Raw genomic sequence first — 72089 nt, forward strand, 5'->3', positions numbered from 1 at the left:
TGAAGATAGCTGGATACAGAAGCTTGAATCTCACACCTGCCTTTCAGCATTCAGTTCTCTCATTACTGTAATGATCTATGCCTTGTGTACTGTAAATAATCATTTTCCAAAAACATTCTGTTTCCAAATTTTAATACTTTTTCCTTTTGCCACGGTTTTGTCAGGATCAACTCTTTCTGCTTCTAGGTTTCATCTATACTTGTAAAATTCTTAGGTGCTTTCTCATGGCCAGATTTAGAGCATACACACAGTGCATCCTTTCAGTGAATGGTTACTGCTGTGGAATACCAGTCCAGTTGCTTATTTGTGCCTTCATAAAATGAATACAATCTGTTTCTTTCAGTTTCTCTGATGCAGTGGTAAATCACAAATTTCCCCTAAGATTTTCTGCCCTCTATTTCTACCAGTTTTTGAAACATCTCTTGAGCAGTCTCATACTCAGCAAGCCTTTTATTCATTTTGATCTCTGATTTTTGCAATTTTATCAGCTCATCTGAATATCTGTTTAAAGGTTCTTCCATTTTTTCAATCTTTTGTTATTTGGGTTGATATACTCCTTCACTGTTTCATTTGTTTTAAAAAGCTCTGAGCACATTTGACTTATTTTTGCCTCTAGATTACTGGAACCCATGTCTTGCACCAACGCTGGATCTTGACCTGCTTTTTGCTGAACATCTGCAGGCTTAATCCCAGTCAATGTTTTTCTTCACCTTTTCTAGTTGATTTTCTTTCAGGCTCTCTTAGATTCTTCTTTGCTGGTATCAAGGCAGTGTACTTACTTGCCAGTAAATTAATTTTATGCAAGCTGACAATATCACTGGTTGTTGTTTCCCAGTTTCTGTTTTCACACTGGGAGAGCTGAACTTAAACTGTGTGATCAACGTGCAGCCATCTTGGAAGTCATGTAAAGCTTATTGTATTTTACTGTGTGATTTGCTGAGGAAATATTAAAGCTATGTTTACAATTCCTGAGTTTCTATTGTATTTTTAGATATTTTATTTATTTGACATTTAGAAATGTCAAATAAATAAATATGTACGTATGTACATACATACATGCATACATAATAATAAATAAAATTAAAAGTTCCAGTAGTCTACCTAGAATAATGCAGTGGATTCCATCTTTCTAAAACTGACACATTTTATGTTATTAGTGCAATTTTATCTTAAAGATTTTTTCAGATAAATTGTGTAACACAGGGTTGCCTGTTGCTGTCTCTTCTGGTTATCAGTGGAACCATTATGAAAGGTAATTCACTGCAACAATGCAATTAATTCAATTTTCATATCTCATTCAAACTATTTTTATCTTAGCAAATAAACCTGATACTTACTAATTTAGAGGTTACTACCCTTATTTAAATATTTCCTGGTAAGTAAATCCATTTTTTGGATATCGAGTAAAGCAGAAGGAATGTAAACTTTTTCTACCTATGAGGAATGATATTTTTCTGTAGATAAATGTCTTTAACACTGGTATCTCAGCAAATACTGTCCTTTGGCAGGTGTTATATTACATCAAGTAGTTAAGTCAAACACATAAGCATTGCTGCAATGTTGAAAGGAGAGGCTTCAAAATTGGTACCCTGATACTTACTTGCTTATGAGTAAGTTAAGTGTATGAAGATGCTGTCCCTGCCCAAATGGCTTTTTTCTAACAAGTTGCTTCCTTAGATATACCTTTTGTTCAAAGAATTTGGAAAATGTTGTTATGGTGTGGGGGTCCCCTAGGAAAGCTTGGAATATCCTTACAGCTGATCAGCTACACTTTGTTTTCAAATGACCATACCCGGAGAGAGTCTGCCTTAGTCCAGTTTATAGCCAGCAATGAAAACTGTGATAGTTACCTTTTATAATGTTGAAGTCTTCTGGTACCATCAGATTAACAACTGTGATAAATCTAATTGTTGTTGGCAATTTAATTGAAGAAGTTTGGATTTCAAAACAAATGTTGAATTATTTAAGAAAATAAGCCATCCAAGGGAAACTCCTCACATATTGGTATTTTTTCTTCAGTAGAGGGGAAAATAAGATTCAGTATAGCTGTATTAGATAGATGGATTTGCAGAGTGATTGATACTGGATTTTAGATATTCAAAAGTCATGTCAGCCGGATTTTCTTCCTTTATGGGTTTATACAGGATTGAAAGTGAGGTAGATAAGTACCAAAATCTACAAAGTAGTATTGCTTTAAAAGAATTAGAAAGATGTGATGATTTGGGGTAAATAAAGTATCTTCTGAGAAATTATAATAAGTTCAATTTAAGGGAATTATGCAAATTCCTCCTTATCTGAGGTTGTAGAACCATGGCCTGTAATATTTCCTGGTAAAATGGTCCAAACTTTGCAGAAGATACAAAGAAGTTGTATCTTTCAGGAATACGGTGATACAAATTAGTATAATTTGAAGTGGTTATTTTGAGAAAGGCTTTATAAAGGTGGCTGTTAGACCATTTGTCTAGCATTATTATGGTCAGATCATCACCTGGATTCATTATTGGTAGTTTTCTCCACATAAACCTAGTTGAGGTAATGTATTTCAAGTATCCAGCCACTGTACGGTTCAAAGAGAGCAGTATAAAATCAGTGGCTAGGGTGCCAAAATTTTAGAACTTACTTTCCATTGAGAACAGAAAAAGGATGCCAGGCCACTAAAAACAACAGCACAGTTAGTCTTCCACATTAAAAACAAACCTCCTGCTAACAAGTCAGGTGATCAGCAACCAAAAATTAAAGTTTTAAAGGCATCAACACCCCCTTATAAAACACTACTTACTTTTTTGTCTTAGGTTATACAAAAAATGTAAAACATTCTCAGGGCCAATAGCCTAGTAACTTCCTATGATCCTATGTACAAGCAAAGTTATTACTAGACATGTTTTTCTATTGTAAATCATAAAGAACTTATCTCATTAATGATTTTAATTTTAACAAACAAGCAATAGATATGTTCTCATTGAGCCTGGGCCAGCTATCAGCTTTAAAAGTTAGCTGCCACTGAAGCTCCTGTCTCTCCAAGTGGAGGTGCCATGGACCTCCTCTCAGTTTCCGTGTCACTTGTGCAACCACCACAAAATTAAAGACATGATCTGGATTATCCATAATATATTTAGCTAGAGCGTTGGTGTTATTTTTCTTCTGGATGTCATAAAAATGTTTATACATCCTTTCCTTTAGTGTCCTTTCAGTTTTAACAGCAATTACAATGATGGCACAAGGTGGCATACACCATGCCATTATTACAACAGTTGAATTTTCCTTTTATCTAGAAAAAATGACCCCAACATATAATTGTTCCCCAGTGTGGATCCAGTTACAAAAAGAGCAATGCCTACATTTTCCCATACATTTTATTGTACCCTCATTAAAGTGCATGTAAGATCCAATCAATAAAATACTCTTCAGATTTTTTTCTCTTCTATAAATAATGTGTGGGTTTTCTGTGATGCAGTGTTGGATGTCATTGTCTTCTTTTAAAACTACCCAATTCTGTTACTATTCAAATCGTAGGTGGATATAAAAAATGTGAATAAATGCCCCCTTCTACTTCCCTTTTGTTGTTAAAACCTAGGTTATTGTCTACATGTACATTAGATAGAATGGGGACATAAAAATTCCTATTTCTTTTTGCAATTACTTCTTCTTTTACTTTACCCACTAATGAGGTAGAGTATCCTCTGCTTATAAACATAAATTCCATTAATAAACATTCCTCCAAAACATGGGATTCTTTTGAAACCATTCTAGCTGCCCTGACAAATTGACCCTTACGACAGATCTCTTTTGTGTCAGCAGGTGGGCACAAGAAAAGTGGAGGAATGTGTTAGAATAAGTTGGTTTAAGAGAATGTCTAAGAATGGAATCCTAATAGCATCCATTTGGGAAGTGAACCTTAAAAACTCAGTGCTCTCATTGATATAATTAATAAATTCCTCAAGTTTTTCTTTGGAGTCCACAGAAAAAACAAGTCATCAAGATTTCTGGTATAAAACCGGAATGAATATTTAAATGGACCTTCTAACACAAAGGTTTTCTTCACCATGCTCTTACAATATTGATGTAAATAGGCTCACAGTTAGCCCCCATGGCCACCCCTTTAGTCTGATGGTAGATCTGCTCATCAAATAAAATAAAGTTGTTAGTAAGTACAAGTTCAAGCAGCTTTTCCAAAAGATTGATTAGTTCATGATTAATTTTATTGTCTATCAAAAATTCATAAAACCAAGAAAGCCCAACTTCATGGGGAATCATGGTATACAAATCTTTCACATCAATAGTGTCCAGGAGGTCATTCTCATTAAACTGGGTCAAGTTAATTTTCTTTGAAAAGTCCCAAGAATCCTTACACACTTGGACTTTGCCATTTGATATATCTTTTGATTTGAAATCCAGAAATTTAGTACAGGCTTGTGTGATGAAACCTCTGCTGTGCACTATTGGATGCATAGGTGGATTGCAGATGTCCTTATGGATTTTTGGGATACCAAACAGGCTGGGTGTAACCAGGGAAATTATATTCAGATAATCAAATTCTTTGATAGAAATTCTACCTTCAATAAACATATTAATCTGTTTTTTTAGTCTTTCGTATGCATGGTTCAACTCATTCTTAGAGATCTGAACACACGGGTCTACCAGAGATGGTCGACAGGCCATATGATCGACACTCATTTGGTCGACAGTTCATTTGATCAACAAGCAGATTTGCCCCCCTCCCCAATGTTGTGCGACCCTGGAGTTGATATATATAGATAGGGGGTGGGGGTGGGGGGCAATGCTTGTCGATCAAATGAACTGTCGACCAAATGAGTGTCGACCATATGGCCTGTCGACCATGTGAAGTAGACCCGAACACACACATAGTCGTTTAACATGGTTAACATCCATTCTTTGTAGTCATTGTGTTCCATGACTACCACAACCCCTCCCTTATCCAGTTTCATAAATCTTAATCCAGACTTTTTAATGTTGTTTAACTTAAGCTGTTCTAAGTTAAGTTAAACTTCCTGAAGTCTATCTGTTTGCCTACTATATTACAGAGTTTCTGAAAAACCTTTAAAGCTGGGTGAAGGGGGTGGGGTTAAAAATGTTTGGAATCCTAAATGTGTAGGTGACTAATTGGGGCTCACTGAACATTAAATTAAGGTTCAGTTTCCTAACAAAGTGTTTTGAATCTATCAATGTTTTAGCAATGTTTGCTTTTTTTGAAGGAATAATACTCATACCTTTTGTGAGTATGTTTACTAGGTTGTCAACAATGTCATGTTCCATAACATTATAAATACTAAAATCACCTGCAGCATTGGTGACTATTTTATAGGGATTATACAAAAAAAAGGTTTGTGTGCTAAAGTGTTCATAAGTCCTTGGTTAGAAACTTAGGTCCCATCTTCTGTGATGTCTGCTTGTTGATTTACTTCCAGTCTTTCGAGTATGACCAGTTTGATGTCCTCCATTGATGTCTGATGGGAGGAAGCCCCGGCCTCTCTCCCCATTGGTACTGGTTGAGGGGTGGAGGCCCCTGTCTTTCCCCCATTGGTTCTTTCCCTTCTTCTGTTTCAGTCTGTCTGATTGTCTCAAAGGTGGAAAATCCAAGGGATTAGAATGGTAACCCTGTTCAGTAAAATCATCTGTCTGCTGTTCCCTTTGCTGCATATTCCCTGTTACATGTTCTTCCATTGGGGCCATATTAACACGTTCACTGGAGTAAGCCATAAAAGTCCTTTTTCCCAAGTTTGTGAGTGGGGTGGGTCCAGGCAAACTTTACTTATTTGTATAACCTAAGACAAAAAAGTAAGTGTTTTATAATGGGGTGTAATGCCTTTAATAACTTTCATTTTTGTTGCTGGTCACCTGACTTGTTAGTGGGATATTTAAACAAAAGGAAAAACAAGGTTTGTTATCTGAAAAATTTCTGAAAAGTTTGGGATAAAAGCATTTATGTTTTTTATTGTTTTATTCATTGTTTGGTTTGTTTTTAAAGTGGAAGATTAAACCTGCTGTTGTTTTTAGCAGCCTGACATCCTTTTATGGTTTGTTTTTTGGACTACTGGTGATTTAATTACTTTCCATTGAAGTGTGATCTTTCCTATGGGCTTTGAATGATCAACAGTCACCTAGCCTTTCACCAAGTCTGGACAGATACGCACCCCATTGCAGAATGCTTTTCTTGTTATCAGTTTTTACTAAGAAATTTTCTTTTCTGTCAGAAATATTTGCCAGAGGCAATAACTGTTTGTTTAGTGGTTGTCACTAAAACTTTTATCTCAAATCTGGCATTTTTGGTCATGGTTCCCTGTGAGAAATGTCTTTCAAATTGATTTTTACTGAGGAAAAATGTTTACTTTTTGGTCAAAACTTGTGTTTTTGGGGGTTTTTGGGTTTGTCAGTCAAGATGTTTATCTCAATACTTATTTTTTCTGTCAGGTTGTTTCATTGACTACCCTAGCTCTGCTACTCACTTGTCAGACACATTTTTCAGTAGACAGATGGTCCTGAGTCCCGTTAGGGAGTCTCCTATTATTTATCATATTGTATAAGGAAAAGGTTGCTTTTATGTTCAAATGTCTTAGGGATTGGGGCTATTGTGTTTGGTGGTTATCACTAAAACATTTACCTTAGACCTTATCTTTTCTGTCAGGAATTAAGACCAACTCTTCAAGGTTCTGCTAGCCACTTGTCAGACACCTTTATTTTGGTAGACAGAGGTACTGGATCTCTATGGGGATTACTCTTATAATTTATCATTTTTTCCTGAGGAAAAGTGTTACTTTTCTGTCAAAAAGTGTTCTTAGGGACTGGGGATGATGTGTTTGGTGATTGTCAGTAAAACATTTTACCTCAGAACTTAACTTTTCTATTGGGAGATAAGACCGACTGTTTAAAATTTCACTAACCACTTTTCAGACTCCTTTTGTGGGAAGAACATGGAGATGGATCCTGGTAAAGCAATCATTCTCTCCCTGAGCAGCAAGAAGAGAAAGGTTATCTTGGGGTTTGGTCTTCAATCCAGCTTCCCCTTCAACTCAGCTGTTGCTGGCTGATGTCACTGTAGCTGTCTGTTGTTCTTTGGACTTTTTATCAGTTTCTCTTGGTTGTTCTGGTGCTATTCTTTGGGAAGCCACTAAGGACCTGGAGGCTGGCTTATCCTCTGTGGCTGTTCACCTGTCCTTGTCAGGTAAGGTAGGACTACTCTGTCTGGCATCAGGTAATACTCCTTCCCTAAGCTGCCCTGAGGAGCTTCATTCCTAAGTAAGAGACCACGAGGGGATCTCCCAGAAAAAAGGAAACATAAAGTTTGACATTTATTTTCCTCTTAAAACAGATATGGATGCTTGGCTGGGCTTTGCTAAAGGTTTATGTCTATGCAGGATGAGTCTTCCCCTCATATTCTGATCTCCAGTCCATAGGTCTCACCTATCTAGATTTTCACAGAATGTCCAGAGGTTTTCCTTATATTTTTTTGTCTGTTCCTCATAAAATTTTGGTTTTCCGGCAAATAACTGGCTAATTATTGAGGATTGAATTCAGAAACTAATGACAGGCATTTGAGTTTCAGATTTCATATCCACCTGAAAAAATGTATGCTAATGCAAAACCTTTCAGTCTATCAACTTTCTAAATTTGTAAGAGCAGTATTTAAAATTTATCCCTATGTTTAGGCCTTTGTTCCCCCCATTCTTTATGGCTTCATCCAAATTTCCTGCTCTAAGAGGTTGAGAGGTATGCTCCAGTCTAAGGACACAATTTAGACTTAGACTATTTTCTCCAATTCCCACTCCACAGTATGGGGAATCTGATTATTCAGATTAATTTCTGGAGGAGTTGTATTTTTCTGATACTATTGTTATAATGAAGGACTTGTTTTAGTGAAAAAAAAAGAAATATCAGATTTCCGTCATATATATTACTTGTATTGCCAGACAAACAAGAAGCTGTCTTTGAGCCATCATTTGCTTGACAGTCACCCACTCCCAGAATGTCTAACAAATTATATTTTGTATCCCAATTGTACAAATGTCTGTTTTATAACCTCAGGTCAGATGCTGCAGTGACTTCTGTTAAAATCAGCTAATGCCAAACTGCTTATAGCAGCCAGCCTTATTCCTTCTGACAAGTTGGAAAAGCCTTGGTAGGATGGGTAGACAGTTTTAACCTCTTCCGCTTTATCATTCAAAGTAGTGAATTGTCAGGCTCACATGTCTAAATTTTCTGCTGGCTTCCTTTTATGATATGATAAAGTTAATTGTTGGCATCCCTTCTTCATAGACCAAGACATCTCTGAATTTATTAGTATCCTCTTTGTCTTAGGTAACTAAACATTCTCTAAAATGTGCTAATAAAACAGCTGATGCTGTCTCTTAAGCAGTTGCCGCTGACCCATTGATATGATTTTCCTGACTACATTCTCAGAATTTACCAGAGTACATCATAGATGAGATTGGGCAATGGTGGTGCAGCGGTTAGCATTGCCGCCTCACAGCAAGAGGTTCTCCTGTTCGATTCTCAGCTGGAGTGCTTTCTGTGTTGAGTCTGCATGTCCTCCTCGTGGTCGGGTGATGTCTAAAACCATGCAAGTAGGTGCATGAGTGAATGGGTGTGCCTTCTTTGAAAGTTGGGCATCAGGCTGGCAACTCGGCATGGTAAAAATCCATTGCCAATCATTAGCGAACCAGAGGTCTGCTGTGGCGACCCCTAACCGCGAAACTCCGAAAGACATAAGACATCATAGCTGAGATTCTAAACGATCCCCTGGATAAAACAGTATTGTTTGGTCCTTTCCCTGCTAAGGTCCCATAAAGGCTGGAGGAAAGGGTAACTGTTAATTCAAGGGGTAATCCAGATTTTTTTCTTAAAACAATTCAAGTTTGTTGTTCAAATTCAAGTTGTTAATTCAAGGGGTAACCCAGATTTTCCTCTTAAAACAGATAAGGATGCTTGGCTGGGCTTTGCTAAAGGTTTATGTTTATGCAGGATGAGTCTTCCCGTCATATTCTGATCTCCAGTAAATAGCTCTCAACTATCTAGATTTTCTCAGAATGTCCAGAGTTTTTACTTATATTTTTTGTGAATTCCTCATAAAATTTTGGTTTTCTGGCAAATCACTGGCTAATTATTGAGGATTGAATTCAGAAACTAATGACAGGCATTTGAGTTTCAGATTTCATATCCACCAGAGAAAATGTATGCTAATGCAAAACCTTTCAATCTATCAACTTTCTAAGTTTGTAAGAGCAGTATTTAAAATGTATCCCTATTTTTAGGCCTTTGTTCCCCCATTCTTTATGGCTTCATCCAAATTTTATGCTCTAAGAGGTTGAGAAGTATGCTCCAGTCTGAGGATGCAATTTAGACTTAGACTATTTTCTCCAATTTCCACTCCACAGTATGGGGAATGATTGTCCCACCATTATTTATTGCTTTGTCCAGATGTTTTGCTCTAAGAGGTTAAGAGGTATGAACATGGTGTATACAGTTAAATATAATTGAAGAACACTGTAAGACTGGTCTACAAACCTATAATTAATTGCAGTACCATATAATAATGAGAGTAAAGAATAAGTTAGTGGAAATAAAGGAAATGTGTGATAGTTCCAAACATAGTTTTACTTATATGTAAGTATAGAATATTAGTTTAGAACAGTCAGAAGAATGAGACATCAATATGATGGGGAATGGGAAAATTATTGGCATTCAGCTCTGTTCTTAAAGTCCATAGCCAACAGTGATTTAAAGTTTGTCTAATTATTGTAGGTAGTATGTTACAAGTCTTAGGACAAAGAAGTGGATACCTCTCAACCTCCAAGCACAAGAAATCTGGACAAAGGAAAAAATAATGGTGGAGCAGAGGCCCCCAAGTCAGGGACAGATAATAAACATTGCTCTTATAAACTTAGAAAGTTAATATAACAGGTTTTGTATTGACATGCATTTTCTGGAAGATAATGAAGTCTGCATCTCAAATGTATCTCATTATAGAGTAACTTCAATTCTTAATGATTTGCCAGAATGCCATAAATTTTATGATGAACAGATGAAAATATGAGGCAAAAATGTGGCCATTCTGTGAAAATCTGGACAGTTGAGAAGTATGAATTTGGCACTAGTATTTAGTTCATTTATGGGTCTTTGCAACAGTATGGCACCATTTGTCTAGAATGGATGACCAATGAAGCAAATTTATACACAAAGGTAGTAAGTGGTTGAGAGCTTTGATTATGAATAGAATGGTGAAAATACCAGATGTGACTTCTCAGGTGTCCAGCTGTTCTAGGAGAATCACCATGATGCTCCTTTTCCAGTGACAGCAACAAGAATCTACAAATTCTGTTTGAAAGTACAATAAAGCATGCACATTGTTGGCAAAATTGCTAGTTTTGAGCAAGAAGGCATATTCTACTTGTAGCATCAGAACCATTTTACTTACTGCCATATGTTCCCTGGGTACCAGGAGTACGAATGTTTTTCAGCAGCAGTGTAGTGCCTTATTTACTTTGTTTTTTAGGCATTGCACATGAGACTAACTTCAGTAAAATGGTCAGCTATACCCTTAAGTACCTAAATGAAATAGTTTCATTTAAAGTTCTAGTTAACTAGCACTTTTGTACTTTATGTGTTGGTGCAAACTGCATAGCTTTTGTCTACTTTGGGTTTTAACAATAGCTCTTGGTTTTTAAACCAGTTAGATGTTATAGGTTATCTTGACACTACAAATCATCTGGTAATATGCATTTGAACTCTGTTATTACTAAATTACAAACATAAAGGATAACATTCTATTCTGGTGATGAAGAAGAGAGAGAGAGAGAGAAAACTAGCATTGTAAAGGACTGAAAAGAGACCTTTGGGGCACTTCTGTGCCATTAAATGTGAGAGATCAAAGTGAAGAGACAGTTTTACTTGAAATATTCTCATGTCTATGTGTTTTTTAAACAAAGTTATGACCCCCAGGTACATATTATATTGCACAGTGAAGACAAAACTTCAAAACACCCAAGTATTAAAAAATCAAAAAATCAAAATTAATGTCAAAAATACACTTTATTTCAAATCAATCCAGGTTAAAATCCAATCACCTTCTGTGTAGTTTGACACTAAAAAATGAAAAGAAGTGCCCCACCAACTTTGTTACACTTGTTAAGACCAAGAAACCGCATTTCAGTTATTAGCTTAAAATCACAAGTCGCAAAATGCATTTCATATCAAAACAGATTTTCATGGGACTATAGTATTTAACCCATTTGGCATCACTGTTGACTTTTAATACAAGTGCACCTTTCTTCTTTTCATGTTTTTTTCCTTAGATGTTCTTTAGTATATCTGTATATTTGTGTATAATGTACTGTCTTTAAACAAACTAACACTTGTCAAGTCAGTTTTGTGGATTTCAGTAAACGTTTGGCTCACATTATTACTGTGAACCTGACTTGCAAAATCTCTTTGGTACTCCTGCTGTCTAACCTTGACTGATTTTGCGCCAATGTAAAATAGAGAGTTACTAAATGAAATACCATAAACTATCACATCTTTACTACAAGCAATTAGTGACTTCTTTTCAGATTTTGTTCCATTAATAATCCATTGTGTGTCACTGGCCATTTATTTGTACACTCTTTGTGAACCATGCTTAAACAATACTTTTCTAGATTTTTTTCTTTTTGGCTAAGTGCCCTGTCTATAAGAACAAGTTTTTGTGACAAGACTTTTCCATCTGTATAACAAAAGGAGTGTCACAAAAACTGAACTTTCTTTAAGACAGGATATATAAAGATGAAAGTTTCCACTTTTAATAAATTTTACATTGCCAGTTCAGTAAAATTGATTGTTCTGATTAACCAAACAATTCAGCTTTCTGGTTACAATATTTTTGACCTACTCATTCTTGTATCCTGTATCACAAAGTTTTTTTCCCCAAACCATCCATTAAGCAGAAAAAACTCCAAGCTCTCTTTAACAGCCTACTTGGAACAAACCATGCCTTCTCAAAATACAAATGTGGATTACTACAACATGCTTTAACACATTTCCATAAGGTAAAGAATTATTCAAATTGGGGGAGTAGTCTCTGCTGATATAAAAAATGTCAGCCTGTGTGTTTTTCAATACATTTCAGAGATGATGCTACTTTTCTGATCATCCCAAAATGCAACATCTAATTAACATATTTCTGTTTTTGACAAATGGAGTACAAGTCCAGCCCATAATAGCAAATATTACAAATTCACAGGATTCACTTCTAGATTAAAAAGTAAGAGACTTTTGATACATATTACTTCTTCGTTAAATAAGTTAGGGTAGTATATATATATATATATATATATATATATATATATATATATATATATATATATATACATATACTTTCTCTACCTTTTCCATAAATATATTAACATGTTTAGGGGAGGCGGTTTAAAGCTGTTCCCTTCACAGTACCCTTAAACTGGAAACACACCTTACCATCAATTTAGAAATAGTTATGTCTCTGACAAAATTCAATAGCTTGTACAAAAAAATGGTTTCAGGCCACCCTGTAGTTTAGATGCTATACCCCCTGCCTCAAGCCATGTACATACTCAGTATTTTTATCCAGGGCCTTAACATCAGTGATACCCAATAATAGCCTACTTCCCATTTGCATATTTAATTTTTTTAAAGATTTCTAGAACCCCTAATATAAGATTCTGCCAGTTTGACTTCAGGCTATAAAAAAGTATTCAAAAGTTTGATTAGCCTGTCACATAACTTGTTTCCACTAGAAGGTATAGGATGACCCAGTAAATCATTTAGAACTTTGTGTATTTCAGGAAGAAATTAAAAAATGTATTATTGGGAAATGAACCACTAGTTGTTTTACTTGTTTTCTCTAAATGCAGCTCAAATTAACTCCACTCTGCAATAAACTAAATGCCGTACTGCTGGCACTCTATAACTCTATGTGTCTGTCAGTAAAAATAAATACATTCTTCTGTATTGATCTGAGATAAAAATGGAAACGTTACGTCCTTCGCTTGTTTTACAGCTATCCCTTTTCTTTAGAATTAATTGAAATTCATATGATACCTCCCTCTCACTTCTAGTTAGACTTTTCTGCTGTAAAATTACTCATCTTATTTTAAAATCTTGTAAGACTACCTAATGGCCTTTTATAAAACACAAAGTACAAAACTTTTGGTTTTATGACAGCTTTCTTTGAAGTTTTTTACAGTCACGGTTTGTGTAAGAGTCAGGATCATTAGACTGGTTCCACTGTTGCCAACATTTGTCTCTAAGTCTTCATCTCTCATGTAAGTCTTTTGTCTTCAGTGTTTCTTAGCTTCCCTTTCCTTCCAATAGTTATTTTGCAAGTCTAACAGTAAATCAGAAAACAGTATACATGTCATGATAGCAGTATAACAGAGGAGACTATGATTCCAGTCCATGTTTTCAAGCTTGGTCATTAGTATTTGTTTATTTTTTCACAGATCTTTTTGTAGCCATAAAAGTTACCAAAAGAGTTTTACTTTCTTGCACAATCAAAAGAAAATAATAGTGGAGCTAACCTCTCAACTGTGCACTTTTTTGCAGAATGTCCAGACTTTTGCCTAATATTTTTGGTCTGTTCCTCATAATTTTGTGTTTTTCTGGCAAGTCATTCAGGATTTAAGTCACTAAATAATGACAAGAATTTGAGATTCAGACTTCATATGGTTCAGAAAATGCACGGTAATGTAAGACCTGCTATTCTAAGAAACGTTATATGTTTATAAGTGCAGTATTTAAAATCTGTATCTGATCCCCCCATTATTTTTGGCTTTGTCCAGATTTTTTGCACTAATTGGTTAAGAGGTATGTAGAGGATTAATTGCTGAGATTAGGTGAAAGCGTACAAGGATTATTTTTTTCATTTGGCTGGTTATTTGTGGTTGCCAAGACTCGCAGTGAATGACTGCCTGTTGCATGCCTAGGTCTAGGAGATGCACAGTCTATCAGTTTTTCTTAAATCTATCAGTTATCTACTTGAAGTATATTTTTTTCCATGTAATATGTATGAAATGATCTTTTACAAGATCTTCAATGACATGAAGTGCAGTTGGTGAAAAGAGGCACACACTAACAACACACAGTTTTATTGTGTCTTAGTAGAACTGTTTGCTACAAACAAATCTGGGCTGAAAATATGAGGCAGCAATTGGTATGCAGCTGAAGTGATTAATAAACTTTACCAATCTCCCTGCAATCCTGAGAGCAGGATTATGCCATCTGGTATACCTGTAGTGCCTCAGCTGGCGTAATAGTGCAGACTGTCCATGTCTGCAGTATTTTCCTGCAGTAATCATGTCTCACTAACTGCTAGTACATCAAGGCTATGTTCTATCAGCAATACAGGTAGTTCGTCCAACGTATTATGTATACAGCTGATGGTCTTAAATCCAAGTTTTAGGCTATGGCTTTTTGATAGCTTAGCAGCAGTACTACGATATGCATGAAGCCATGGGGAGGGCGAATTTCCTCTACGTTACTGGTGTGGAAGAAGCAAATGAAATGACACCCAATGCCTGTAGATTAAATTGAGTTATGCTTGCAGATACAAAGTAAAAATTCAAGTGTGGCAATGGGAGTGAATCTCTGACTGGCATGGTTTCATGTAGCCATGAAGACAACACTAGCTAACAAGGCAAACCTCCATTTTTTTGCAATTTTTATAGCTGTTTTAGTGTCATTTTCTTAGGAGTCTCATAGTATCTTTCTTTGTAAAACTTAACTGAAATCAGTTTGAAAGATTTTTTCCTAGTTTTCATTGGAAACAGATAAAAAGCTGTCACTTCTTTCTTCACATCTCAAAACTTAAATATTTGTTTAGGCCTTTAACATGGATGATATCAGAGCAGGTCTGGAAGCTGTACTACTTTATATTAGCTAACTCCATCTTTACCCTTTTCTCCTTGCTTACCCAGCTTCATTGCTGTGTGAGGTACCTCTAGGACCACTCACAATCAGTCAGTACATTTTCTAAGTTATTAGAAAATATATTGCCATACATAATGTTAATGCAATATTTTCTAATTCAAGTACAGTTTCAGTACACTTAGAATACATAACCAGGAATTACATATTGCAACGCAATTGATACATATTTTAATTAATATATTTAACTACTGCAGCTTTACACAGGCTTCCACTGGCTGTAGGGTCATATGAACTCCATTTAATAACAGAAGTAGGTTCATTTTCAGTTACAGAGACGTATATCTTCTTTTTACCTAAGGCTATAGATATGATGACTACAGCCAATCTCTGTTTTGATATTACATTCAGTGCTTTCACACAATGCAACAAATTTTACCAGAGTTTAAGGCTTGGCTATACATTTTATACAGATTCATTGTTAGCATGCTTAATAGTTAAAAAGTTCATATGCTGATAGACACAATAACTATTTTATTTCATTATATATGCTTTTCATCTAGTGAATTTCAGTTGAAAGCATATTTCTGAACCTTGTTGGCAACAATGTCTACCTTTAAATGATTTGATAACCAAAAAATTTTACTGCTTAGAGGTAGCAGTCAAGTGATTTATGAGAGAAAATAGTGTCATAAGCTGTAAAGAATTCAACTGAGTTGTAACAAATGGGGTGGCTTTCCTGACTGTAAAGCAAGTTAGTACACTGATTTCCTGAATCTCGTTAGGCAGATTGTCAAATCACTAATCAACATAATGACTGTCAGAGCAAGCACTCCACTGTAACACAGAACTATACTAAAATGCAAAGCTTCCATAAGTGACTTTCATTGTTAGTTAGGGCAACTTGATTATTAAAATGCTGAAATTGCAGCTACCTGGCAGGCATATATATTTTGGATTGTTCTCAGTGATTTGCAGTAGTGCTTTGCACATATTAGTCCTATAAGGTGCATACTGAGGCAGAGCACCTCGCTGGCTCTGTCCAAGAGAAATCTTGACCGGTGGATGGGAGATCGTAGGTTTACCCCGGGAATCATCTCTGTGTCACTGCTGGACAGAGGCACAACAAACTAATGGGCACATTATTTCTAACATAAGGGGTGGTGTAAGCCACATAATGTTGGGCTAGGCTTATAAATGCCTTAGGGCAGATAGCCTAGTATAAACCTATGAACCTATGAACCTATACTATATATATTGAATAATGTCCATAACACATAATGAACTCATTAGGAAACTGTAAATCAATCTTGTGCACCTCAGTCTTGAAGTTATCAGAAGGTAGTGTTTATTTATCTGAACAAGGATAATCATAATCTTTACATCACTTCAGATAATATTTTATAAATTGTGATATCTCAAGGAGGCTGCTGCTAAATCGATGTTGTAGAAATGTATTATCATCTCCTTATATGCATCATTTACCAAGCATAAAACTTTTATGTGTGACATTAGGGCTGGGTTTACTATACTAAAGCCAAATACAATTATTTTATGTAATGATTTTAATACCATTTTAGACCAAGCATATTATAACTCAACAGAAAATTCATAGTTATACACCACTCTTTACATGAATCCTTTCTCAGTAGTATAGATCTCAGTGATGTCTGTCAATCTTTAAAAAAGGTTAAGAGTTTATTCCCATCTGGATACCATTAATTCTGTTTTGTCATATCTAGTCTATATTTTTATTTTAAAGATATGTGTACCTGAAGTTTAAAAAATATACTATCTTATATTTGGTCAGCTCAGTCGAGATCATTCTGTAATCTTTGATTTGAGTGATACTGCCTCAGAAGAAAATCCTGGAGAAAATTTAACCTAATAGTTGCATCTAGTTTGATAAAAACTTCATAACAAATATAAAATATTTCTTTCTTTGAATCACAATAGAGGCATTCAGTGTATATTTGAAGGCATATAAAATAAACTTTGTGATTACAAAAACTTCAGGAACAAACCAGACTTATTTTCTCTTAACAGATTTAAAGGTGTGATACCTTGTCATTATTATATGCCATAAAGTCAGTGTCAGCACAAGGTCACTCTACAGGTAGATGACTAATCAGATTGTGAGTCTTCTTTTATGCCAATCTTCAACCTTACACAGTATGATTTATTTTTCTAATTATCTTTTTCTTTATGTGATATAACTGAAGTATGAAAACTGACGTCTTGTCATCTGAACTTTCAGGGAATGCTTAGTTTTTTTTTATTTTCCCTGTTACTAACTGGTTTGTTTTTCACAAAATCCATCACGTATAAAGTTATTATTTGCAAACAACATGATTAAACCATGAGTTCTTTTCCTGTTATGTTTCTTCACTGTCCAGCTTTTGCATCTGAATAATGTTATTGAAAATACAACAGCTTGGACAGGTTGAATCTTCATATGCAAAAACACATCTCTGCATTTAAAGATCTTATTGAGAGTCTTCATAGTTTTCTGCCAAGAGTGGTTTGCCAACAGATTTCTTGGCTGCTTGATATGTTATTACTGATTATTGATGTAAGTAGGCTGAAGCTGTCTACTGTTCCTATTTCATCTCCTTTGGAATAAATTTATTCTACTAGTTGTTAGAAGCGTTGTCTTTTTCATGTTAAAGTGCAAACCCATTTTGAGATTATAATGTTTATTCTTCAGAAATAGATATTTCAGCCTGCCTTCTCTTTCATCTATTAATGTGGTTATTATCAGTATAGCAAGGGCTATTAATTCTTCATATTGTCACACCTTGATTGTCATAATAAAATCCTGTTTCTTTGATGATTTCTTCAACATATAAATTAAATGGGTATGGAAACAGTATGCGGCCATGACATACACATTTACCAATCTTAAAACATTCTTTTTTAACTTGTTCCATTTGTGTTGTTGCTTCTTGAACAATGTAAAGATTCGCCATCAGCATTATCAGGTGATCTGTTGTACCCACTCTGCTCAGAGTGTCCCAGAGTATTGCATGATTTACACAATTAAAGACTTTTGATAATTAATGAAACATATGCAGATCTCATTTTGATAGAATTTTCCTCTTCTAGTGATCCATCCTTTATCCCCCAAGTCTCTAGTTCCTCACTGTTCCTGAATCCTGCTTGCACTTCTGGCAACTCTCATTCCAAATATGTTTGTAATCCCTACTAAATAATATTGAGAAGAATATTGCTAGCATACAGGACCTCAGTGATTCTACAATAATTCTACAGTCAGCTCACATTTTTTCAAGACCAGTATACACACAGATCTTTTCCAGACAGCTGTTCATGATACTGTCTCCCAAAGTTTCTGGTGTTGTAACAGCTGCATGCAAGTGCTGTAATACTTTAACAGGAACGCTGACATGACTAGTGCTGTGTTCTTTGGTAAAGCTTTCAATGTTGCCTTTATATACACTCATTAAGACATTGTAGAAGTGACCAAAGTGGTTACTAAGGAGAAAGGATGGATGCATGCTGCGGCACATGTAGACACCAATAAACTATGACAGACCGGCCCCATGGTATACAGGGAAAATCTTATACTATACCCCAGACAACCCATATTTAATTAGTGGCACAGGCAGTAGAGGGGTAGGTGTGGGAATGAGTGGCAAATGTAAGCTCATAAATCCTGAGTGGAGGGAGACAGCCTAAACATAGTGCAACAAACAATATACAAGCCTGGGGAGCTCAGTATTGCATAAGTGGTGAGCCACTTAGTTATAAAGTTGTGCATGCAGAGAAGCATGCATGTACCTCTTTAAGTCATTAAAGCACTGGCAAGGCTGCCATGAGGGTGTGGGAGTTACGGCACATTCATCGGCAGCATTATAACAGTTCACCAGCATCCTTGATCCACTTTCCAGTCGAAAACATGTATCAGATTGAGCCTAAGGGAAGCTAAGTTGGGTCTGGTAGACTGGTAAACAAGAAGAGGAGCTGATGGGAGGTGATGGTCAACTGAAGGAGGAAGGAAATAACCTGTGACAGATGAAGTGCTGGCAAGCAAGCAAGCAAAGCTAGGGAAGTGTCAGAGAGATGTCAAGATGGGGGTTGAAGGTAGCATTCCTAGATGTGTTACCTGTACTAGCAGCAGCAAGCTTGGAAAAGAGAGGATTGGGGAGTATAATAATGCCAGTAGTTCAATAGGTAGCACACTCGCCTTTGGTAGTGGAAGATCAAAAGGTTGCCGGTTGTATTCCCACCCCAGCTGCTTGGATGTATTTTCAGTATTAACACTGCAGTGCAGCGTAATGGGGGTGCTGCACTCTCACGTGTATCATCCTTCAGATGAGATGTTAAACTGAGACCTCATTTGTCTGGGTGATGGTAGTTCAGGTGAAAGTAAAAGATCTCATGTTACTTAGCAAAATGAGTTGGGAAAGTTCCCCGTTGCCCTGGCCAGATTTCCTGTAGTCAGTGTGAATATCATCTTGGGTCTTTACTGAGAAGAGGCCATTGGCCTAGTTGGGCTAACAGTCAACAAAGTATGAATAAATAAATAAATAAATGCATACATGCATACATAAATAAATAAATAAATAAACATATGGATAGCTGCAGAAGTGGAGGAGAAGAAGAGCTTGGGACTGATAGGATGATGGGTAAAAAAGATCTGAAATAGAAACCTTTTCTCTTTGCAAAAAAAAACAAGCTCTACATTAGACTAGAAGGGACAGCGGTGTGTTGGGTACAGCTCAACCAATTCAACCTTTAAAGTAAAATGAAATTGGTAGGAAGAGTGACAAGTAGAAAATATGGAAGGTGTTAAGGTAAAAAAAAGATACAGAACAACGAGGGAAAAAATAGAAGTGACTTGGCTGGAGAGTCTTAATGTGCAGTGCAAGAATTTTGGGTAGCAAGATATGGGAGCTGCAAGCACTGATTCAGGAGAAGAAGATGGACAGTGTTGGTATCACAGAAGCAAGAGGGAAAGCACATGAAGGTACCTGGTTATAGGCTGCTCTGAAACTACAGAAAAGGGAAAGATGGAGATGAAGTAGCAATTTACATAAAGGAGGGCATCTAATGTGAGGTCAGAGAGGAGGAAGAGCACCAAATTTAGAATGTGGCAAGGGAGCAGGCAGAGCAATAGCTAGGTTATGTCTCTTGGCAGTTAAAGTATGGGAAGGGAGAAGATGGTGGATTGATGCAGTGTATTGACATGCAGACAAATCAAGGGTGGAGTATGAGAAATTGGATAACAGAATAGAGGAGTGTGGTAAGAGGAAGACAGTACTCCTGAGGAAACAAATGTGCCTAAAGCAAACTGAGAAATTTCAAGCTCAGTGGTAGAAAGGGAGTAGCAGTTTTATGAGATCAGGTACCAAGGATGCATGCTCTCCATCCAGGTTAAACAGGGTTCCTCCTTATCCCTATTTAAGTGCAACGTGCACCTCTAGATGGGTAATCGGAAATTCACCCCTGGTCTTGCGCATATGTCTCTAATGGACAGAGGTAGTCAGTAAATTACCCCCTATAAATGAAATATAAATCAAATTTGTGGGTCACATTTGGGTTGCATGGCTAGGCTTTAAAGGGCCCTAGTGGTCGTCTATGAACATATGAACCTATGATGCACCATCAGTTAATCTGATCATATCAATGTGTGTTTCAAAGCAGCAGAGAATGCTAAGATTATAAAGGTAGACATGATAGGGTGGGAGTTTAGCAAAGTGAATTATGCTGTGCTGGGAAGAAAGTCATATATAATATTCTGTAGGTGATTAGCAGCAAACTGATGGAATAAACATGCAACCTATGGGAATGGCTTAGGGATGGAATGCTTATGGCTATATACAAGGGTGTAAGGAGGAGGTAAAAAGGCTCAAAGAGGAGAAGGTTAGTATGCCTATGTAGAAATGACAGACTAGCAAGCAGGGCAAAATAATGGGGCTGCAAGTGATAGAAAGGAGGGGTGGGTAAGCAAAGGAGGCACAGTCTAGAGATGCTGAACAGCAGCAAAGGCAAATGAAAAGGAGTTGACAAAAAGGCTCAAGGAATGCAATACGGGATCTTTTAATTACATGGGAGAAAGGGAGAGAGACCTGGTCAGATAGAGCAAAGAAAGGAGTGAGATCACAAAAGACTGAGACAAAGCAGAAGAGCTGAATTAATATTTCACTTTAGTCTTCATAAAGGAAAGCAAGTGAAATATGTAATGCTGAAAGGCAGGCAAGCAGAATGTGAAACACAATGGAAAGACACCAGGATACAGAAGGAGTAGGTGAAGAGAGGGAACTGGCTTTTCAAAAGGAAGATACAACACAAGCACCAGATGGGCTATCTACATATATTTCAACTGTCCACATTCTCAAAGCCCAGATTTTGGCCTCGTATTTTTGGTCTGGTCTTCATGAAATCTCTGTTTTTTTCTGGCAAATCATTGAGGATTAAATTCATTAAAAATGACAGACAATTGCATTTCAGACTTCATATCTTTCAGAAAATGCATGCTAATGTAAAACCTGTTATGCTAGAAACTTTCTAAGTTTATAAAAGCAATATTTAAATATGTTCCTACTTTTCAGCTTTTGACCACCCCCCCATTATTATCACCTTTGTCCAGGTTTCTTGTGCTAAAAGGTTGAGATGTATAGCTACCTACCAAAGTCCTCAGAAATCTGGCAGCTATGCCGACACACACACACACACACACACCCGATGGTCACCTAAACACCTTCAGCTGATCACTGGCTAGCTAGGTGTGCCTAAGGAGTGGAAGACTGCAAATGCATTACCCCTGTACATACAGGAGGGTAATGGGAAAAATCTAGAAAATGTTTAACTGTTAGTTGAACAGCAGTGGCAGAAATAGCCACGAAGAATATCCTTAGGCTGATGGTATTTCTAGAAGACAACAATCTCCTGGACAGCAACTAACATGGGTTTATGACCAGAATGAGTTGCCAAACCTGATCTAGTTTTACAGTTACATTTAAAATGAATTTGACAGGGGAATATCAGTAGCCACCAGTGGACCACCTAATCTTTAGCAAGGCCTGTAACTCATTCTCTCCTAAGAGACTGATAGGAAAACTGGAGAGGTTGGAGTTGAATCAAGGCTATAGAACTGGATTGCTGCATGGTTGAATGATAGGGCAGTGTTAATACCAAACAAATTGCTAGACTGTATCCTCAGGGAACAGACTCAGGAAGAACGAGTTAAGGCTTCCACTCAATAAGACAATGGTCCAGCCAGTCCTTGAATACCATGTGCAACTCTGCAGGCCATACAAGGGACATCAGGTTGTTGTAAATAATTCAGAGAAAAGCCACCAGAAACATCCAAGGGATAAAAGGAAGGGATATGACCAGAGATGACAGGAGTTAGAGCTCTTCTCATCTGAAACCAGGAGGGGCAGAGGTACATAATGTTGTTTCATCAGATCATGTCACAGAGATGTGAAAGGTCATCTTGAGAAGGAAGGATAGAGGGGTCGATGAGGGAGTACAAACAGCAAATTGTTAGGACTGACTACTCTTTTAATCTCCTAAATTACTTTTTCACAGAGAAAGCTACAGATCCATAGAGTGGACTACCAGAATGTGTGATAGCAAGTGAATCAACCGAGTCATTCAAGTGGACATCAGGCAGATGGTAAAATGGTAAAAGGGAAGATGGAGTGATGGAGTGGTAGAATGTTATATGCACTTAAACAGCCAACTATGTAGGCTAATCATTACCTTCTGTCATGGAGGAAATGCAATGAATGGCAGTAGGTATCTGACATTAATTTTAGTAATTTGGTTTAAATACATGCATATGCATTGTTTTATGGTTTAATTAATTAGTGTTTATGTTTATAAATAATATACTATATATTATATATTTCTTTCAAAACACTCATACTACAGTACAGTTAACCGGGTTTACTAAAACAGGGCCAGAATTGCCAGTACTGCAGATTGTGAGCAGTGCTCATAATGACTCCACACACACACACACACACACACACACACACACACACACACACACACACACACACACACACACACACACACACACACACATACACACACGCACACACACACACATTTGCAAACTCACAAAATATTTCCAAGAAGAAGCTAATGATAGCTTTAAATCAATTATACAATTCAGATACAGGCTTGTTCAAATAATATGAAAATAAAGTTTTTAACAGACAGATGGCATAAAGACAAACTCTATTAATTTAAAAAGAACTAAATTGCTTTTAGCTGATTTATTGTATCTTAAGTCCAAAAAATGTTTGCAGGAAGATCGCAGACAATGGATCTTCCAGCATAAGCTTTGTCCAGTAATGCAGTCCCACTGCATACCTTTCATAAGGTAAGCAGAGTCTAAATGACTCCCCAGCTTTTTTAGGAAATGTTTCAGAATCTGATAAGTATACAGAAGAGATGTTATATTTGGGGTAAAATTCATAAAAAAAGAATTTTACAGTACCCAGTGTCAGGTCAAACAGTTAGGAGCAACATGTAGGGAGTGGGTGATTCAAACACTAAAGTTGTGCAGAAGCTCAGTGGTCTGCAATGCACATTATACAGTGTTTGCAAATGACTGCATAAAAAGATGTAAATGAAATCACACAACTAAACAAGGCAATAATGATATGCAAAGGTAGGCAAGCAAAAGAGTGTTGCAGTTCATAGGTATATGTGCACCAGTTTGTGCATCCTGTTGCATGACTCTACAAGGCAAACAGCATGCATGACATTTCAGAGTTGTTTATTGATTAATCTGTTCCCAGCAATACATGTTTGCTCTTGCAGTGACTGACTGATCCCAGCCAATTTGCACATCATAACAGATCAGAGCAAAAATGAAGGCTTAGACAGTGGTTGATGTACAATATGACTGACAAGCAGATAGTTGACTGCTTCCGTGTAAACTATGACATAATAAGGAGCCTCATCGATGCATATTGCCAACATGTTGAATTTAAGGGGATGCATAATGTCCTTATCTCTGTGAAGGCCAAGGTATGTGCAGCACTTACAGTATTAGCTATGGGACCTTTCAGTGACCAACTGGGAACATGCTACATTTCTCAAAGATATACATGTCATAAATACTTAACAAAGTTATCAGCGTTATGCATCTACACATGGTAAGTGCATACATGATTTCACATGGCACCATAGGAGAGAAACACTCCTATGCATGGCTCCTATACCATGCACATCTCTGAGGCACTGGGTGCCATAGATTACATACATAAAGTAATAAAATTCTTACCTGACCTTCAGTCACAGATGCATGTAAACAGGAAAGACTACTATTCCCTGAATTGCCAGGTAATCTGTAATATTAATGTAGAATCAATTATCTCCAGTGTGTGTGTGTGTGTGTGTGTGTGTGTGTGTGTGTGTGTGTGTGTGTGTGTGTGTGTGTGTGTGTGTGTCCTGACAGTTCACATTAGTTGTATATTTAGCACATCTCACATGTATAGCTATTTCCGGCAAATTGACTTCCCATTTGTAAGTGTAGACCCATTCTGCAAAACAAATGTTTACTAATACATAAACTGTTCATACAGGCACTATACCTCAAAGAAATAATAAAAAATATATATATTCTGCCATATGTTTCAAGTGATGCTGGATGCCCCCTGGAGTTTTGAGTCATGACTTCTGTCAATAGGTCCCCCACACTCTCTGACTTCCATATTAACTTTGGTGGGAACAAATGCTCTGTAAATTTAAAGAAACACAGGCAAAGCAGAAAAAAGCAAACCAACATGAACAGCGTTTCTACTTATTCCATTCTAAAATAGCTGTAGAATGATAGCTCGGTGTTAAGCTTTGCACTGCACTAGGCAGGAAATAAACTAAGTAACTGGACTTGTGTCAAGAGCATTACTTGCAAGTAACTATTTAGTTTCTGCAAATAAAGTTTCGAAGCAAACACTGTATTTACAAAAGTTCACATGGTAAGTTTAGAAAAAAACTTTGTTAACAATACTCATAGATCCATTATGTCATGCCTTTCACCAGCTATGGAGTAACAGAAAAAGGGTGGAACATGTTATGACTTCACTCAGTAAATCAGTAAATGTTTTCTAGATTATTCACCAGTCTAGTAAGGATTGCTTTGCCAGACACAGCTATAACACATTTAATTTTATGTTAGTTTTAAGCAACATCATCCTTTGACTCAGGATTCTTCACAGCACTGCTAGTCATGCTTATCTGAGCTACAGGTACAATCTTGTCTGATGACCTCATACTGCTTTTCAGAATTTAAGCAAAGTTTCAGTTATATGTCTTATATTTTTAAGTTATTTCTTGTTTTCCCACCTCGGCTAACCAATTTACGTTCTATTAGAATAGTAGTGACTTTGACAACCTTCTGCAGCAATATAAATTCATTCCTGTCTTCAAACATGGTGAGATGTTAGCAATTTTTTTTTCTGAATCCAGTATCTGGTTCAAACTGAAACGATGTATGTTTTAACAAGAGTTTAAGGAATGTTGCGACTGAATTTGTATGTTGTTACCACCAAAACTGAGAATAAGAAAAAAAAGGCAGTCCCAACACTGCTTCTTGTTTTATGCATTTCAAACATGCCCATAATAGTATTGTTCTGAATGAGTTAAAACAAGCCAGAATTATTTGGCAGCCACAAAATATGCAATGTTCTTTCATTCAGAGATTGCAGGCAGTTTTCTGTCCAGCAGTTCATGCTACTACATGTTAACTTCACTGGCATCTTTTAACAAGCTTTTAATGCTTATTTTCTGTATATGTATCTGTAGCTGTTTATGGTCCAATATGAAACCAGCTATCGCTCTGAAAGCAAGTGCGGAAATCATAAATGAGTCATTTTTTTTCTTGCATTTTAAAGCTGTTGTGCATTAAGGGGTATTTCTTAAGTAATCAACTGAAACAAAGCTATTTCAAGGATATGCCAGAATACAAAGCATTACATAAATCTCTTGAGTTTGTGATGATAGTTCAGTTAACTATCACTAGATAAATCTAGAAATAAGCAAGGTGGTCTTTAATTCAGACAGGCATTGCCAGTGTCTGATGTTTTGTTTGACTAATCCAATAAAACGATAATGGATATTAGTTGGATATAACAGCCCTGTGTTTCTAATGCTTAGTCAAACACTCTGCTTGTGCTGTGCTGATGAGGTCATAACAAGGCCGAAATATGCATATCCACAGCTAGTGGGGTTTTGCTTTATTGACCTGAAAGCGTCCATTAAAACGACAAAATAAGTCATGGGCAATCAGAATCGCCAATTAGCTGAAACACCTGATGGCCATAAGGATCATTTGCATATATCCCATGTGCCTCTGATACAAGAGGTTTGGGAGGTCACTCAGTGGAAGTTCTAGCTTTGATGGAGTTTTCATTTTGTTTTTACTGATTGTTTTTTCAGTAACATTCTCACTTATTGTTTTAGCTTGTTGTTTGGGATATTTTTGCAGTGATCCTAATGATAATGGACATCAGTTGGGTATAACAGCCCCGTGTTTCTAATGCTTATTCAAACACTCTGCTTGTGCTGTGCTGATGAGGTCATAACAAGGCCGAAATATGCATATTGACAGCTAGTGGGGTTTTGCTTTATTGCCCTGAAATTGTCCATTAAAATAACGAAACAAGTCATGGGCATTCAGAATTGCCAGTTAGCTGAAATACCTGATGTTCATAAGGATCATTTGCATATATCCCATGTGCCTCTGATACAAGAGGTTTGGGAGGTCCCTCAGTGGAAGTCCTAGCTTTGCTGGAGTTTTCATTTTGTTTTTACTAATCCAATAAAAGGAATATGATTGTGCTCAGTGGTATAAAGGGTATGATGTTTGCCTATGCTGTAAGTAACCTGGGACTGATAAGCATCCCAGATGCTGGGAGATAGGGGTGGGAGCAGGGAAGATAGTAGCCTGAAACCTGATGCCTGCATAGAGGGAAAAGGTGTAATTGTGATCTCATCTGGAGAATGGAGGGACTGGGTGGTGTACAGGTAGGCACTTATATACTACACATACATGCGCATACATACATACACACACACACACACACACACACACACACACACACACACACACACACACACACACACACACACACACACACACACACACACACACACACACACACACACACACACACACACACACACACACACACACACACACGCACACACACACAGACAAGCACACATGCACTAGAGGTAGGTGATAGTTACAGTGAGAAGGATAACGAAAAAGTAAAACTGCACATAAACATTGAGAACACCCATAAGGCTACACTTCCAGGTATTGGTAGGAGGCCTAGCTTTCAGTATGTAATTCCCTCAGTCCTCAGTGAAAAACGAAGAGCAAATCCTTAGCTCCTCACTCCTTGTCATCATTCCAGTCAGGCTTTCAGTTTGAGGATTACCGTTTGCCCTTAAGTCACCAAAATACCATAAAAAGTAGTTTCTCCTCAGCACTGGTAGCTTAGTTGCTCCATCATTACATTACATATGGGGTGAACATCTGAAAAAATGTTGTTGCATTTGTCAGGTGTTTTAAATACATTAACACACAACTTATATTGTCCTTGCAGATGCATGACCATCTTAGTCTATTTCTTACTTATGGAAAAGACTACAAACATATCCAAACCTGCAAGTTATATTTCTTATGCTTTATAACTGTGTTATGCTTTGTTAGATAACTTGAGAATTTTGTCACTGCTTACAACTCTACCATCTATGTATGAAGGTCATTAACCCAGTCCTCTTTCTGTGAAAAAAAAAATTACTTCCTTGTATCTCTCCTTTACTTTGCCATGCACTTTGTATCTTCAGATTATGTATTCTTGTCTTCATATTTTTTGACCAATGAAGACCCAATGGGCTCTGCAGATTAACATTTAAAAGGTTCTGTCATTTCTCATCTCTGACTGCTTTACTCAAAACTATTTTTATTTATTTTGTCTACATTTGTTAACTGGGTAGGCCTACTGAACACAAGTGTCCCTTTTCAGGCACAATCTCGGAACACTGTCTGGTTAAGCTAATTGCTCAGAGTTGCACAGTGTGCAGATGGAGGTGGAAGGAATCAAACCTTGTTCTCCTGAATACAGGAAGTAGCTTGTTAACAGCTCAGATATTCACATCTTCTGGTGTCTCTTTCTTGTTCTTCCACTGCATAATGTACACTGTTTTTGTTGCCCTTATCTGAATGACATTTTACCTACACCCTTGTGAATATGTGCTCTTTAGATACGATCGACAAAGAGAATCAATAATCTTGTTTTCTATTGGTAATGACTCTTCTCAGTAATCCATCAGCATTTTTTCCAGCTTTCTAACATTTTTGCTTATCTTTGGCTCATTTGATAAATGATCCCAGGGGACATTCTGCTTGTATTTTAGTAGGTTTCTTTTGTCTCCACCACTGCCTCACCCATCCCCAAGACCAGACAAAGCCTTTGGTCCAATATCATATCAGTCATTGTATGAGTAAGAGCTAGCTCTGCTGTAGTACCAAGATACTAGTTGGCTGGTTCGGTGGAAGGCTTCAGTAGTGTAGCTGGTTCAACCACTGCCCCACCCCTCAGCTCTTCAAGTGAAGAGGGAAAAAAAACACTTTACTGTAATAAGCCAATCATTACACTGTAAGTGATCAGTTTATTACAGTTAGATCTACACCCCCCACCCCCTGCTCTTTCATTGAACAGCACAAAAAAACAGATGTTTCTTCAACTCACATCACCAGCCAGGTGGCCAGATGCACAACACACACACACACACACACACACACACACACACACACACACACACACACACACACACACACACACACACACACACACACACACACCCTCCCTCCTACCCCAGTCATTCAGGTCTTGTTTCTGTGCCCTGCCCCCAACCCTCCTTCATCATATTTAAAAAATATATTTTCTTCAACTTTAACAAACTGCTTGCTACAAATATAGCAAATAGTAGATACAGTTTATACCCTGCCTGCATGGAGCACTACAGTGCTTAGGTTTTAGTTAAAAAAAATAAATAAATATTTTTTTTTACTTTTAAAGTGTAGCAAACTGCGTGTCACAATGTAGTAAGCAGTTGCTACAGTTTAGTCCACACACAGAGTGCTACAGTGCTCATGTCTGACCACAGATGTAATGACAGCTTTTAAAAGCTGGTATTTCACTTAAGAGAGATGGGGATCAGTTGCCCCTCTTCCCCTGCTTTAGCTTTGCTATGCTACATGAAGGCTTTCATACACTACTTCCAACCCCTCCACCCAATTGCAGCTAGGTAGCACACACAAACCACTGAAGCATGACCTACAATACTTCCACACACATGACCCAGCTGCAACTGCTTAGTAGGACTAGCACATTGCCCTGAAAGAAAGCCGCTGTTTTTCCCATTCTATGAAAAGTGTCATACAACAGCAAGGCCTTGCTGCAGTTCTTCTATCGGGATGGGCAAGTTGACCTCAAGAAGTTACTCATTCCTCCTTTTCCTCCCTCCTATCCTGTCCATCTCCCTCAGCAACAAAGTCTGCTAAATGAATACAAGTAACAAGGGGCACAGTCAAGGCTTTATCTCTTTGCATCACACAGCAAGCCCCTTTCCAATGGTTACTACTACTTTTTGCTTTCCCTCTGTGTGCTCCCTTCCTGGATATTTGCTTCTCAAAGACACTATTATGCATTTTTGCACTAAATTTAAGTTACTAAATTTACATCAGTTCTTTAGATATTGCCACATTTCTTTTTACCTCCTCGTCCATGCTGTACCATATATTTGTATCATTGTCAACACGTACTTTCTGTTCCAGAACTTCTGCAGCATCACTTATAAAGCGACTAGTACAAGTACTGATTATAATCCTGCTGGTAGCCATTCTTTCACCTAAGGTGAATCCATTTACTATTAGCTTTTGTGCTGTTGCTTAGATAATGTAGCATACTACAGTGCAGAGACCAATGACAATTCTGATTTGTTCGCTAACTTCTGTACTGCAAGTCTGGTGTCAAGTACTATAATCTGCAAAAGATAAAAATCTGAATTTGCCAAACTAAATTTAAGTGCATAATATTTTTATCATTTTTCTGTTTTACATATTAATTTAGTGTTTCTCAGACTTTTAGCTTATATTTCTTGCCTTCATCACCAATTATCCATTTATCCACTTACATAATGCTTCTACTGCCATTGAACCTTATCCCTAATGACTTACAGCTAACAAAAGGACACAAAGATCCTGACTTGTGTGCGGACAAAAAGGGGCATTTTTCTTCCTAGGATCTCATTTGGCTGTTAGCGCTGGAATGAATGATACCAAGCAGTGGACATATTCATTACACTGCATTTCCTTGATGCCAGAAGACAATAAAGACTATGAAGTCTGAATTTCTATGTCAATTTAACATTTACCTCCCCTGCATCACTACCTTTCTTTTAATCCCTTTTCCACCTGTCCTATGCTGCCTTGAATAACTCTGTGATTTCACTTTCATCACTACCCATTCCAGTAGTCAATTCTATAGGTATAAAACCATCTTTGTGAAAAACTTTCCAAATCCTTCCCTAGACTGTCTTCCACCTTCCACTGCTGAACTTATCTATTTGTCCTCAGCAAAGAGGTAATAGTACTCTCTGTTGCCTTAGATATCTCACAAATAAACATGCTGAAGGTAATGGACCCAGGACAAACCCCTGAGATATTCTACTTCATCCTTGCAAGTGTTTACAATACCTTTAACTTAATTAGAATTGTCAAATGCTGCAGCTAATTTTAAAAGACCAAGCTTGTTAAGTACCTAGACAGCATTCTGCTTCTTTCCCTTGTAATCCCATCATGGCTTGTCAATAAGGAGGGTTTACAGCTCTAAGCCCTACCTCTGCCTATAGCAGACATCTGAGCTCCTTTCAGATACACTGGGGCAATAGCCACTAATACTTGTGTTACATTTACTAGAGCTAATTTTACACATTATTGTCTAAGTCACAAATACCCAAAAACAAAAATTAGAATCCTACAGAACTTATTTTTAGAATTATTTCTCTCTATCTTTAACAAGGCCCTTACCACTACCCTTCCACAAATTATATTTTTTTAGAAAAATTGTACTTAGAGAACCTTGTTCCTAGAGTTTCAGCCAAATAACCAGTAGCCAAGACTGCAATAATTTATACGAGTAGTGACAATACACTACTGAGCATATTACAAATTAATAATAAATAAAAGTAAAAAGTGGAAGGCACAAACAGGCAGTCACAACAAGTACGTTACTCAGCTAAATAAATCCAACTGGAAAAAATCCAAATGGCTGGTTCGTAATTCTTCAGACCTGGAGATTCACCACTCTGAAATAGTTCTTTCAACACCAATAGACCGAAGTAGCAGTTTCAAACAGAAAAAGCAGCACAGGTAAAAACAGCTGCTTACCTCCGTCTAACAATAGCTTGCAACAAAGTTCCAAAATCAAGGACAACCAAGCGTTAGGCGGAATAAACTTTAATTAACATAAAAAGGCGAGCGCTTTCAACAATAGTCTTCCTCAGGCCATTGAAAATGCTATGCAAACAAGGTACATAAATACACTTTCCATTTAAAAAATGATGTCATTTCCTGTTAAGGAATAGTTTAAATAAAATAAAGTAATAGCGCTGAAATTTTAAGTGCCTATTGTGTACGAAATATGTACATGCAAAACTATTAAAGGTACTAAAAACAATAAAGGTAGGAAAATCCTGTATATTAAACTTTTAAAAATGTAATACCATGGTAAAAAAGTTTATGGAATGCTTATTCAAATGTTATCAACAAGCATTGCATACTGCATCCCATCTTACTCATACATCTAAAACACATTTATTCAGTTATATAAAAAATTGTGCCATAAGAAATTTTGCCATAAGAAATTTTAGGGGCGCTGTCATTTGGAACTCAAACTGCATAACTAAATAGACTGTCCATAAATGAATAATAACCAGGTAGTGTACCTATATAAATAATGCAATCTTAAACAAATCTAGCAAAGATGATGTGCCGCTACCCATAAAGCTCATGTTCCTAAGCAAACACAATAAATTATATAAGTAATATACATAACATATACTGGATTCTGCAGGAATAACACTGGGGGGGGGGGGGGACTGTGTACAGATGTCTAAAATGTATCCACATACAAGTCCATAAGCATACCACTGCAAAAATAATCAACGGCAGGAACGTAACTTCCTTGCCTTAAGCTTAGGCTTGATAGACACTTTATCATTCAGGCCTGGGTGACAGTCAGCTCTAAGTCTAATAATCCAATCAACTTCTTTCAATTCTGTTCTGTTACAGATGTCACCACACCAAACAGTAATAGGATTAACCTGTATTACTTGGAACTTGAAGCAATGTTCATTAGAAGTATTACTGACATGTTTAGATAGTGCATTGTTATTGGATCCTGTCCTGATCTTGTACAAGTGTTCCCTGATTCTATCTCTAAGCTTCCGATCCGTTTTACCTACATAGAACGCAGTGCATTGTGTGCATGTGGCCAAATAGATCACATGCATGGTATCACAGGTAGCATTTACTTGAAACGTGTACTGCTGTAAACTAACGGGATGTGTAAACATATTAGTTTCATTAATGTATTCACAGTACTTACATTTGTGACATTTCTTAGTAAAATCTTCTACTCCTGATGTTGACCTATCCACTCTACTGGGGCCACACAACATCCTATGTAAGTTAGGTTTATTTTTATATATAAACTTGGGATGATCATCAATGATGTTAGAAATTCTAGGATCTGTTAACAATATTTCCCAATGTTTATTATAAATATCTCTAATTTTTTTCACATCTTGTGTGTAGTAAATGGGTACTCTAATACTGTTAACATCATAAATACTCATAGCTTTAGATGCAGAATTATTAGTGCATTCTCCAAAATATGGCATGGCTCTACCTGTTCTTAACTCATCAATTTCTGACATGCCTGCATCTATTTCAGTCATACTATACGAACGATCCAAAAACTTCAGTCTTAACTGATTAATTTCATTTTTTAAATCAGTGTCATTAGAATGTAAACGGGATGCCCTTATAGCCTGACCCCTAATAATATTGTGAAAAATATGTTCAGGATGCATACTGCTTCTATGTAAATAAGTGTTCCTATAGCAGCTTTTTCTGAACACTCCTGTATTTAAAAAAACATTGGGTAACTTTTCCACAAATACATCCAGATATGAGATTTTTTCTCTGGATTTAACCATTGTAAATTTTAAATAATCAGTGACTGTATTCATCTCGTCCAAAAGTTCTGCGAGTAAATTCTCATCTGTTTCCCAAATAAGGAAAAGGTCATCTACAAAACGTGTATAAAACAGAACGTGTTCTTTGAATTTACTCATCTGAAACAAATGTGTATATTCCCATTCTACCATAACTATGTTGGCGTAACTATTGGCACAAGAAGTGCCCATAGCTACGCCATCCCGTTGTATATAGAATTGACCATCAAAAGTAAAAACATTATTCATCAGAACAATTTGCATCAAATCGCAGATAACTTCTATTTTACTTCTAGAATAGCTGCCATCTCTTTCTAAGCACCTCTTAATACTATTAACCCCTTCTTTATTAGGGATAACTGTAAACAGTGACTGAACATCCAAAGTCACTAAAAAGTTACTATCACATCCCTGTCTGTTAGGCATCCTTTCATATAGGGTAACCAAGAATTGTTTCATATCCCTTAAAATATGTACATGTTTATTCACAATGGGCCTAAGAATATACTCTAATTATAATGAAATAGGCTCAGTCACCCAACCTCTCCCAGCAACTATAGGTCTCATAGGTGGGTTGCTGCCATGTTTATGTATTTTGGGTATCCCTTGAATGCATGGAATGGTGGGTTTATCCACTATGAAATATCTATACAACTCTTCACTAATTTTACTTTCACTAAACATGAAGTTCAAACTATCTACAACATTCCCTATAATATTATTAACTTTACACATATTAATTTTACTGTAGAAGTTTTCCTCATTAAGCATGGTTTTCATACTACCAACATAATACTCCATATCCATTATGACCGTCGGTCCACCTTTATCGGCCGGTCTGATCATAATGCTATGGTCATTTTTTAGGGTTGTGAGTGCTCTTCTCTGTGCTGGTCTGAGATTACCATGCCAATTTCTTCGTTTATTTAAAAGTTAATTTTGGTAAAGTTCTTGCTCTACCAATTTAGAGAAAGCATCAATTAGGGGATGCTGGTTAGGGATAAATGTGCTGGGCTTCCTAAACCCATGTTCACCGGTCGCAGCATTACCAAAATCTAATTTTAATTGTAAATTCTGTGTAAAAAGTTTTAAGTCAGTGATGTTATCTGTTATATTACTTTTATAGGAAGGGATAAATGTTAAGCCCTTCTCCAAGATGCTACATTCATCCTGAGTTAGATTCCTCTTAGAGATATTCCATATCAAGGATCTCTCCCTCCCTGCCACATTTTCTTCAGGGTTGGGCCTATATGATTCAAGTCTGCTTGCCTTTTCTTCTGCCGTCCCCTGCTTAGGGAGTGGTCCTTCCCCCCTCCCCCCCTCCATTGGACAGCAATAGGGAAAGGGGCAGAGGGGTTACCCCCAGATGTAGTGCTCACTTCTTTCAGTTCTTTAACTTTACTACTATTAGCTATACATGCATCCAAAGACATATTCTCACTAGGTGTATCAACATGTTCACAAATATTAACCCTAGTATTAGCATCCTCAAAAACTGATATATTATGTAAATTACTAGCAGGTGATAAACAATTCTCATTACTACCATCCTTATGTACTAAGGCTGTTGTTACCACAGCATTCCTAATTCTCACACTCTGACCATTAGCTGTTACACCTACATTGCTGTTGATAACCTTAGGTGCCTCTTTAGTTTTATTAATACTGTCATGCAAAGTCCCCTTTTGATTTCTAATGACATAATCTGCTTTGGGCCAAGTGAAGACATTGCCCATTCTAAAATCGTCTGTGTCCCTTTTAATTTTATCCTGTTTTTGTTGTAGGAGTTTTTTCTCATAGATATACACACTGTCCAACAGTCTTTCTATCGGAACATTCAATACATGGTCAGGGTATACATCATATAACTGTAACTGTTGCTTTTGTATCCGTTCTCTCAAGGCTGTCTCTTGTGGTAAAAAATAGACATTAAGCAATTCCATGTACTTAATACTAGTATCTAGATTAATCTGTTGCCATAAATACAGAAGGTCAGGATAAACGGTACCTGTTGTAGGCATTTTTAGTATGCGCAGACCTCTTGGAATAATCCTACGGCTTATGCATACTTCAAAATGCTGTCGTTGCAGTTGAAGACGTTTTAGCTTAAAAAAGTCAGATTCCATTTCCTGTATAAATAATGCAATCTTAAACAAATCTAGCAAAGATGATGTGCCGCTACCCATAAAGCTCATGTTCCTAAGCAAACACAATAAATTATATAAGTAATATACATAACATATACTGGATTCTGCAGGAATAACATGGGGGGGAGGGGAAAGGACTGTGTACAGTTGTCTAAAATGTATCCACATACAAGTCCATAAGCATATCACTGCAAAAATAATCAATGGCAGGAACGTAACTTATTGCGTTTGCTTAGGAACATGAGCTTTATGGGTAGTGGCACATCATCTTTGCTAGATTTGTTTAAGATTGCATTATTTATATAGATACACTATCTGGTTATTATTCATTTATGGACAGTCTATTTAGTTATGCAGTTTGAGTTCCAAATGACAGCGCCCCTAAAATTTCTTATGGCAAAATTTCTTATGGCACAATTTTTTATATAACTGAATAAATGTGTTTTAGATGTATGAGTAAGATGGGATGCAGTATGCAATGCTTGTTGATAACATTTGAATAAGCATTCCATAAACTTTTTTACCATGGTATTACATTTTTAAAAGTTTAATATACAGGATTTTCCTACCTTTATTGTTTTTAGTACCTTTAATAGTTTTGCATGTACGTATTTCGTACACAATAGGCACTTAAAATTTCAGCGCTATTACTTTATTTTATTTAAACTATTCCTTAACAGGAAATGACATCATTTTTTAAATGGAAAGTGTATTTATGTACCTTGTTTGATAGCATTTTCAATGGCCTGAGGAAGACTATTGTTGAAAGCACTCGCCTTTTTATGTTAATTAAAGTTTATTCCGCCTAACGCTTGGTTGTCCTTGATTTTGGAACTTTGTTGCAAGCTATTGTTAGACGGAGGTAAGCAGCTGTTTTTACCTGTGCTGCTTTTTCTGTTTGAAACTGTTACTTCGGTCTATTGGTGTTGAAAGAACTATTTCAGAGTGGTGAATCTCCAGGTCTGAAGAATTACGAACCAGCCATTTGGATTTTTTCCAGTTGGATTTATTTAGCTGAGTAACGTACTTGTTGTGACTGCCTGTTTGAGCCTTCCACTTTTTACTTTTATTTATTATTTCCTTCTTTGGGAAGGTACAGTGGTGCACTTTTTTCTACATATTACAAATTAATGCTCACTAAACTGTGGCTTAATGAGTCACACAAACTGCAAAATATCAGTAGGAAAAATATAATGGTAAACTCCTACTTATTCTTAGCTCAAATACTGTTAGCTCCAGTAAAATTTCATTTTCAGAGAAATTGATGATCCCACACACTGTTTTTTCTGCTCAACAACTCTCATTACTTGGTGCAGCCTACTCCATTCATGCTCACGATGCTAGGGCTCACTCCACTCCTCTACCCAACCCCCAATTCCCACCCACCTCACCTCAATTTATATTCTAATAACTCCTCCCAACACCCCTTCCAGCCAATAATACACAAAAGCTCACACTCCAATCACATTCATCTCCCTTCACTTTCACTCCCACTACCACTCCTCATCATTCACTCCCTTCTTATCTAAACTTTATTACCAGATTATATTACAACTCCTTAAATTCAGCCTTACATCTCCCCTATATCTTACTCTGCTATATACTAAATTGTAAGAGTCCACTTTGTATTATTTCACACCTACTATAAAGTAATCTACATCTGTAAGTCTTTTTATTGTAATCGTCCTACTAAATTATTACTCACACTACAATTTCTTCTTCACTATATACCATTAAACCAGTTCATTTCTCATATACTCTCTCAAAATGTTACTCATTTAAGTAGCACTGATCCTATCTCAAAATGTATTAGCACACATTACAGCCTATCATAATTAACTTCTCACCAAACCAAGGCCACTCACCTACCCCAATACTTTCTTTATTACTCCACTACCAATTTTCTTATCATATCCCCCGATCTATACCCCTCTACCTAAATAAATCTACTCAGTTTCAGATATATAAAAACATGCACCACAACACATAAATCAATCTTAAAATACAAACTAGTACTCTACTGTCTCCATACCCTAAATTACATGGAAACTAAATTAGAACACATAGAATCTAAGTTTAAACTTAGTAGTGACATACACCCCACACCAGTCTCACCAATAATCAATCCCATCATTGATGCCAGCACTAGCTTCCCGCACTCATCCATTAGAGGATCAAATTAACTCCATAACATGAACCTCAGGAGTATAATAAACAAGTCTCAATAATTCCATGTGTGTCTGTACCATTACTCCTAAGATATAACTATAGTTACTGAAACATGTCTCAAACCAGAAGTAAAAGACAATGAGACTTACCCCCAGGTTACAATACTCACAGAAGAGACAGAAGAAAAATGAGTTGGCGGCATAGCAATAATTTACAGAATCAATATTGAAATAAAACTCCAGTCTAGTAACATCCCACGTTTAACAATGATGAAACCATCTATGCTCAACTTTTAGCCAACACAAAAAATCCATAACTGTTTTTATGATCTACATTCCACCTGGCAATAGCATTTCAACAGCAGAAGATATATTCCATTGGATATCTCAAAATACACATCAAGAAGCCATAATGATGGGTGTCCTCAACACAGATTAGCAATCTTGTAACCAGCAATGCCCCTAACCTCCTTAAATCTATTTGGCCTCACCCAACCTATCCAATCCACATCTAGAATTGATAATAAAATAGACAGTCCACATTTGACTGGATCATAACCAATAAGCCCACTGTCATAAATTTAACAGGAACATTTTCCGATGGTATCAGTGACCATCTGCCTACCTTTATACTAAGAGAATGCCCTTCTCCTTACAAGACTATAACAAACAACCAAGTAAGAAACCTGTCAAAGATTAACAAGGAGGACTTCATCTCTTCACTCAAACTCTGTAATTGGAATATATTAAAAATCTTTCCCCTAGACAACACATTATCTTACTTTAACAAAACCTTCTTGAACATCTTAAATGAAATTACACCAATTTGGAGCAGGGCAGTAAAATCAGTACCAGCACCATAGCTAACAAAAAACTAAGCAGCTACCTAAATGTAGAGACAAAGCATGGAAACTGTGGTAAACCAATAAAACACGGGACACCTATCAATACTTTAGGCATCTGAGAAACCTAGCCAAAAAATAAATCAAATATGATAAACAGCCCTGTTACATTAAACTCCAGCAAAAACATCATAATGATCCCAAATTAGTCAGGCCATCTATCAAAACACTTCTCCACCTAGGCCAAAACGCTACTCCAACCCCCTAATACTACTACTAATTATGAAAGTATAGCACTTACATTTAATTCATATTTTACAAACAATACTCTGTCATTAATCAAAGACAATACATATAACACCACCCCTAACAAATCCTCTATAAACTTAAATAATGTTGGTTTTACACTTAAAACTGTCCAGGCCTCCACAATAAGAAATATACTGCACCAATTAAAACTTGCTACCTTAGCAACTGATAACCTACCTGCCAAGTATTTAAAACTAGCAGCAGATACCTTGGCCCTTCCTATCTCAATCCTAATGAATAGATTCATAGCAGAAAATCTAATTCCCAGCCTATGGAAAATGTTACACATCATGCCACTAAATAAAGGTGGTATCTCAAACAATATTTCAAACTACCAACCAATAGCTATCCTAGCCCCATATCCAAAATACTAGAAAAATGTGTTCATACCCAACTCATGGACTATCTAAGCAGCAATAACTTACTTTCCAAAACCAAACACGGTTGCCTCCCTGGTCATACTACCACTACCTCCCTCATCAATTCCTGCAATATAATTAAGCAAAACAGGAATAAAGGCATTTATTATCATCCCTATTTATAGGTTACTATAAAGCTTTCAACACTGCTTCCCATCACAAACTATTGCTTGAACTCTCCAGTCTAAGAATTAGCCATACAGCCCTATCTTGGTGACAAAGCTACCTAATCAAAAGACAACAAGCCATAAAATGGTAACAAGTCCTCTTTCTACATCTCCCAGTTACAGTAGGTGTTCCACAAGAATCAATATTAGGTCCACTTCTATTAAACATATTCACAAATAAACTCGATGCCACAAACATGGCATCTATTATGCAACATGCAGATGACATGACCCTCATCTGCTCCACCCCATCCCTCTCACAACTCCAAGTACTCATCCAACTCTCTTTCTCAGTAGTAGAATCCTGGCTAAACAATTCCCGATTGCTCCTGAACCTAAACAAAACCAAACTGATGCTCTATACTCCTAAAACATTCACAGAAGCAAAACAGTCTTTTCATATCTTTGTATTCAACAACACCAAAATAGAAATAGTAACCCAGACGAAGCTACAAGGGCTTCTAATTGATGATAAATTAAAATTTGACCAGCACTTTCTGATGTTTATCAAAAACCCACATCGATCTAGGCTGCCTCTACAGAGACAAGCCTTACCTCTCTGATTCCACTTGACAGTCCATACCCATCACCAGTTCTCACCAACTTGAACAAAATGGGGAAATACAAACTTGAGATTTGTTACAACACTGCCAAGTTTGCCACAAACTCATCACACAAATCTCACCACTGAAAAGCTCTAAAATAATTACAATGGCTAGAACTACCCCATTACTTGTCATAATCCCAATTAGTCACTGCTCACAAGATTATTTACACCTCAGAAAATGCTCTTCACTCCACAGCAGCCTGCAATACTACTCCTGCATCAGGGAACTAAGATCCAGCAAAGAATCCCTCCTACGTATAACCAAATCCAAAATTTATGCAGGAGAGCCTTTATACTCTATGTCTCAAAACTCTGGAATGCTACCCTCCATTGAAATCAGACAAATACAGAAACCGCCTATTTTCAAATCTTAACTCAAAGAAAACCTAAACAATATGGCTCTGCTCATACACCTCAGCTGGATAGCCCCACCCACACCCTTAACATTCTGCCTTTACCTATTACCTCTACCTTTCCATTTATTCTCTTATTTCTTCCTCTGTCAGTCATCTCAACCTTTGATCTCTCATTTATATATTCTTCCAGGCAACATCCTAGCAATTATTACAAACTTTTTATTTTATACTAATCCCTTAAGTTATCATGTGATGCATGGATGTGTTCCTGTTCTCAGCCATGCAGATTATCAAATGCACATATTCCCTTTTCTGAACATAAGCACCTATACTGCTTACACTGTTTGTACAAATATATTCTGCTATTGTGCTGTGTATAAATTGTATTACTGTGTGTGTTGTTTTATTGCTGGATGAACCAGCATATACTAGTTTCACTTTTCATTCATTTTAATCATTCTTCATCCCCCTTTCTCCAGTGTTATAGGACCTTTATTACAAACAGAATAACACAGTTTGCAGTTTGAAAGCAAATTACATTTTCAACAGACAGTATGCAATATAACACCCTCCATATTTTAGGTGTAAGCTTTCATTATTAAATTTTGAAATGTCATACTTATATTCAACTTTAATATTAATTGAATTATTATGCTTTCACTGCTACTTCCTGACTTCATTGGTTTTAAAGTTTCATTCAGAATGTAACTAACATTTTAGTTATACCAAACATCCTTGTCCATATAAACATATGTCCATACATTTTAGCTACTGTCCTCAATCTATATTTACAATGCATTTTTTAACAGAATCTCTCACTTTTTTGAAAAGTGTTTCATCTCCTTTGTTTATCCATCATTTTCTTTTGGAAATCAGGAAAAGACTTCATAGGAAATCTCTTTAATGAAGTATTCACAGTTTGCCTTTATAAATTTGTTGACTCATTACTCATTCCTTCACCACCTTCTCTTACTTCCAATTCTTCTTTTTGTCAGCTCATCATGTGTCCATTGAGGATCACTGTAGGTTTTTAACCACCTCACTGGGTACAAAACTCAAAGTAATGCAGGATACAATAACTTGAATCAAAGTCTCATTCCTCTACAGAGTCTTATGGAAGCAAAAAAGCATTTCTGCTAGGTCATGTTTGTAGTGAGAAGTCTCCAGCTTTTAAAATTGTTTGTATCTTCCATGAAATATAAATAATGTATTCTTTTAACTGGTATATATTCAGTGTAATCAATATAGGTCTTAGCTGTTTTCTCAGTCTCAAATTAAGAATATTTACTCTATGTGTTCTATCTAACACCAAAAATAGAAAGATCAATCCATGAACTGAGTTATTTTCTCATAAAATCTTTACAGTATTTCCTTATGATTTGTTCTGGTACTGCTGTAAACTTCAAGTCATCCCTGCAAACCTATCTTCAAGTTCAGCCAATTTCTGTCATTTGCTCTAACTTTAGTTGTTGCTCAACCATTTTTTCTTTCATTCCCTCTTTAGCAGTTTGCATATCAGTTATTTCCTTTGAACATCTGTTGAAAATATCTTATATTCTCCGCAGCCTTCTATTGGTTGTTTCTATGTATTCCAACAGGGAGCCAGTTACCTTAAAAATCTTAAGAATGCATTTTTCTCCTTCAGCTGCTATTACCATATGATTTTGCTTCCTCTGCTCAGCACTGCCTTTAGTCCAATGTGTTTTCACGGTAGTTCTCCTTTTATTTCTCTTTTTCTCTTCTTTTTTGACTTCTGGACGTCACAGAAACTTCAGCTACCAATTTATGTTAACAGTTTACATAATTTGCTTGCTTGCTGTTTTTAACAGATCTCAGCCCAAACCTTTGTTTTTAGATGCTCACACTACCACTGCCATCTTGGAATCTGGCAGTAAGGTTTATCTTGGTGATAATAACATAGTGTGCGCTACAATTTAGAGAAAATAATCTCTCATAAAGAGTTATTTGCATGTGCGGAACAGTCACCCAGGCTTCATGAATCACAATGTAATTAGGAGTTAGGCCATATGCATTTCTAAGTTGAGCACACATTTGTAGAAAAAAATGAGTGCATTAAGTCAGATGGCTGTAGACAGACAATTTAGGAACACATTAGACAATATATTAGAGGAACTGATATCTAGAAAAGGTATTCTTTATAACCCCAATTTGCTGACACCTAAAGATATAAAGAATGACAATCAAGTCACTTCATAAACAGGACAAGAAAATGTAATGCACTTACATTAGAATACACTGTAGACAGCCGGTGTCATGAAGATGATTTTCAGTAACCTGAAGCTTTTAAGAGGTCATCTTGATGTCTTCAGAGCAACTGGTGACAACATAATACCTATGTATTTACCATAACATTGGATCCTAATTATGCATGTTTGCCCGCTTTGGAGTACAGGACTGGTCATTGCCAGCTGGCCCCATTTGGCATATAGACTTCTCTCCAGAGCTCTCTCCTCAGCATCCCAGATCTCATTTGCCACTATCTGATTTGGAAGTCATCTTTTCTGCTGGAGTATGCCACAATAAGTGATTATTGCTCTTGTTTGAGAATCAGATAGTGTTTCTATCACATTTGCTGTACTTCTAAATAGGAAGTTTAAAATTTTAATTGACAGCCAGTTTGTCTTATCAAATTATAATATTCTCTCCATTTCATTTGGGCAATTGGGTCTAACAGCTCTCATGCTGTTGCAGGATGGTTAATCCAACTAAGGTTAAAACTTTTGTTAGTGGCTTATCTTCATTATTGATGTGTTTGTCTGTGTTATACTGCAAATTTTGGTACTAGCTGTATTAAAGTCTTGTTTAATAATGCAGAATTTCTTCAGCCAAAGATAAGGCCTCAAGCTTCAGAAAGTATGGCCATTTTGGCACAAGCTGTGTGTTGTGTACTTGGATCTATAACATTTGAAAAAGCTGTGAAATTTGAAAGGCCTCTGGCCACCAAATCTACCAAAATTGAAAGAATAAATATGTCTTGAAAGGTTTTCTCCCATCAAATGGTTACTAAGTGCATAGAGAAATATGGCAAATAAAAAGCAATAGGGCCCCTGACAGCTGCTTTAACCTGCAAGGGTGAGGAGAAATGTACCGAGCTCCAGATGGTTTATTAGGAACCCTCTTTCTGAAAGGATCACATCCATTAAACAGTGGAAAAGCTAAGATGATTGTCCTCAGTCATCAGTTTAAAAAACAGTTGTCAACATGAGTTATGGCTTTGGCTGCAAGAAAAGGAGACCTATCTGGAGATTGGACTAAATTATATATTGCATCAGGCCCTGGCTTCAGTGACCTGAAAGCAGGAAAAAGGTTTGAGAATCTGTGGTGTTTCTGAAATCAAAGACATTTCACAGTACACTGATGGACTTGCATGCATCTTATCTCATGCAAAAGGCACCAAAAAAATAGCGGTGGCTATCATGCCTCATAGTACCCTTCAGCAGCATGGCATTAACATTAATGCATCAGTTGTGTTTGCTTATGTTACAAAGGAACAGGATGGGACAGATGTTTGCCTTCCTCAGAACCAGAATGAGATAAGAGCAGGAACCTTTACATAACTCCAAGGAGGGAAAGCATCTATGGCTCTACTGAGAAATGGGGTATGGATTTGTTTCAAGAGTTCTAAACAGCATACTTGGTCTCTTAGTGAATCCTTTTCCAGAGGAAAACCACAAAGGCATGGTCAGCTGTGACCAAATCCAGAACACAATGGTCCTTTCAAATATCTGTCTAAGCTGGGCAAAGTTTAACTTCTTAGCATAAGAAATCCGGACAAAGCCTAAAATAATGGTGGAACAAAGACCCAAAAATAAGGACAGATTTTAAATGTTGCTCTTATAAACTCATATAGTTGCTAGAATAACAGGATTTGTGTTAGTGTGCATTTTCATTAAGATATGAAATCTCAAACTCAAATGTATATCATTATTTTGTGACTTCAATCCTCATTCATTTGCCAGAAAACCACAAATTTTATGTGGAACAGTCCAAATGTGAAGCAAAAATTGGACATTCTTCAAAAAATGCATCATCATGGACCTAATAAACAAGGATATAGGGAATCTCCAAACTCTGGATCCCACGCAGTTTTGGTTTTGTGAAGGTTAGATCATGCCTGCTCAACATGGTCAACTTCTTTGAGTCAGTCACCAAAGATGTGGATGAGGGCAAGGTGGTTCACACAGCCTACCTTGATCTGGCCATGGCCTTTGATACCATTCCCCACTCAGGAATCATAGAACAACTCACTAAGCTAGGCATCAACCCATATATCAATAGGTGGGTTGCAAACTGGCTCACAGATAGACCCACATTGTGAAAGTAGCTAACTCCAAGTCAGACTGCCGACCAGTCACAAGTGGAGTCCCACAGGGTTCGGTCCTGGATCCTCTCCTGTTTGGCATCTACTTCTCTGAAGTCCAGGCCAACACGAAGGGACTCTGACTGACAAAGTTCACAGACAATTGCAAGTTGGGAGCTATTATTAACTCCCCAAATGATGTTGACATCCTGAACAAAGGCCTCACTGAGACTAAATGGTGTCAGAACCATGGCCTTAAGCTCAATGCCAAAAAATGTGTTGTCGTCCCCTTTGAGAAAAACTCTGTTCCCATGAATTGCCACATTGATGGTAGTCCACTGAATACAAGAGGCATTATAAGGGATCTGGGAACACAGGTTGAAAGCAACCTCTCTTTTGACCACCACATTGCCACTGTGGTCAGAAAGTCCTTCTATGTGGCACATCTCATTACTAAGAGTTTTGCATCCAGGAAGAAAAAGGTCATTGTCTCCCTCTACTCTTACCTCATTAGGCCAATCATCGAGTGCAATGCCCCATTTGGCATGTACCTCACTAGACACCTGCAACAACTGGAGAGGCTGCAAAAGTTCCTCACAAAGATGATCCTAGAACTTAAACAGTTGTCCTATATGGACAGACTCAAAAAACTCCAACCATTCTCTGTCTCATATTACCTACTTAGAGGTGATCTCTGCTTGACTTACAAAGCCATGTTTGCGCCAGCTCTATTAGAAATGCTACATCTAAAGAAATCCCAATCCCTCCCCACCACATGCTCCAGAGACCTCAACCTCATTACCACAATCAACAGAACATGCTGGAGGGACAGGTTCATAACCCAGAGACTGCTCATGCTCTGGAACAGACGTCCCATACATGTCAAGCAGAGCACCTCACTAGCTCTCTTTAAGAGAAATCTTGATGAGTGGATGGGAAATAGAAAATTAACCCTGAGGATCACTCCAGTGGCTCTGTTTGGCAGAGGCACTGGGAACTAATGTCGGGTGTTACAATGCCAGGGTAATCCTATAGGCTAGGCTTGTAAAGGCTCCAGGGCCATTAGCTAAGTATACACCTATGAACCTATGAAGTGGTCAGTTGAGAGGTATAAAGCTGGGCCAAAGTTAGAGATAATATTCTTACAGTAGCCTCAGTCAGTAGTCAGGACTGCAACAAATGACCTGGTAGGAGGAGGTAGATCTGTAGGCAAATTAGTTAGCTGGAAGAGGTATGACAGTGTGACACTTAAACATTTTCCTTGGAATGCAAGGAACTGCATTACTAGCTGAGTTAAGTACAAACTTGCGGTGTTAAAGATTGTACTGCATTTTATTTTATTTTTCTGTGTATTTAATTGTTTCATTGGCCTGTGTCTCTCTGTAGTTATTTATTTTTCTATTTAATTGTTTCATGGAATACTGTGGTCTCTCTCTGTCTCTGCAGTTAGTTTCCCACCCGTCCTCCCTGTTCATGTTCTGGTATTAATCATGGTGGCTTTGGAATTGCCCCCCCCCTCCTGTAAATTTGTGTTTAAACACTCCCCCTGGGTCTATCTCATTTGCTCACTCAACCGAGTACAGTGAGATCATATTTTGACTTCAGACACTCCTACTAGTCCCATCTGTTAAGCTCTATCCCAGCTATATTCCAGTCTAGTGTCACTAGCTCATTCTACCTAATACAGATAGAACATGTGTGAAGGGCAAGCCACTTGAGTCCTTAATTTTGAATTATCTTCTGTTTCTCCTTTCTCCCTTTCCACTTTCCAAAAAAAAAAAAAAACATTCTAAGCTTGTTTCCTGCCTTTCCTGTAACTAGTTTAGTCCAGATACATATTTGCTGTAACCATGACTGTTTGTAAGCTTCTGAGCCACCAAAGCCTTTCTGTGTTGGAGGGAAGCCTTCTAGCTTATCAGTGGGAGTGGTAAGCACTAGGTAGCCTATCTACCACAAGAATGGTTTCTGGCACAGAAATTGTAGTTTATTGGTCATTTGGGCAGTTTTCCATCTCTTTCAACTTTCTAGTTTAAAACCCTGCATTTGTGTTTGTTTCCCACCTTTCCTGTAACTAGTCTAGTCCAGATAGAGATTTGCTGTATCTAGGACTGTTTGTAAGCTTGTGAGCCCCTCATGCCCTTCTGTGCTGGAGGGAAGCCTTCGAGATTATCAGTGGGAGTGGTAAGCTCTAGGTAGCCTATCTACCACAGGAGTGTTTTCTGCCCAGAAATTGTAGTTTATTGGCCGTTAGGGCAGTTTTTCCATCTCTTTCAACCTTCTGGTTTAAAAGCCTGTGTTTGCGCTCATTTCCCACCTTTCCTGTAACTAGTCTAGTCCAGATACAGATTTCCTGTATCCAGGACTGCTTGTAAGCTTCTGAGCCCCCAAAGCCTTTCTGTGTTGGAGGGAAGCCTTCTAGCTTATCAGTGGAAGTGGTAAGCACTAGGTAGCCTATCTACCACAAGAGTGGTTTCTGGCACAGAAATTGTAGTTTATTGGCCGTTTGGGCAGTTTTTCCATCTCTTTCAACTTTCTGGTTTAAAAGCCCATGTTTGCACTTGTTTCCCACCTTTCCTGTAACTAGTCTAGTCCAGATACATATTTGCTGTATCCAGGACTGCTTGTAAGCTTCTGAGCCCCCCAAGCCTTTCTGTGTTAGAGGGAAGCATTCTAGCTTATCATTGGGAGTGGTAAGCACTAGGTAGCCTATCTACGACAAGATCCAGGTACAGATTCTTAGTTTTAGCACTTGAATTTGCTTATTCATGCTCAACACTTGTTCAGAACTTGTTGTTAGCACTAAATAAGCTACAAATTACTACAGCACTCAACCTTCCTCTTTACCTACAGGAAAACTGTTTTTGTACTTACTTTCCTCACTTGCTTACAGAAAAAAACAGTTCTTATACTCACTTTCCTCACTTGTCTAGAGGAAAGTAGTTTTTATTCAGGCATGCCCAAGGGTCAGCTCCCAGTGTTCTCTCCTGTCTATCTGATGAATCTGGGCATCTTGAGGCAATGCAGCAATTGCCTCATGTACACAGACAACCCTCTCCTTCTACCACCCAACACCACAACCTGTGGGAGATGCACTTATCTAGATAAACTGGAGGTAAAGCTCTCTCCAATCAAGACTAAACATGACAGTCAAGAGGAGAAGGTAAACACTTGCACCACATCACACTTGTCACATATTCCCACTAAACCTACAGCACCAAAATCCACACATAGAAACATAAACACATTCGCAGAGGCTCTCAATAATATTCTGCTCAAGCAACAGAGACCTCCAAAGCAGAAATACAAGGAATCTCCACCCCCCCCCAAAACAACCCAAATGACACATAGCCCACAGACTCAGTGTGCCAATAAACTACAGCCCATAAGGCAAACCAATGTACGCAACACACTAGTCATAGGAGACTCTATAGTCAGGCACACTGATGTCCCACTCACCAGGCTAAACAAGGAGAAGGTTACTGTTAGCTGACTGTCGGGTGCCAGGATCCGCCACATAACCCACACACTCAGGTCACTCCACAACAAGTATAAATATGACTCTGTCATTGTCCATGTTGGTGTGAATGACCTGAGATGTACCTCCATAGACTACATGAAAAGAGACATGGAAGAGCTCTCCGATCTTGTAGCCCAGGCAGGTACGACCCTGACCCTGAGTAGCATCCTGTCAATGACCAGAATGATGCCGCAGTACAAGGACAAAATTATTGTCTTCAACAATTGGCTAAGCTTCTGGTGTCATTCTAGTGGGATCCAGTATCTGTCTGCCTGGAATGACAGGTTGACAGACCACAATGCTTTGCCAGAGATGGCCTGCACCTGTTGCCCCTGGGATTCCTGATACTGGCTAAGGCTCTTGTTGTCCCTATAGTTCCTTTTTTAGGTAAGGTTCAAATGACAAATTCACCACCATAACAGGAAATTCACCACCATAACAGGAACAGGCAAGCAAAAACTGAGGGTAACGCTACTCAATGCTAGAAGTCTAAATCTCAAAATGCACTCACTCGAGGCACTCCTTAAAATGGAGACCATCGATATATATGCAGTGACTGAGACCTGGTTCAAGGCTCTAGAGAGCACCCCTGCATTACCGGTCTATAACTCATACCACACTTTTCAACCATCTAACCTGGACCAGAACGCCAAAGGTGGAGGTGTGTCCATATTCATTAAGGATATCCACACCTCCAGGCTAGTTGTGCAGCATAATGCATCTAAGGTTATCCAAGTGCAACTAACTCTGGGCAAAACTGTAATCCAAATTGTAGCTTACTACAGATCCCCCACCATGCCCCAGGATTCCCACTCCTCTTTTCTTGATATACTGGAAAATATTAGGGTTCAACCAAACACCCTAATAATGGCAATATCATCTACCCCACCATTAACTGGGAAAACTACTCACGTACCAACTCCTTTGCTCAACGCTTTCTGGAATTCATAAATTCCAACACCCTGGATCAACTTATCTACACCCCCACCAGGAGCAACAATATCCTAGACCTAGTCATTACAACATGAGTAACCGGTGTTCCACACCTGAAATCAACTGTTTGTTGGTCAGATCTGACCATAAGCTAATCAGCCTAGATAGCCGCATTCTGACCTCACCCACCGTTAAGGAAACTACGGTAAAAATGTATCCAAAGCCAACTTCATGCTTCTTAAGACAGAAGTGGTGAACTTCATGACACCCATGCAGATGGACAATACAGTTACGACTGCTGAATCCTACACAAATGCACTCTATAAGCACTTACACAAGTGGATGGATCGTGCTATCCCAAACAGAACCAAAAAAAGGAAGTCAATCTGGTGGTCCCCGCCATAAACAAACTGTATAACAGAAGGAAGAAACTGTTGCAAAAGAGAGTAAAATCCCATGAGTGGATGAGCTGCCTGGTCAGCCTCAGTAAGAAGCTGAAATCCCTTATAAGATCCTCCAAAGCAAGCTATGAAAACAAAATCACCACTGATTCTAACGGCAACCACAAAGCATTCTATAGCTATGTCAAGAATCTAAATGGCAACACCCAGATCTGCTCTGAGTTACAGCACAACGGCACAAAAATTACAGAAGCAACTGATATTTCCAACATCCTGGCAGATAGGATCAGTGCTAACTTTACCCCCCTCTCACACACTAAAGGGCCCATATCTATACAGGAAGAATGCAGAGTCCCTGTAATCACATCTATGCAGGTAAAAGCTACACTCTCTAAAACCAAAAACACAGCATCCATGGGACTGGACAACATCCCAGACTGCATTTTACATGAACTTCAGAATGAACTGGCTCCCCACCTAAGCACCTTGTTCAATCATAGTCTCACGTCAGGCTTTGTGCCCACTGAATGGTGCACAGCAACAGTTATCCCACTCCACAAAGGGGGAGCCATGACTGATCCTGGGAACTATCTCCCTATTAGCCTGACGAGCCTGGTCTGCAAGGCCATGGAAAGTATCATCATTGAACTAATAAACAAAGACATTGGTAACCTCCAAACTCTGGACCCCACCCAGTTTGGGTTTGTGAAAGGCAGATCATGCCTTCTTAACCTGATCGACTTCTTTGAGGCAGTCACCAAAGCCGTAGACAAGGGTAAGGTGGTTCACACAGCCTATCTTGACCTCACTAAGGCTTTCGACACCGTCCCCCATTTTGGAATTATAGCTCAACTCACTAAACTAGGTATAAATCCCTACACCACAAGATCGGTTGCCAACTGGCTCACTGACAGAACCCACACTGTAAAAGTTGCAGACTCCAAATCTGGCTCCAAACCAGTGACAACTGGAGTACCACAGAGTTCAGTCCTGGGACCTCTCCTGTTTGGTATCTACTTCTCTGAAGTACAGGCTAACACAGAAGGCCTATGGCTAACAATGTTCACAGATGACTGCAAAGTAGGAGCCATAGTGGAGTCCCCAAATGATGTGGACATCCTACAGAAGGGCCTCACTGAGACAGATGCCTGGTGTCAGAGGCATGGCCTCAAGCTCAATGCCAAAAAGTGCATTGTCATCCCCTTTGGTAAAAACTCTGTACCCATGAACTACCACATAAACGGCAGTCTACTTAATACCGAATGTGTGATAAGAGACCTTGGGGCCCAGGTGGACAGAAGTCTCTCCTTTGATAATCACATCACCACAGTAGTCAGGAAATCCTTCTATGTGGCACACCTCATCACAAAAGGGTTCTCATCCAGGAAAAAAGAGGTCATTGTTCCCCTCTACTCAGCACTCATTAGACCCATTATAGAGTACAACGCCCCTTTTGGAATGTACTTCACAAAACATCTGCAGCAGCTAGAAAGGCCACAAAAGTACCTTACAAAGAGGATTACTGGCCTCAAACAGATGCCCTAAACTGACCATCTCAAAAAACTCCAGCTTTACTCTGTAACATATTTCCTACTCTAAGGAGATCTCTGCCTAACATATAAAGCTATGTTAAACCCAGAGCTGTTGGGCATGCTACACCTAAAGAAATCCCAAGCCCTCCAAGCTACACACTCTAGGGACCTAAACCTTGTCACCACAATAAACAGGACATGCTGGAGGGATAGAGCCCTGTCCCAGAGACTTCCTGTACTCTGGAACAAGCTATCCATCTATGTCAAGCAAAGTTCCTTATTAGCAATCTTCAAGAAAAATCTTGATGAGTGGATGGGAAATAGGAAATACACCCCAGGGATCACTTCTGTGGCTCTGCTCGACAGGGGCACAGGAAATTAACTTTCTTGGGTGGTGTAAGCCAGGGAACCTTGTTTGCTAGGCTTACTTAGGCCCTTGGGTCGATAGCCTAGTACCTACCTATGAACATATGTATTGTCTTCTTTTGGCATTGGCTGCAGCTGGAAGGGAAGAAAAGGAAACCAGTGTCAGAGGATCATGAAGGTGCTCCAGTGTAGAGAGGGCCAGCTTCCTCTTCAAAAGATCAGTCAGTAAGTCATGAGAAGGCTGAGTGAAGTGAACCTCCTTCATGAATGGTGTATCAAGGTTGGAATTTCCTAGCTCGTCTTTAGTGAAAGACAAACACATTCAGGACATCTTATACATGCACAAGCCTGAGCCTGCAGTGCTAGTCATAGCATCAGTCTAATCAAATTTACACACTGCTATAAAAGTGAGCCGGACCTATTGCCTCTCAACCATTCAAAATTAATACAAAGCTAAAGGCCAGAAATTTATCTCTATAAACATATCTATAAACATATCAACTACATCATTCAACTAACCAATATCAGTCTAATACATCGTATCACTCTTAAATAAATCATACTTCTTTCCCAAATACTATGGCATCCCAATACAGCAACAGATTTTCTAGATATCAGACAACCACTTTTCCACCTAAACCTGCATTTATGTAAAATGTACATTTCTGCCTGAAAGCAAAAGCTCAGTCTATCAAATAAAAATCACGCAATATCCAGTAAAGCAGGTGTATAAAAACACTGACATCATAGTAAACATCTGGACAAAGGAATCATTCATCCTCATCAAAGTAAGCTAGTATTGGTTACACCTTACATTTAAAGTTAAAAACACCCATAATGGACTATGCCTATCCCAGTGTGACCATTCACTAAATTCATCCAGTGGCCAGGTATATCAAATAAACAGCAAAGCATTTCCTGAAACATGTATACAGTCCTGAAGAAATTAATAATTAATAAACAACAACATAATGTTTTTAAAACTCATCTATTATCTTAGTACCGTCTGAAAGTATGAAGTACTTTACAACATGCTATTGTAAGATTGTGAACGATTAAATAACATATCCAGAAACATAAAACAACAGGAAGAAACAGTGCAAGATCACAGCAATGCCAACTATATCACAATAAATACCAGCACACATGAGGTACCGGAACTTCAAGTCTTTGGGTCAGTTTCCGGTACCCCAGCAGTGCTGCTATTTATTGTGATCTCTAGAAACATGCAACAATTTATTAAAAAACAGCACTTTTTTAGCTAATATTGCTATAAAATAGCAATGTCAAAAACTATAATAATAATAAAATATAGTTACAGTAATGGAAGTAGTAACAATTCTAATACAGTAACTAAAGTTATATAAAAATTCTAGGTGGCAATGAATATCTTTTGACACCATTCCTCCTTCGGGTATAGAAGAAAAGCTAAATAAACTGAGAATAAATCCCTTTGTCACTTGCTGGATTGTCAACTGGCTCACAGATAGGATGCAGATAAATCAAAATAGGGGAAGTTACCTCCACAAAGAGACCAGTCACCAGTGGAGTCCACCAGGGTCCTGTACTGGTACCTGTCCTGTTTGGCATCTACTTTTATGAAGTAAAAGCCAATACCAAAAAGCTCTGGCTGGCTAGGTTTGCAGACAACTGCAAGCTAGGAGCTGCATTGAATCCCTAGATGACTTAGCCATCCCTCAAGAAGAGTTGTCTCAAATAAATAAGCAGTGCCAAAATCATGGTCTGAAACTAAATCCACAAAATACATTATTGTATCCTTTGGGAAGTCATCTAACCCAGAGAATTACTATATTGACATTATGCTCCTAAGAGTTGACCCAGTGGTTCAGGATGTGGAAACCTATGTGGACAGTAACCTAATTTTTCACCAAAGTGCATCCATTGTTGTAGGAAAGTCCTTCTAAATTGCACTACTAATAAATAAACGGATCGTGTCTAGATTCAGGGATGTCGTTGTCCCCCTCATTAGGTCAGCCATTGAATATAATGCCTCCTTTGGCATGTATCTGTCCAGACGCATGTAAAAACTGCAATGCCCACTGAGATACCTTGCTTAAAGGATACAAGGCCTAAACAACTTGTCCTACATGGACCAACTCATCTCTGTCATTATACTCAGTATCTTACAGACTGCTAAGAGGTGGCCTGTGTCTGGCATACAAGGCATCCTTCAACCCATTGCTGATGGATTTACTGCACCACAGCAAATCAAATGGCATCAGAAATACTCAGTCTAGAGATCTAAATCTCTTCTGCAACTTCAACAGAATGGTTTGGAGAGAGACAGGTATACTTTGCATGGGATACTGCTGCTGTGGAACGGTCTCCCTATTTGCATAAAACAAAGTTTAGCCCTGTCCATTTTCTAGTGCAACTTATATCTATGGGTGGGAAACAGAAGGTTTACCCCAGGAATGCCTCCTGTGGTATTAACGGACAGAGGCAGCTCCTACCTTTATCCCATTCATGGGGTCCCTCCAACTATCTATGACATGATTCCAGTTATTCTCATTAGGGGTAATATATAAATACAACCATGGTATGGATGAGACCAGTCTCTAACCAAATGGGATAGGTTATTTTAAGCACAAAAAGGGAAATTGGCCAGGCTTAAAATGTTCTACAAGGCCATTGAACCTATGAACCTATAAATAGTGTGCCAACATTACAGTCCAAATTTAAATAAATCATAACTCCAGAAAATTAACCAATGAGTTTTAGTGGGTAAAAACAGTCCCAGACAGCAAAAGTGTGAGTGTTAAAACAGATGATGAGAAAATCTGCTCATTCTGCTCAGTCAATATCAAGAATCACATATTATTGCCAGTCCAAGAACTAGTTCAAAACAGCCAAAAATTACAGCATTGTAATTTGACAGTCCTAATCCATAATGTAAATTGGTAAACAAACCTCCCATCCTTGCAATACCAAACAATGAATGCCCATATCTTATACTCCTGGAATCCCCTTTCAAGTCTGCTGCTGCTGGAAACAGGAATCAAAGTACAAAGTGCAGCAGTCTCATAACGATTCTTTAGTCCTTCCTTCTTCCTGTTCTGCACACTACATCATCAGGACACAGACAATAAAATGCAGCATGCCAACAACAGGAGTAACCCAAAATAAAGCATGAGGGAAAGGTGAAATAAAAGAAACCCAGCAAAAATGCAACAAGTCTCTGCAGTCTGGCAGACACCTCCCACTTTTTTTGAAACCCTAGTTACATTATATTTGTTTTTCATTCTGTTACTTTCAAATACTTTATAATCTGTCTTCTCAGTGCTTTACCTAAGTAGTACACGAACATTCAACATATGAAGTCTGTGCATGGACTAAATCAGACAGGAATTCTGACCACACTACTCTTCTGTCATTATCCAATAGCAGTCAAAAGTTTCAAAAGCACTTTTTATTATTGGCAGTCTTATATAGGAGGGAGAATATCTCACAAATATTAACAAACCTCCATGCTTCAAAGTCATTCATGTAGCTTGTGTAATTTTCTCTTCCTAACTTGCTCCCCTCAAGGAACATGTAGCCATAGTAACACCACCTTATTGCTCCTACTCTTGTTCTAATTTCTCTGCCACATCAACAGTTTTATTGTTATTTTTGCTTGAGTACTTCACTAAAGATTCCTTGGTCTTACTATCTGACTGGCAGCAAACTCTGCAAAACATTCAAGTTTGACTGAGCTAATATGAATCCTTTTCTCCCCATAAGAAAAAAAAAACCTTCAAGGCCAATAGGAATAACTTACCAATATCTATGTTTCCAACACTCCTTAACTAGAAACTGTGTCCTTTGCTGCAAAGTAGTCTACAAGACATCATAATTTATCATTACTAATCTACTTTATGCCACAATCCCTGGCCATCAAATCTGCACAACAAAATGTTCCTTCTCATATCAAGTTACAAACTTTACCAGAATCACTCATGGATGACCATACAGTCTACCTGCTAATGGCACCAGTAAATGATATGGTTCCTCTGTTCCCAACAAGCATTTACAGAAACCAGTCCATTGTACCATTTTTGCTTTTAAGAAATTTAAGACACTCAAAGTCTTCTTTTCCTGTGATCATGGTAATCAATCTCAAATTGAGTTTTCTTGCTTATTCTTCCAAACTGGCTGACTTTTTCTCATTATAAATAATTGGTTTGTTTAATTCTCCCAATTTAATTTGTACATCTACAAATCATTGCTCTAAAAACAATATGGTATCAGGTCCATGGCATAAAAGGAAAAAAAAACTGACTATGCCACAGGTGACCAAAGTTTGATTGGACACTTGGCTGCATGTAGGAAATAGGTAGGGAGAAAGGGAGTCTATGACAGTTCACCCACACTGAGGAAGGGAAGTGGCACTAGATGTCCACTGAATGGACTTATGAGACAATCAAACCTATATTGCCACAGCGCATTTACACTAAGCAGATAAGGAAGGTAACATCCCTTCTCTGGGCCAGTAATCAAGGAGCCTGAATCCTTACCACTGACACTGGTGAGGGACATTCATTTGGAACAAAGATAGATACACACAGTATTACCAGATGCAGGTCTCTGCACCAAGCACAATTTCCCTTAAGAGCAAACAGGTAACACACACAGTCCGGGGTCTGGGTTTCCCTTTCTCTCTCTCTCTCTCTCTCTCTCTCTCTCTCTCCCTCTCTTTCTCCAGGTCCCCAATAAGACTCCCCACTGGCACAGCTATAGAGTTTAGTCCTCAGTCAGGTGTCCCAAGCCAAGTCCCCCACCACTCTCTCTGTGAAACCAGTGCTCTGTGTCCCTGCTCCAAGTAGCTGACGCACACACGCTTTGAGATTTGATTTGCACACACACACACACACACACACACACACACACACACACACACACACACACACACACACACACACACACACACACACACCTGGGAAAGGCTGGCACAGATTTACTCCCTCTGCTACCCTTTGCCCAGACTATAAGATAGTTACTGCCACCAGGCACTCCAAAGCCAGCTATTCTAAGGCTATTACAAGGGTACCCAATTATACTGAGTGAAATTAATACTAATACCAATGGTAATGTTGATGAAACAGCAAGGTTTTCAGGAGCGGCCACAGTGTCACTAAATAAATATAAGTACTCTCAAAGGTTAAAATATTCTTTAAAGGACCAGCCACAATGAAATGTTTAAATATATTTAATAATAAATAAAAAAGAACATGAAAATGCTTAATATCTATTTAAATAAACACCAGAGTTTCAATCACAGGAAATATTAAAAAGAACACAAATTAATAGATTTACACACATACAGAAAAATAGTACTTAACTTTTGTTTGCGTCTTTCGGCTTTTCCCGGTTAGGGGTCACCACAGCAGAACTCCGGTCCGCTAATGATTGGCAGTAGATTTTTACATGCTGGCTTGCTGGGCCTAATGCACAACCTTCAACGAAGGAACGCCCATTCACGCATGTCGATACACAGAAGACGCTCTAACTGAGAATCGAACGGGCAACTTATAACTGTGAGGCGACAACTAATCTCACTATATTTTTCTGACTGATCTAAAGCATTCCCTGGTTGCTTACTAAAGCAAGGCAAGATGAAGTGGATCAGTAGTCTTGTCAGTTCCAAAAAGAGACTGCTCTGAGAGTTCTGTATCATCTGTTATTAAAACATTGTTTTAGTCTTGGATTACAGAATGACATCACATACATCTGGTCATCTGACTCTGGTTCTCATACTTACCCCTTTCCTAGCAACTGAACCAGAATCTAGCACATATGTGATAATACACACACATATAGCTTTGTTAAGATCTATTACAGCTTATGGGTGTCATAAAACAATTTCAAACTTCCACCCTTCCAGAGTAGCAATTAGGTCACATCCAAGGACAATACAAAAGGCTTCCTAGTCAGACTTTTTGATTCTGGCTGCATTTGAGACCTGTGAGATACAGTTTTTATGGCTTATACCAAGTAATTTAATTTCAAACTATTTTTCAAAGCTAGACTAGACTGAGATTAATCTCTTTTCTTCCCATATCTTCTGTTACAATGCATTTGTTTCAATAGTTACCATACAGTCTGACATACAGATATACTTCTTTTCTTGTCCAGCAGGATTCACTGTTGGCACATTTTTTAACACAAGCAACTTTACAAATACATTTTCAACACAAGCACCTGTACAAATCTGTTTGATATACAAGTGACATAATTCTTTACAAAACTCCAGCTAGCTATGTTACACATCCACTGGCCTACTTCTCCCGGCATAGCTGGCAATAACTCACATCATCACAAGGCAAAATTGGTGAGTGGAGGCACACTTCCTCTTGGGAGGCAACAACTGCAAGCTCTGAGGAATCACTGAGGGGACTGCTCCCAAGGGGAAAGGATCGGTTGCTCTCCCCATCACTAGCAAGTTGGCTCACTTGGTACTACCTGAAACTTGCAGGAAACAGTGGGCTGATAGAGATTCCTGTGCAGGAACAAATAGGCTGTAGGACTGTTGTAACCTAGGAATATTTATCTCCCATCCTGTCAGAGCAAACAGTCTAAGTGGGTGAAGGTAGAAGAGCCATCAGGAAATGTCCTGGGACAGAGTCAAAAACAAGATGACGTGGCTTCATACCAGTCCTTCAAAACCTCAATGGAATCATCATCACAGATTTCATGTTGCTTCACAAAATTATTTTGAAGCCCTCGATACCACATTCATCTGCCACTACACTGCTTCCATAGCTCCATGTACCTTCAACTTCCTAAGTCTCATCACTTGCGACAGTTGCCATTATTATTGACACAAGATATAACATCAGCCAACTGTCCCTAGCCTTCTCTGTGATTCACCACATGCGCACATATCCTCCTCATTTCAGCCAAGATCTGAAGATATCAACTCCAGAACAATCACAAGTTTTCACTCAAACCAATATCACAGTGAAACATACACGTAACACTAAATAATGTAAATGATAAAACTTTACATAGCAGTTTAAGGGAGCAATCGGCTTCAGGGAACACAACAAAACTTCCCAAATCATGTACTTCTTATTCACGCGTACACACACACACACACACACACACACACACACACACACACACACACACACACACACACACACAAGCACCTTCTAAGCCTTTGACTTTGCACAATTACTTGAAAAGTTAAGCAGCTCATGTGACTGCTCTCTTTCAGACCCATTGATTTGAAGGTTCAAACAAGCATTATATGATGCACTGTCTACTTTAACCAACAGATCCTGATTAGTAATTTTATGACCTTCCCAGATTTTCAGCTCATTTCTTGATAGATACAACTTTTTCTATTTTTATTCTATCCACTAATCAGGCTGCACATATTTCATATTTATTAATAGGCGCTAATACAAGCAATCTTTTTGTATACTTTTTGCCTAATGCCTCCTGACCATCAAGCCTTTCCAACTTCTTATAGGGCTATCCTCTAGGCAGCCAGAGGGATCTCTTGTGTGTTCACCAGCATCTGGACAATAACATCATTTTTAAGTTCCTAGCACCTCCTCTTGGGTGGTAGATATATGACCTGCACAACAGGTACTAAACCATTACATGCAATCTTTCATGCACCTGCACAGGAAGGATACCAAGTTCACAGCCTGTTGAGCCAAATGCATGACTGAACCACCCCAGCACTGCTGCCCCCTAAGGAACTGTGGAATAGGATAGCCCTATTCTGCTCTTTCCCCCTCAGGTCAGGCAAACCCATCCTCCCATCAGCCTCAGACATGAACATGCCAATACTCCAACACAGGTCTCTTCCATCATAGTGAGAGCTTTATTCTTCTATGCTAATTTAGCTGGCTTAAAAGTACAATCCTTTTTGCCAGTGAATTGTTTTATGTACTCTTTAGCAAGATGATTTCTCTTGCAACTGTGGCTACACACTTGTTTAACTACAGGATATTTCTTCTTCCACTGTGCCATATTTGCCTTCCTTTTCAAACCTGCAGGAAACTTTCTGACTTTTAACTATTACTTTTCAATTTATCACTCTTCCACGCTACTCAAAACATATCAAACTCTTCATTAAGGTCTTTTAAGTGTGAACAGGTAATTTCATGCATTCAGCACACACTATTTTACTTGTAGGACAGCTATGCTCTGAATGCAACATTTCATTTCCCCAGTGTGCATTTCCATCCCTAGGGGATGATCCCATACTCTCACATATTAAAATACATGATTTAGCAGTTTCACCCACTCTGTGTCATTTCTGCCCCACTCATCTTCATCACTACACACTATGTCGGGGCCAAAAGAAATCTCATAATACTTAATATTAAAACATTGTCTACCTTGTTCCTGCAATACAATGCCTATCACATCTGAAAGTATTTTGTAAAAAAAAAAACAAGAAAAGCAAGGTACCATCAGCTCTTTTTTTCATTTCACATCCACTGAGGACATAAAGCTATTTAGTTCCAAACTGCACAGCTCTTTGACTTAGTGCTGTTGCAAAATGCTGCATTCTTTCCATTTTGTCGGGTCATAAACCTGTTAAACCTTTTATAATCTGAAGATGAATAAACCCGATAACCACTGAACACAGTTTCACTTATTAGCTAAGCCTTACAAGCCAAGAAATATAGCATTCTTGCTGACACAGGGAAAGACGGGATCTGAAACTCACAGAAAATCACTCTTAAAAAATCTGTTATCTGGTATTTCCTTTTACTTTTTTGAGGAACTTTTCAAACGTGGTATAGCATATACATAGGAAACATATATGCAAGAGTCACTGCATAAGTGAGGAGTCTCAGAACTTGACAGTATGTCTCACTAGTTCAATGCTAAATGAATGGAACTGTGCTCAGAAAACACAGTAATGCACTTTAATCTCATCAGCTGCACCTTCACAAAATGCACTATGGGCAAGAAATAGCTTTCCAAAAAAACAAGATTATGTTAGCATAGCTGCTTCCATGAAGACATTCAGGGATAGAAAAAATAAAATTAGTAATACAGTGGTGCTGTCAGGTTTGGGTTATGTAGCACTTCATGAAGATAAAGAAACATTTTTTAGTGTCTGCCCATAGTGGTCTTTAAAATAAATATTATTCCTCCTATAACTTGACCTTTGTCTGATCAGTTATGATACTACATGACTTGTTTTGCATTAATGAATCATGCAGCTTACTAAAGTCACAGTTTTTGTCTCAACTTTTCAATTCAGTAATAAAAGATAAAGAAACTCTATGGCACCTTGTAAAGAACAAATTAATAAATGCCTCACCTCACCTCACCAGCTCACAGTAGGTCAAATGTTTGACTCAGATTTGCAATTTTCTTTCTCTCTTTTAAAACGCAAACATCCAAACTTATGGAGCTTCTTTCCTTACAAACACAAACACAGCACACTGTTCCTTTTCAAGCTTTTTGGATGTTTTGTTTGCGATTAAGAAGACAACAGATTTCTAGATCAACAATTTCCAGGTGTCAAATTACCCTATATGAAGACGTCATCACATGGCTGCAGCTGAAACAATTCCCAAATAAAAGGCAAAAATTACTTATTTTTATTACTTTTGAAACTGCAATATCTTGTATAACAGAATGCTAAAAATGAAGATATGTACAATGGTTGCATGTGGACAGCTTCATCAGTACATGTGCTAGATTGCACAACACTTACAGGATATGAGACCACATGGCACAAATTCTGAAGAGTGACACAGGCTAGAGGTGTCAGTATGTTAAAGCTGCAGATATATGTTATAGAGGCCAAGAACAAGACTGATAGTTGTGGACCCTCCTCAAACTGTTAGGTGTTTATATTTCTGTTAGGATTAGCCTGGTATAGAAGAAAATGGGGACCTGAGGGGGAGGGGGGATCACAGAGCACTAGACAGTAGTGATGATATGCTTCCTTTTCTCAATATTGTTGAGCAGATGGTAGGAGAGCTCTGGCTGTATAGGTTCCTCCTCCAGTAAGGGTTTTCCAGGATGTCCAGCCTGAGTGCCTCCTCAAAGAAGAAAAATCTAAGCCATTCCATTCTATGCAGGCACATGTCAGCCTGCTTCCACAACCAGAATGTCAGCATAAATTTGCAGTTATGTGCATGTTCACAAAAGAGAGGAGGAAGGCAGTACACATGTGTGTGCATACATGTAAAATATTTACTACAAAAGCAAATCATTGAGGAGAAGTCAGTTTATTTGACAATTATAACATCTGGATTCACCTATCTTCCATTCACTTTTGCCAGAAAGAGGTTTTATGATCTATATTCTTATTTCTCATGATGAGGATTAATAGTAGTCTTATTCCAGCATTGTAAGATAGCCTGGACACCGTGAGACACACATACATCATAAATAAATCTCTGCTATGATCACTCTTAATCCTCAAAGGGAAGTTTTTTTTGCCTAACATTATCCTTTGTCCAGAATGTAACTGTTATAAACATTTCCAACCATAACTGTAAAAATGGTTTGGTAAAACATAGTTATGATATCCTAAGTATAATTTAGTTATCCAGTGGGAGCTAGACAATAAATACGATCCTCTTTACCACAGCCATGCAAAATCTGTCTTACCTTTGAACATGCAGGAGTTCTGGTCATGACACTTTCTTGTTATTTAGTGAACTGTGGCCCATCCAATAACTTTCAAAACATTTTGTGCATAAACATTTCTAAAGTATACTGCTGCTACTGTCATACTGGGGAGTTTCCCCACAATTCCTGAGTGGAGTATTGTATCTAATGCCTTAGCCAAGTCTAGGTAGGTGGTATGCAGAAAGATCCTTAAATAAAATCCTTTCCCTCTTAGTCCTATTGGAACAAATTCTATAACCTCTGATACAGCATCTGATCTAGAATAAAGGGACAGGGAGATGCATTTGGTTGGATGAAGAAATCTCTTGAAGCAGACGAAGGAAATCCCATTGCCAGTTGTATCCTTCTTGAATGATCCTCAGAACCTAAGTGTCTTATGTTAACTGGTGCCACAGAGAAAAGTGAAGCCTCAGACTAGGAAAGCTCTACAAGGTAGTCAGGGTGGGGAGGGAAAGCACATGGAAGAGCTTATACTCAATCTTGTTTCTCAATACTGTCCTTGCTTTTAGGAGTACCGTCCTTTCTTTAACCCTCCCTGACATTGCTTTTTGAACTTTTGCCTGTGCCTTGTTGGAAACACTTATTCTCTTTCCTGAAAAAGGAAACTGAATTGGAAGAAGTTTCTATTATATTTTCGGAAGGGGGGCTGAAAAATCTGGTTTACCCCTTGAATTAACAGTTACCCTTTCCTCCAGCCTTTATGGGACCTTAGCTTGGAAAGGACCAAACAATACCTTTTAATCCAGGGGATCGTTTAGAATTTCAACTATGATGTCTTATGTCTTTTGGCTTTTCCTGGTTATTGGTCACCACAACGGAACTCCGGTCAGCTAATGATTGGCAGTGGATTTTTACCATGCCGAATTGCCAGCCCAACACCCAACCTTCAAAGAAGGCATTACCCATTCATGCACGCACCTACTTGCATGTTTTTAGACATCACTCGACCACAGGGAGGACATGCAGACTCCACACAGATGGCACTCCAGCCGAGAATCGAACAGGAGAACCACTTGCTGTGAGGCGGCAATGTAAACCACTGCACCACCGTGGCCCAATCTCAGCTATGATGTATTCTGGTAAATTCTGAGAATGTAGTCAAGCAAATCATATCAATGAGTCAGTGGCAGCTGCTTAAGAGACAGCATCAGCTGTTTTATTAGCACATTTTAGAGAATGTTTAGTTACCTAAGACAAAGAGGATACTAATAAATTCAGAGATGTCTTAGTCTATGAAGAAGGGATGCCAACAATTAACTTTATCATATCATAAAAGGAAGCCAGCAGAAAATTTAGACATGTGAGCCTGACAATTCACTACTTTGAATGATAAAGCGGAAGAGGTTAAAACTGTCTACCCATCCTACCAAGGCTTTTCCAACTTGTCAGAAGGAATAAGGCTAGCTGCTATAAGCAGTTTGGCATAAGCTGATTTTAACAATAGTCACTGCAGCATCTGACCTGGGGCTAGAAAACAGACATTTGTGCAATTGGGATACAAAATATAATTTGTTAGACTTTCTGAGAGTGGGTGACTGTCAAGCAAATGATGGCTCAAAGACAGCATCCTGTTTGTCTGGCAATACAAGAGGAATGGCTGCAGGCTGAGGGAAATCCACATGTAACAAGTAATATATATGATGGAAATCTGGTATTTCTTTTTTTTTTCACTAAAACAAGTCCTTCATTATAACAATAGTATCAGAAAAATACAACTCCTCCAGAAATCAATCTGAAGAATCAGATCTTTTCCCCCTCACATCTTAGTTTCCTCTGCCTTCCTATGTTTCAGATGCCTTATAATCAGGAAACTTATTCCTGTTCTTCAGTTTAAAATAAAAACTGTAATCATGACTTCTTTACTATGATTTTCCTGTACCTACACTATATAATAACATTCTAAATACGTTTACACTATGAATCCAAAGAATTTATGCTGTTCTCTGACACAAAATGAAATTTTAATTGTGTTTTTCTTTATTTTGATTGTAACTGTGAATACACTGTGTAACACAGAGATATTTAATTGTATTTCTTTACTTCATTTTGATTGTAACTGTAAATTTCACTATGTAATGCGGAGCTTTTCTCCCCGGACCTCCACTGAAAATGGGCTCCCTGAGCCCAGTGGACCTCCCCGGTCATCAAACTGAAATAAATAAAATAAAATAAATAAAAGTTGGCTTTGGAGAAATTTTTTACTGTGTTTTCCTTAATGGGGATGGGGGCGGGATGTGGATACCTAGGGTTATTAACTTATGGTTGGATCTGACTAACGAGGAGTTGACTTCAGGTGTGGAACACCAGTCACTCATGTTGGTAATAACTAGGTCTAGGATATTGTTGCCCCTGTTGCTGGGGATAGGGATGTCTGATCTGTCCTGTTCACCTTGCTACTACCACAACCCTCACCAGGGCAAGTAGTTTAGAAAATGATGATGATAATGATGGTACATCTACTAGCAGGGGTAATAAATGTTACCATACTGAAGTGTTTGTCTTGACAGCGAATTTCAGCAGTGATTTCATGGTCCATGTGTAGAAAGGCATTCAGTTTTCTGCAGAGTACCTTGGTGATAGTCGTTCATGATCTCTGCTGTCCAGATTAAGATGTACACTTAAGTAGGGAGACATGACTGTGACCAAGGTTTAGAAGAACTTGCAAATATTGCATTACACAGCCTTCACCCTGTAAGTGCAAACTAACTGATGAAAAACTGAGATGTCAGACATTGATTGTTTGGAAATTTAATATGAATGGATATGCTGCCTTTACTGGTATTAATTGTGTTTTTGTACCATCACACTGATAGGTCTTTGGCTGCCCAAAACCTGACAGATTTCCTTGTTGCTTTTGTTTATGGGTGCTGTATATTTTATACACGTAAAGGAGGAATTCTGTAGGAAAACAAGCTCTCTTATAAGTTAATAATGATAGTCTAGTGGAGTTCCTGTAAGAGACGAATCACCGCAATGTTTTAAGTGCCTCTGACTCATTAATTATGGTTTATCTTTGTGTTCACAGTAAAATATAGAATGTTTATACTGTCTAGAATAGCTGTTAAAATGGTTCATGTGACTGAAACTTTGCCTGTGTATTATCCACTTTCAGACAGTAATAGTTTTCAGCATTTTTAACAAACTCTTATCCTTTCTAATAGCCGTTTCTTTGCTTTGATCAGCCAGACTAATCAGATAAGATTATTTTTTCTGGTGTTTGTACAAAAAAATAAAGTCATATTCCTTAAATCTGAGACAGAATGTTGACATATAAAAATAGTTTTTATTCCACAGTCCTTTTTATTTATGTAACCTGGTTCATCTTTGTCTGTCCATTTATCTTTGTCTGATATCATGTAGCAGCATGTGGTTACACATTCATTTATTAATTCATCACAGCTCTACAATAATGCAATAAACGTTGCCTTGGCTGCAGCTGTTTTTCTTTTTATTTTATTTTTTTGTATATTAATTTAGTAACCAGTTGAGTAGGCTGATTGCTGGATTTGTTTTTCAAACGTGACCCAAAAATACAAAATTTAAGCTGAAAAAATAAACCAAGTATGTAGTTAAACTGGATACAACATACTTAATACAAACAAATCTGGCAGAAGCATAATGTGAATAACTTTGAACAACTAAGGAACTAAAGGTCAACGACTGACTTCATGAGCATATCATCAGACTTGAAGTTATATGCTTTGGACACGCAGGTCAAGAAAGGTGCTGAGCTGTAAAGTGGTCTCTGCTTTGCGGTGAGTTGAATCAGATGGCCAGGATGAAAGCTGGACTGACCCGGGAAACCAAATATGTAGTGAAGCTATCCTAGAAATGTCTGGCACATGCTTCTATGTTCAATGACATTGTGCCTGACATACGCTTCCATGTTGGAAGAGTTCATGCTTGGAAAATGGTTCTATGCTGGGTAAGACCAGTTCCTAACTCTTGAAGTTTCTGCAATATATATATATATATATATATATATGGGTCTATCTGAGTTCATCGACATTTTAAAATATCGAAAACGAATTAACCGACACGAGAATGTCGAAAGTCACGTCACCGACGCCAGAAGATCGACGAGGCAGAAGACCGACGGAGGAAGACACCGACGCTGAGAAGCTGCGATGGGGAAAGGATATGTAAGTCTGCGGTAGTGACGGACGATAGGGTGCGAGTAAGGTAAGTGTGCGATGCTGGTGTTTAGTAGGGGTAGGGGTGGGGTAAGTGAGTTAGGGTTAGGGCGCGGGTTAGGTGAGTGTGCGAGTAAGGTAAGTGTGCGATGTTGGTGTTTTGTAGGGGTAGGGGGGGATAAGTGAGTTAGGGTTAGGGCGCGAGTAAGGTAAGTGTGCGATGTTGGTGTTTTGTAGGGGTAGGGGTGGGATAAGTGAGTTAGGGTTAGGGCGCGGGTTAGGTGAGTGTGCGATAGTGACGGACCTTAGGGTAAGGGTTTGGGTCAGGGTTGTGGATAGTTGTGTATGTATGGGTTAGTGTTTGTTTGTAAGGATTTTGGTGTGCTTGTGTTGTGTGTGTGAGTGTTGGATAGGGGATGTGTTTTGTTTGTTGGTATGTTGTGTCGGGTGTATGCGATGTCGTGTTTGTGAACTGTCGATCTTCTGGCGTCGGTTAAATGAGTTTCGATGTTTTGGTGTCGGTTAATTCGTTTTCGGTATTTTAAAATGTCGATGAACTCAGATAGACCCATATATATATATATATATATATATATATATATATATATATATATATATATATATATAGGTTCACTTTATCATTTCAAAATACTGAAATCCCGAATTTCAGTATCTCGACCTTATAAAGTCAAACGTTGAAAATTGAGAAAGTGCATAATCGTGAATCCAAATATCTCGAATTTGTGGTTATGGCTTTACGGTGCATTGTGTGTGGTGTTGTGACTGGATGGTGTTTCGTGTTATGTATGGATTTAGGTGTAATTTAAGGTAAGTAAGTGTTTTGTTAGGGTTTTGTGAGAGAGTTTGAGTGTGTGTGAATGTGTTTGTTAGTTGTATGTGTGGGTTAGGGTAGGCAGGTGAAAGTATGGGTGTGTAAGCGTTGGTGTTTGTATATGTGTGATGTCTGTGTGTGTGTGTGAGTGTGAGGGGCTGCAGAATGTGTGGGTGTGAGTTTCCTTTCTGTGTGTGTTTGTGCAATCTCGGAGTTGGTATATATAAGTAGGCGGCTTGTGGATGGTGCAGGGGGGGCTTGCCCTCCTGCTTATATGTACTTTAGTTTTATTTGTTTGTGTTTTTGTGTTTGTTTGTATTTTGTTTGTTGTGGTTTGGGTTGGCTGATGTATGTGTTATGTGGTTTTCTGTTCGTGATTTTGTGTTTTGTGATTGTGTAGTTTTGGGATTTAGGCTGTTTGACTTTATGGTTTCAAAATACTGAAATTCAGGATTTCTGTATTTCAAAATTATAAAGTGAATATATATATATATATATATATATATATATATATATATATATATATATATATATATATATATATATATATATATATATATATATATATATGAAGGGGGATGGGGTGTATACCAGCCAAATGGACCATATTTAAGACCTCAGCAGTTTACAGCCATAAAGAACATACCTCTCAATTCCTTAGAGCAAGGAATCTGGACAAAGGCACAAATAATGGGGGGACACAGGCCTAAAAATAGAGACGCTCTTTAAATATTGATCTTATATATTTAGGAAGTTGTTAGAATAACAGGCTATGCATTAGTGTGACTTTTCTGAAGGATATGAAGTTTGAAACTCAAATATGTGTCATTATTTCCTGACTTCAGTCCTCAATCATTTGCCAGTGATTTGCCAGAAAAACACAGTTTTATGAGAAACAGACCAAATATTTGAGTTCAACATCTGGACATTCTGAGAAAATCTATGAGGTTGAGAGGGATGATAAGGAACTATCGATGAAAGGTGGTCAGTGTTTGTCATGATAGTACTTGAAGTAGACAAAATCAATGAAGGAAGCTCTCAGGTTACCCCTTAACTACAACTTATGAGCTATCTGGGCACTACAGCCAATGGTTAGAACAGACAAGCAGATGATGAGAAAGCTCAAGTTTTACATATCTTTATTTATTTATTTATTTTTTGGCTTAAGTATGAATCCAACTTTGAAACAGAAAAGTCCATCATCAGAACCAGAAGTGTAGCTAGGGTGGGGTGAAGAGGGGAGTCATCCTGGGTACAAGGTATTAGGTAGTGTGAATAGAAGATCCATTTTTTTATTTGTTTGCTTACTTGTTTTTTAATTGTTTGGAGTACAATGTATAGTGTTAGGACCTGGTGCTCCTCCTTAAGTGACAAGGAAGGAGTGCCAGATTGGAGAATGGACCTTCATCTTTTTGCTCTCAAATAGAACATGAGAGCATAAGGGTTTTAGGACCTGGAATCTTTCATTAGGAAAGAAAGAGAAGCACCAGTTCAGAACTTTGATCTTTTTTTCTTTTTGCCTCTCAAATTAGCATTGAGGGGTGCCAGATCTGGGAGTCGCAGCGAGCACCGAATGAACCACCTACAGCTCTGCTCAGGACACTTTCAGAGCAATTAGTACTACTACATTAATTTAAAAAAAAGAAGTAATCACCGTGCAGCTTCCCATTAAAATGAATCTGAATTAAGAATTTGAAGTAAGAAGTCATGTTATTCATCGGCATGGCTTCCCACTTTCATCCCCTCATATATGTGTCTGCAGTGTGTGTGTGTGTGTGTGTGTGTGTGTGTGTGTGTGTGTGTGTGTGTGTGTGTGTGTGTGTGTGTGTCTGTGTGTGTGTGCACATTCATGTCTGTGTGAGTATGTGTTTTGTTAGGGCAGGAGGTGTGTGAAAACAAACATCCATTACATGACTACTGTTGAACAATCATTGATATGGCTTGTTGTGGGCAGTATATGTGACTAAGAGCAACAATGTGACATACATTACTGTGGCCATAACATCTTTCACTTTCTTCACAATTAGCCATCATAAGTGCACACAGAAAGTGAATATCCTTTTTTTTTGAAGTGTCAGGCTGCATGTGAATATGGCTTATCAGCAGTGTATATATGCCTCAGAACAAGATAACAAGCTGAAATATGTTATTGTGGCCACTGTCTCTTTCACTGTTATCACAATCAAACATTGGATGTGTGCACAAAAGGCAATCTTTGTGTATCCATAAAGGGTGGCAAATTCTGTGTAAAAGCAAATGTAATTAAACAACCACTGTTAAATGACCATTGATATGTTTTATTAGGGGGCAGTGCATTTGTCTCACAACAACCAGTTAAAATACTTTGTTGTGGCTATGATGTTCACATTTTTCACAATTATACATTAACATTATTTACAGAAAACTACAATCTTCTTTATAGAGCAGGCCATTTTTCTCAACTTGTAATTTCTAAATTCTGACACAAAGCCAAAAATAATTGGGGACAAAGGCCTTAACTCAGAATCATTTTTTTAAATGCTGACACCGCAAATGTAGAAAGCGAACACAATAAGAGAACATGAATTAACTTAAATTTTCTAAATTAAATTAAATCTGTAACTAATGATTGTCATTGTTTTTTTACTATAATTCACTACCCTTTCTCCAAAAAAAAAAAATTCAGAAATGTCACAAAAATCAGGAATAGTTGAGAGGTATGAAGCAGACTGTGACTGAAAGTCAAGGGCAGCTACAGTATCCTTGTTGAATGATGATCAGTATGGCTCATCGGGGTGGCATATGTGTTTGAGAGCAACATGTTAAGGTATGTTACTGCAGCCATTATATGTATATGGATTTTTCATAGTTATTAGAGGTCTATCCTGTCAGCAGATCTGGACCAAGCCTGTCCCCAGCCATTCCAGTGTTCCATCTACCGTAAACACTGGTCAAAACTGTCAATGTGCACGCTATTTTCTTCTTTACTTTTGAAATCATTACATAGATGACGATTTCATTTAAAACTTGTAGTTTGTTTATCTTTTGCTGGCCAGATTAGTCCCACTAGGCTAGTAGCCTCTTTTCAGGGGAGACTCTAGGTGGTATTTATTCTACTAGGGAAAATTTGACCAGGGCATATGGGAACTTCCCATACACTTTTCAGTAGGTGCCTTGGGATCTTTTACATCCACTTGAGCTAACACCAACTTAGGCAGATAGAGTCTGGTTTAATGTCTCACCTGAAGGATGACAAACTCAGGAATGCAGTACCCCTTTATGCTGCACTGTCAGCAATCCACCTATCTGGTGTGGGATTAGAACCCAGAATCTTCTGCACTAAAAGCATCACTATCACTACTTTCAAATGTTATAGCACAGTCACTGAAGGCAATTTATTAAAGAAAACAGAACAGTTGCACGTTGAAAATAGACAGAGCAAAAGTGAACTTTCTTCCCTTGAAACTCACATTCATTGAAAATGCAGCGAAACTCACATTCAAAACAGACTTGGCATGAGCAACAGTAAACTTCTCTTCACTTTAAACTCACTTTACTTGAAATTGCTGTGAGAGTCACATTCTTTGAAAGTACATCTGGCCAGTGGCAGATTAAGTGTACCTTGGTCCCCAGACTTTTCAAAACATGGAAAGCCTGCATAACTTTTAGGACAGCAAAATAAACGGACGTTTTCTTTGATTCATTTTCTTGATCATTTAAATTTATTTCTTGTTTAAAGCAGCATTTGTTAGACTGCATTTTAAATTTGTAGTTTTGAACATTTTTTTCCAGTGATCACTGAAACAAAATGTATGAACCAAAGAACCCATTTCAGAACATTTCAAATAACAATGACTGAAAGAAATTCTCAGTGATTTGGCAAATGTCCAGCAGTTCATTTAGAGGATTAAAGCTCTTGCCTCCTTTAGCCAAGGTAAAGGGCTTGAGTCTGAGAAAGTTACATAATTAACCAAGTTGCCCTTTATACCTCTCAACCTCTTAGCACAAGAAATCTGGACATAGCCAAACGTAATGGAAGGACAAAGGCCCCAAAATAGGGGCAGATCTTAAATATAGCTCTTTGAAACTTAAAAAGTTAATAGAATAATAAGTTTTGTATTAGCATATATTTTCTGAAGGATACGAAGTCTGAAACTCAAATGTCTGTCATTGTTTAGTTCAATCCCCAGAGGTTTGCCTTTACACTTAAAAAGTGTATGAGAAGAAACCAAAAATATGAGGCAAAAATCTAGATATTTTGCCAAAACTTGGATACTTGAGAGGTATGCTGCCCTCTGTAATTGGTGAATTTTAAACATACACACCAAAAACTGCAGTTCTTTCATACATCACACAAGAAATGCCTGCAAATGTGTTTCATTTATTTGCCAATCAAATGCTGCTGAGAAAACTGGAACACAAGTGTTCTTTTCATTCTGCAATCAATCAAATGTCCATTTGGCAATCAAATGCCACTGAGAAAATGGCTGCACAAGTGTGAGTGTTTCATTCATTTGGCAATCAATCAAATGATTTGTTCTTCCAAGTAGCAGTTAGCCCCAAAGTAATAGAAGTACCTTCACTACTGCTGTTTGAGGTTGAAATCTCATGTGTGTGAACCATTCAAGCTTGAATAAAATCTTGTGCATGCAAACATCTTAAAACAGTAGGCACGCTTAAGCAGGATTTTTTTTTAATTAAATGTATGGTATAGCTGGACCCTCCTGATAGAAATGGGCCCTAGGCCACTGCCTAGGTTACCTAGTGCTGGATCTGGCCCTGCCTATCGGAAGGGGTACATTCCATGGAGGCAGTATGTGTTTGAAAAGAGCTGAAAGCAGTCGGGTGGTGCTACACCTGAGCACACAGGACTTTGTTCCCTCCTTGTGAAATGGTATACTTGGGTTAGTGCCCTAGTCCCTGGAATAAAAATAAAAAAGTCTCCTTTTCTCTTTTTTCCCATCAGTCCACAGTGTGAGCAACATCCAACAGCCAGGATGTAAACTGGAGTTCCCAGAGGTCTCACAAAACATTCTGCTTGATGAAGAAACCACTCTAAAAGACTTCCTATCTAAAATCTGTCTCTGTTCTTGTTCAAAACCAGGATAACCTACACCCTTAAATGTGTACAAGTACCTTTTCATTTCTTGTACCTCCTTACTCTGCTTTCTTCACTTACTTCCTTACTGCTATCTAATTCTCTTCTCTGGCTTTCTCTCAAATATGATATAAGCCTGTTTTTCCCTCACTTATTATTGCA

Source organism: Protopterus annectens, chromosome 6.part0 (assembly GCF_019279795.1).
Source record: "Protopterus annectens isolate FY-2018-M chromosome 6.part0, PAN1.0, whole genome shotgun sequence".
Lineage (NCBI taxonomy): Eukaryota > Metazoa > Chordata > Ceratodontiformes > Protopteridae > Protopterus > Protopterus annectens.